Below are 69,244 nucleotides of genomic sequence, written 5' to 3' on the forward strand. Positions count from 1 at the left end.
GTAGTTTCTGACTGGGAACCCGGAAATTCCGACATTCCACGTCAAATTGAACACAACATGTCCGTGCCCCTCGCCTGGCATCATAGTGGTACCGAAAGTCTGAAGAAAGTGGCAGAGTCCTATCTGATTATGACTGTGTCAGATAAAAGCAAGTGCCTCGCAGTGGAAGGTGGTAAAATATGTGGACAATCAAGGGAAGTACATTTCAGAAGCGCGCACAAGGAGGCTAACCTAGCTTACCTCAACAAGCAGTGACAGGGCAAGGAGAACACAAAGCCCCCTTCCCCCGAAACAGAAGCTAATATAACCTCGGTACAGGGCATGGATGTATGGGGCCAGGGCCAGGCAGCATGACGGAGACAACCGGAGAACAGAGAATACTACAGGCGGGCTTTCAACGTCGACCCGATAGCTGCTGGTTAGTAAATACGCATGAACACTAAAAGCGTGAGGAAGCGTGGATTAATATGTGTGTTGATACTGGGATGTCTACACAACTGTGTGAGTCGATTGACTTCAAAAAGTTCGCCACTTTACTCAAACCAAAGTTCAAAACACATGTTGATGTATGACTTCTTTAGTCTGTTGACTATTTAGGTTTTTTCCTGACACAGTTACTAAAACATTTTGCGCTTCCTGCTGCGTCTTGTGTAGACGGTTTACATACAGTATCTCACGAAAGTGAGTACACCCCTCACATTTGAGTAAATATTTCATTATATCTTTTAATGGGACAACACTGAAGAAATTACACTTAGCTACAATGTAAAGTATTAAGTGTACAGCTTGTATAACAGTGTAAATATGATGTCCCCTCAAAATAACTCAACACACAGCCATTAATGTCTAAACCGCTGGCAACAAAAGTCAGTCCACCCCTATGTTAAATTCCCATAGAGGCAGGCAGATGTTTATTGTTAAAGGCCAGCTATTTCATGGAATCAGGATACTATGCATCCTTACAGGTCCCTTGGCCTTTGGAATTAAAATAGCCCCACATCATCACATGCCCTTCACCATACCCAGGGGCGTAGCACAAGACCCTGGGCCATATGCATAGGCAGTCCTGATGGTCCCCATGTTCCTCAACTCTCCCCCCCCCCCCAAAAAAAAAAAAATAATAATAATAATAATAATAATAATCGGGCCTATGTACACATGAAATGTTTATAGGGTAATAACTATTAACTGTAATGCTTAGAGTAGCCTGATAACACACATTTCAAACCTCCTTTCTCAACATTCTCTAGCCTACTTTACTGTGGTTACTACTACATTTTGTTTGTTTTCTCTGTACCTTTACTTGCCAGCCTGCATACTATGGTGTCTCTCTGATCATCTGTTAATTTATCTGGCCATAGTCCTGGATCCTCTGGCAAAAACTGGTCTACACTGCTCTGCCTACTTTCCAGTTCCTCATCTCTCATTTCCACACTGTGCTCAGAGCAACACTCGTGCTCCCTGCTGTCTTCACTCCCATCATCCTCAATCAGATGTTCTCCATCATCTTTCTCTATGAAGGATACATCTGATATTAACCTAATATAATACAAAAACACAACGATGTTAGTGTTACTTAACACCTTTCAGTCAAAATGGCTAAACATGCTTTGCTTTAATTTTGATATTTGCTCACCTTGTCTCAAATCCGAAGAGGAGGATGAGGGGTCTGTTGCTTCTCCACTCCCTGGTGGGACAATTTCTGAATCTGAGAGCCATGTGTTTCACAATGTTAACATCTGCTTCTACTGAGTCTGACATAACTATAATGTTGACATAATATGTATCTACCGATGAGCTACCAAGCTATCTATGACACTGATTAGCCTATTATTGCTAATTATAGACATTATAGCCTATTAATTTGAATTAAACATTAGGCTATTACAATGGTGTGTTATATGCAAACAGCATTGTTAGTGTAGTTTATTTATTTAGCCTTTAGATTACATGTATAACCAAATTATCATTTGAAAGTGTATGTTCTGCACTTTCAATGGGTTGTCTCAGTTTGTTTTTAGCACTGAAACGCGCACTAAACGGTCGCGGAGATATTCAAGCAGTTTAGCACCATGGATTTCGTTTTTTAGTTTTTGCTCACCTCTCTTTGAAAAGAAGTCAGTTACCAATTGTTTCCCTTCATTTTGTTTTCTCTCCTCCTCCTGTCTTTCCTTTCTTTTTTGGTAGCCTGAGTTGGCTTTCTTTGAGGAAGACATTTCTACAGCAGAAGTTTGCGCTCCACCAGATGCTCAACTGAACTAACATCAACAAAATGCGTGCAGATGGACCAAACCATTTGGCGCATTAGCAAGGGGTGGGTGAGACCTTAGATAGTCTTTTTTGTATACAAAAATGTAGTCAGTCAATCAACCAAGTTATTCTGCCAATACACTAACTTTACATTTCATCTGACATGCATTATGAAATTTAATTAGGAAATGAAAATATCCAGGTGAAATAAAATATATTACAGACTTTTCAAGGGCCCTCTCTCCCTTTGGGCCCTGGTAATCAGTATTGGTTTTACCCCGAGTCCGACGCCCCTGACCATACCTAGAGATTGGCATAAAATCATCTCTCAGTGCAAAGCAAACCAGCTATTAGGCTAACCAACATAAAATCATGCCAATCTCTAGGTATGGTGAAGGGTATGTGATGATGTGGAGCTATTTTAATTTAACATTTTACATTACATTACATGTCATGTAGCTGACGCTTTTATCCGAGGTGTAGTCGGAACATTTAAAATAGGGGTGTACTCACTTTTGTTGCCAGCAGTTTAGACATTATTGGCTGTGTGTTGAGTTATTTTGAGAGGACAGCACATTAACACTGTTATACAAGCTGGACACAGTGTACTTTCTTTAGTGTTGTCCCATTAAAAGATATAATGAAATATTTACAAACGTGAGGTTTACTCACTTTTGTGAGATACTGTATTTATGATCATCATCAAATGTACATTTTATGTACTGGTGTTATTGTTGAATACATTGTGAATACATATTTCTAAAATTGTATGATGTTTTTGTTGAGTTATTATTACACAATACTTTTTTCTGACCTTTTTTAATCTTGTCCCCAAGAAATAACCCATATTACAAAAAAGACTCAAACTAAGACTAAAACTAATAAAAACTAAACTAAAACTAAGCATTTTCAAAAAATAAAAACTATAAATATGAACAAATAAGTCAAATACAATCAGAGCAACGAGTCAGAGATACTGCACTGACCTGTGTCGGAGGTTTGTCCATAACACTGTAATCACAAAAAGACGTATTTAAACACGAGCAGTCTAATTACAAGACTACTCAACTCCACTTTATTTATATAGCACATTTGATACAAACATGCAGCCCAAAGAGCTTCACAGAACAAACTTATCTAATGTTTCAGCCTACATTAAAACTAGTAACATTATTTAATAACTGTCTCATAATCTTACAGGTTGGGAAACCACTGCATTATCCTGCATGTGCAACACATAAAGTTGTTTTTAAATTAATAGTTGCATAGTTTTTACTTACGGATGGAGCCAACAGTCCGATGGACAAACAGAGTAACAAAGCAAACGGAAAGCCTGATGCCATCTGTGGAAAGACGTTAAACAAAGTCAACATTCTGCAGACAAGGACATAAATGTAGACAATTAATGAGCCATTTATCAAATTAAAGTATCCTGCTAGTTATAAGTAGAGATGTTCCGATACTATACCAGTATCACCTCCGATACTGCCTAAAAATGCTAGTATCGGTATCTGGAAGGACTGGAGTTTATGTACTGATCCGATACCACGTAATAAAGCCCGAAAAAAATCTACGTTAAAGTAGTTTATTTCTGTTCTTTTTCTGTTATAACTGACTGTCAAACTGGAGAATAAAAGAAAGTTCTTTGGCATTCATTGTTTGTTCATGTTTCACAAAACGTTTAAACTAAGCCAGAACGACAAAAAAGATAGAAATCATATCACATCCATCCAGGGATATTAGTATACAGTTGTTAAAACATAATAAAATATATGACACACTGGTATGTGATCAGTACTCGGTATCGGCCAATAAGCAAGTTCAGATATCGGAATCGGTATCGGGAAGCAAAAAATTGTATTTGACCATTTCAAGTTATAAGTGTATTATATATAATAATATAAATATGGTTTAATATTTAGATTAATATTTAAAGTGTTCTCAAAATATAAAATGTCAATGTTAAATGTTAAATTGTGATAATAAATTGAAATATAATTACCTTTTCTGAGGGGATGATTGGCTGACACAGAAGAACAACCAGCTGATGACTGTCAGTAAAGGAAGCTATTCACTCTTTATATAGTTTATCAAAGCACCACAAGAGAGTACGTCTACGCCTGCATGACCCTTCAAGTTCCGCCCCTCTATTTCAGTTGAGAGAGACCCTTATCAAGCCGCGTGGCATCTGAAAATCATGATACCTAAAAAACATGTTTGAATCAATGATCAACATGGCGATGCTTGGAAAGGATCACGGAACAAGTAAACACTTTTATTACACAATTATGCTCCAGTTAGAGGTGAAACATTAACAAATTGCAGCCTGCATGTCAACATCCTTGTACATTAATCAAGTATTGCCTTTTTTTCATTGTATACTACATTTATGTGACACAATTACTTTTTACATAAACAAAACGATACATAGCTGTACTTATACTACTAATCTAAGATGAATGGAACAGAGCTGCAATTCTGATAAAGGAACAGCTTGTTAGCATCTGCATACGTTAATCATTTTAGCAGCTCGTTGTGCGGTTGTAAATAACCGCGGCAGCAGCAACTTTTGCTGAGTTTTGTCCTCCATTCTCCAGTAGACTTGTAGTAACTCCGGCGAAAACGTTCTTCAAGCTCAGGCTTGCTCACAATAGGGGAAGAGTACACGCAGCGGGGAAAAGAGACATTTCATTGGTTATTTCCAAGCGCACCGCAAGGTTTGATTGGTGGCCGTTTTACAAGATTTTACAAGATTACACTAGCTAGAGATGATCTTTTTCGCACCTTTTTCAGAGCTCATAAGTTATTTATGCTGTCGAGGCGTAAAGACAATTTCAAACAATATATAAAAAAGTTTGTATTGGAAATAGTAACTAACCTCGCCTTTATGCTTGCTTGGAAAGATGTTTGAAAACAGTGAAACAGGTGGCCGGGTTAGCTCAGTTGGTAGAATGGGCACACATATGTAGAGGTTTATTCCTCAATGCAGAATTCATAGTTTTCGTGATTTTGAGAAAAAATCATAATGGCGGTCAAAATTTTATTTACAGTAATTGCACAGCCCTTCTGTTTTTATATTAGCTTCTATTCTACCATTATTTAAGATCAGTGTTAAGCTCCCGTCCATGACACGCAACAATTCCTTCCCAGATATTTCACATTGTTCCAGCATATTGACATAATTCCCTTAATTTACAGGTACACTTTTATTGTGTAGGGAAACGTTCCCGAAAGTCAGCCACAATGAACAGGCTTGTATAGGGACACAGCAGAAAATGAACACGGTGACAATGTGGTGGACATTTAGGGTAACTTTATGCCAACGAAACCCCCGACTGCACCGCAAGCTAAATCCTGTGTGGGGAGTCAAGAGTCACCTATATTTCTGTTCCAGTGTGGGTTTTTCAAAGAGGGGATCTCATTTTCGGCCTACATCATAAAAACTGTGCATTTATTTATAATAATATATATAATAATAATAATAATATAATAATAATTATTATTATTATTATTATTTATAATATCTATGAGATGGTTTCATCAAGAGGCATGGCCAGCAGTACATTTTCTTTGTCAGCCAGCTAACTTTGTCATACCAGGAGAGCTGAACAGACCTGTTTTTTTTTCTTTGTCCTATATTTTGCACTAAATCAATCTCAGGTGTTGATCTGCCCTGCTGTTTGAATCTAAGTTTCTCCTCATAAGGAATACTTTCAAATGGCTTTGCCAAAGGCTAGGTGGCTAGTTCACCCCTACAATACTAGCCTAGCCTACTGTATGAATGAATGAATGAACAAACGATCTAACAAAACGATATTAAACTCAAAGTAGGAAATATGGGAATTAGGTTAAACTGAAACAAGGAATGTGGTGTATAATTTTATGAAATGTATGATGGAAATTGGCTAACAATTTCGGTAAGCAAATACCAACAAATAGGTTGCAGCAGTTCGTCTTTCGACTACACTTGCAAAATCCACGATGGGACTGAGCTGTAAGCTTGAATAGCTTTGGCGACTTATTATAGTACAAAATCGCTGTCAATCTAAAGGAGATGCAGTTATTCGACAGACCCTCCAATCATAATACAGAAGCCCGGAGTCTAAGCCGGCCCACTCCTCCATTCACCCCCAGAGACGCCGATAGTCCGTGGGCGGGACATAATCACAGCATTTATCCAAGCGCTGAAAAAAACTGTTCAAAGCAGCCCCATTGGGGTCCATGGACACCAGGCTTCAACAGAGAAATGCCCTACGGGAATGTGTGAGAAGGAAATCGAGTCAGTCGACCTGCTTCATGTAGCTAATTCTGAACAAACTCGTCTTCGAGATGAACGTGTTTTAATGCATGTTTAGTCAATAAAGTGTTAACACGGGGGGGGGGTCACGTGAGGCTCGCTGGGGAATGGCTGCTCAGACCGTGAGCTCCAGACACCAGCCTGTAAAGTTTTAAGTTTACTTCCTGCTAATTACTCGACGGCATTATACTTTGGCCCACTTCTGACATCTATCATGTCCCTTCAACCGGCAAAAGAGACGCGACGACAGACCAACAAGCCTAAAAACACTGACCATGCTGCAGAAAAGACTACTAGCGATAAAGAGGGTGCTCCTGTCACTGATACCCTTGCTACCGAAGTGGCGAACATGCACCAGCTACTGAAGCAGCGATAGCAGCACTGATAGCACTGCTATCCTTGATCAGCTCTTTTGCCAAAATCTCAGGATATAAAATTGGTCCAAGTGTGAAGCCCTGGCGTTAACGACATACTGCCCAAAAACGCTATTCCAATCAGGTAACTTTAGGTGGCCAGATCAAGGCATTAGATATCTTGGGACACTGTTTCCATCTAACCTGTCAGACATTATGAAAGTAAATATAGAGCCATTACTTGAAAAATTTTAACTAGACTTGGAAAGGTGGTCACCCCTTCACCTGTCCTTGTGGGCTAAGGCTAATGTTTTGAAGATGAGTGTTGCCCCTAAATTCAATTATATCTTGCAGTCTCTCCCAGTGAATGTTCCTGTGAATCTTTTTCGAAGGTTTGATAAATTATGTAACCTGTTTCTGTGGAATGGGAAGCGTCCAAGAATTCACCTTAAAAAACCTCTACAAAAATGTGATCAGGGAGGCTTAGCGATTCCAAACCTACTGCAATACCACTATGCATTCTGTCTACGGCACCTGGCACAGTGGTATCTCCCCACAGAACGGGCTCCACAATGGCTCACTGCAGAAGCCCTGATCTCCCTTTGACTGCACATCTTACTGCCACGCTTCCCCCTGCTGTGTAGGATCACCCTGTGCTCTCATGACTTAAGGGATTCTGGAAAAAAATTGCAAACATTTTAAATTTTGACACCTTCTTGAATATGTCATCAAGCATATGGTAAAATCCTAGCTTGAAAATTGGGAAATCTTCTTTCTATTGGAAAGAATGGGCATAAAGAGGCATTTTAACACTAAGCAACCTTTATGAAGGAAAAGACCTCAAAACTTTCAATGATTTACAGGCAGAATTCCTCTTGCAAAAAACAATTACTGGCAATACATAAAAATTCATAGTCTCTTAAAAAAGTGTTTTTGAACCTCCCATAGCTCCACTTAGTGCAGAGATTCCCTTCCTCATTATAGCAAGATATGGAAGGGGCCACGAAGCATTTCTTTATTACTCAATGCTGCTAGAGAAGTACAGTACAATGTCTTCATTAAATAAAGTTTGGGGCAGAGACCTTGAAATTACGTTAACAGAGGAAGAATGGACCGATATAGTTTGCAACTAAAAGAAAATGGCACGTGATATTCGCACTAGACTTATTCAGTTCAAGATACTCCATAGAATGTACTGGACTCCCTCTAAGCTACAGGCTTAAGCTCACTGCTAACCCAGGATGCTGGAAGTGCTCAGAGGACAGCACGTTAACCCAAATGTTGTGGCACTGTTCAAAAGTGCAAGCCTTCTGATCATCAGTTCATGTGTGCATTCAGAAAGTTGTGGGCCTAAGGATTCCCTTTTGCAGTCGTTTATACCTATTAGGAGACCCATCTACACTGAAAGATGGTATTGCTTCAGTCAATGCAGAATGGGTCCAGACAGCTATCATGATTGGTAGGGAACGGCTAGTTCAACAGTGGAAGTCAGCTCATCCTCCATCAACCACGGATTGGTACAATGCCCTGACTACAGTGGCTGCATATGAACGAGTATCCTTCACCCTGCTGGACACGTTTGATTGGCACTACTTTAAATGGCAAAACTTTCTTCAATATATAAATGACCTTCAGTGATGAACTACAGGCTCAGCCCCCTCTCCCTACACAATACAAGAGCTCTCTGGTTCACAATTCCAACGGAGCCTCCTCCATATGCTTTATTTGTATTTTTTTATGTTTTTTTTCCCTCTCTTTATTTATTTTATTTTTATTTTGTTTGTTGTTATAGTGGTCTTGTCTGGTGTCCATATGGGCAGATATTGTGTATGCATGCACTGATGCTTGAGTTGCCCTATGTTTGTTTAGTAATGTGAGGAATATTTTCATGCTTTTTATTCATCTCTGGTAACCTGTACTTAAGTTTAAAATCAATAAAAATTTCCAATAACAATAGTACATATTTGACATTATTTTTTTGACATTTTAGGGGAAGCTGAGCTTCCTTTGCAGTCTTAAAGAAATCGCCTCTGGTCTGTACATTTTATCCACCCAAGTCCAGAAATGTCCCTGAAATTGGGAAATAGTCTGACAAAACGGTCAATGCTATGCAAACATTTACAATGTGTCCAACAGAGTCCAATATGACCCAGACAAATGGGAAACACACTTTCTAAAAGGGTCATTACTATGCAAACATGTACAATGTGTCCAACAGAGTTCAATATGACCCAGACAAATGGGAAACACACTGACTAAAAGGGTCATTACTAAGCAAACATGTACAAAATCTCAAACAGAGTTCAATATCACCCTGACAAACGGGAAACACACTGACAAAAAGGGTCATTACTATGCAAACATGTACATGTGTCCAACACTACACTTTTATTGTGAAGAATTGTGTGTTAAGTCTCATTAATTTCAATAAAGAATTTTGATGTTAAATCTACTTGGTATCTTTGTGAACTGTGCGGATAGTCGATTGTAAATTAACCCTTTGAAGTCTGCAACAGAGATCCTTCAGTGCCTACATTAGTATTTTAGCTTATTGTGATGTCATTTCTTGGAGTATCTTCAAATGTTTCATATCCCTTAAATCAGTACAACCTAAGCTAAAAGGATATGTAAGTCAATAAACCATAATAATTAATCAAACAAAAGTCTGACATGTGTTTTCAAATGTTCCTAGATAAACTCACAAAACATTGATCCAAGGCCAGACTCTTTACACACACACACACACACACACACACACACACACACAGTCTGGACTCAACATAAACTCTTCAAAGCTGCCAGCTTGGCAACCAAGTATGTGGTTTTGATTACTGGCTCCAGTGGTTGCCTCATTACAAACTGCCTATTATTAAGATATAAAAATGATGATAACACTGGTTAGTTTTACAATCAAAATTTGGATTTATTTGTGTTTTAACTTTGTAGTTCAAATTCTTAAAAACAGTACACATACAGAGTATACACAGCTATAACTCATAACTTCATTACTTCCCATAATGGCTAGTATGCAAACACCTCAGTATTATTCTGTCTTTTCTTACAGGCCAGGTGATCTGCAGATCTCCTCTTTGCTACCCACTTTCTTACAAATTTAGTGGAGTCCCAGGATGCTAATGGAGGGCCGACAATGTTAACAAACAGAGAGGACACATTTTCAATTCTCAGCAGGGAACGTAAAGGTGTAACAATTGTGGTCATTTCGGAAAAACCTCTCTCACATTCCGCACTGCTTACAGCAAGTTTCAACAACATGTCTGAGTGTTAGAAGTGGTGTAGTCATGGGTTGACTGGGGTCACTTTTGAAATCCCTAAAGCTTGCCTTCATGCCAGCAAAGCCAATACTAAAAAGATCGCAAAGCTCCCTCAGTCTCCCATACATTTGAGGTAAAGGAGAGGGCCAAGTTGTTTTGTTAAGAATGTTCACCTTTTGAATCAAGGACTCTTCTTCTTCTGTCAACATTATTGCCTCCGTGTTGGTTTTCAAAGCTTTATAAAACTTTTCTGGCTCGATGACTTTCTGGCCTCTGTCAACACATTCTCACTCCCATCTCGTAAAATACAGACGCTTGGTCAGGTGCCTTTGTCGTTGTTAATGCCGCTAAAAGTCTCCTTTAGCGTCCTATAACGTGCTTTAATAAACGTGCTTGGTCGGGACTATTGGTGTCCCTTTTGATGCAATTAGGTTAAGGAAAAGCTTGTGGATGGGCTTATGCTTCCGTGACACGCGGGAATAACAGGCCGGTTAAAGACACGCAGGACACAAACTCCGGTCTCCTTGGTGAAAGTCCTGTGTTTGACCCATCCACCACCCCAACCAACCTCCCTGCGCGAAATTTCTCCCTTACATACTACTCGCTAAACCCTGTGTAGCTGCTGCTCTCCCCGGTACATTCTACAAACACGCTGAAGGGCGCTTTTTTTTTGTCACTTCAGACACTGACAGCCAATGTCCAAACATCCGTATTTTACGAGTTAGGAGTGAGAACGGGTTGCCTCTGTCGCTGTGCAATTCTATGCCATTGAAAAACCCTTCCATCACTGGGTCACATCCTTTGTGGCGGGACAAGAATGGACCAGAATCACATTGCAGTGAAAACCCACTAATGTGGGTGCTTTATTTTTCTTTGTACAGCAAAATAAAGAGTGCAGTGGTGTAGCTCCCTTGTGGCGTGGCTAGTGTGCAATGTTGGGTTAGGCCTTGGGGAATTCTGCTGGGTAGGCGAGGTACAGTAGGGAGCTCACCGGTGAAGTTGGGCAAGGAGGGGACAGGAGACCTTGAGTTCCAGCGGAGATTCATTCAGCTCCAGTCGTCCTTGGCTTGGTTTATGGGCTTTCTGGGTGCAGGAAAACAGAGCAGTGGTTAGCTTGAGTGGCAAACACAGACTAACCTGCCTTAAAGCTGTTATATACTAGACGTGTTCAAGGTGGCGCGCAACATTGTGACGTCAAAATGACGTAATATCCGGCCGGCGCCGAGGTCGCGCACGGCTCTTTTTTTTTCAGCGGCGCGCAACAAAGTGGAAACAGGAGGTCTCTCTGGTGAACTTACCGGGTTAAGATGAGCTCTTTTATGGTGAATGAAAGGCTTGATCCGGCGAAGTAAGTCATTGAATCAAATCAAAGCATTGACGGCAATGCTGCTGCCAGTTCTGCCGTTGTTTACCTTTGTCTTCTTCTAGTCCATAGAAAGAGCAACGTCTGTAGCCTTTGCTCAGTAGCGCCACCGCTGTTCAGGAGAAGACTGCAGCCTAGTGTCGCGACCACCAGCGCAGGTATAAATAGTCACGGCGATTTCATGACGTCACATATGAAAGCGTCAGCTCGGATGCGGTTACTGTAAGGCCGGTTACAGTTGGTGTGGCTCCTTTTGTCCTGGCCTGATGAGGGCAAACGAGAGGCAGCTGGAGGCAGTGATAAGTGGTTGCCAGCCGTGTCTTGTTGTATGCTGGCTTCTTGGCCATGTGCTTGTTTTGCCAAACACAATGGGAGGCCTTTGAAGGCGTGTACCCGGCATGGCAACAATTCAGGGGCTATTTGGCCACACCTTTCTTATAGAAATGACCACTCTCAGGTTCTCTACTCATTGAACTAAAAACCTTGATATGCCCCTTGAGAGTCTCTGACTGAGACAGTCTAATTTCTCTGTTCTGCAGAGCCTCAAAGAGATCTTTAAGTTCTTCGAGTGCATCCATCATAAGTCCAAGGTTCTTAACAAAACCAAAAGAATTTTACTTTGTTACTAAGCCCTGATACATTCTCTTCTCATTGGAGCTCCTCTTAAGATCTTTACTTGAAGCTGTGAGATGATTGTATAGCGCTGCATACAGAATCATTCTGCTTTAACTGTACAGAATGATGACGCCACCCACCTTATCCCCAAGACTCTATCCATCCGTCTCAGACAACTGCCAACTTCAGTTACAGCAGTCTCAAGTTCTCGGACATTCTTTGGTGATTGATTATACAAGCAGAAAAGCTTGTCTAGGAATGATGAGAAGTGATTGGTTTCAGTACAATGTTTTACTGCGTCTGACACTGACAACTCTAATCTATGGTTTAAGCAGTGCCAACCAATGAGGCCAGGGAACTGACTTTTGAGTTTAGCAAACACGCCATTCTTTCTGCCCAACATAACGGCAGCTCCATCTGAGCAGAAACCCACCATGCATTCTTTTAGAAATGCTTCATCAAGACCATGTTTCTGAAGACAGTTAAGTAGGTCGGCTGTAATCCCATCTGAAGTGATGCTCTCTAGCTCAAGCAAATCTAAAAAGGACTTGTAACTGACAAGTAATTTGTAACTCTAAAACACAGATTTTTCTACTTTTACTGAAATACATGATGTGAGTAAGTCTTCCACCTCTGGAAATCACCAACAACAGTCGTGCATGAATAGCTGTAGCTGTGTTTAACACTGAAAACACACAGCTCAGTACAGCATTTACTCAGGGCTCTTAAGTTTTAAGGACAGGCTGTGACAACTTTTGTTGAGGAAGTAAACTCCTTAAATGTGCAAATGACAATTATTCACCTCAATGATAAATTCATTCATTTTAATGAATTAATACACCCCTGGACTGTAATATTTCAGATGTGTTTTGAGCAAGATTTCTGCTCATGTTCAAAACTTTGTGCACATTCAAAATATATCTGTGTTCTCTGAGATTTGGAGGAGTCGTGATATTTTGACTTCTCCTTGAACCATCACCTTATCGTGGTGGAGAGGTTTGTGTGTCTCTGTGAACCTGAGGGCTGTGTTGTCTGGAGCTTTGTGCTCCTGGTAGGGTCTCCCAAGGCAAAGTGGTCTCAGGTGAGGGGCCAGACAAAGAATGGTTCAAAAACCCCAATGAATAAACGAGGTAGAGATGAAGCGACCCTGCCCGGAGGAAGCCCGGGGCCCCCGTCTGGAGCCAGGCCCAGACGGCGGGCTCGTCGGCGAGCGCATGGTGGCCAGGTTTGCCACGGAGCCCGGCCGGGCACAGCCCGAACAAGCTACGTGGCTCCCATCTCTCCAGCCCATGGGCCCACCACCTGTGGGAGGAACCGCTGGGGTCGGGTGCGCTGCCACATGGGTGGCAGTGAAGGTCAGGGGCCTCGACGGACCAGACCCGGGCAGCAGACGCTGGCTCTGGGGACGTGGAACGTCACCTCTCTGTGGGGGAAGGAGCCGGAACTGGTGCGGTAGGTGGAGCGCTACCGGTTAGATCTGGTGGGGCTTACCTCTACGCACAATCTCGGTTCTGGAACCGTACTCCTGGATAGGGGTTGGACTATTTTCTTCTCCGGAGTTGCCCCGGGTGTGAGGCGCCGGGCGGGTGTGGGGATACTCACAAGGCGCCGGCTGAGCGCCGCTACGTTGGAGTTTACCCCGGTGGACAAGAGGGTCGCCTCCCTACGCCTGCGGGTTGTGGGGGGGAAAACTCTGACTGTTGTTTGTGCATATGCACCAAACAGGAGTTCGGAGTATTCGGCCTTCTTGGAGACCTTGAGTGGAGTCCTGTATGGGGCGCCAGTGGGGGACTCCATTGTTCTGCTGGGGCACTTCAACGCACACGTGGGCAATGATGGATGGAGACACCTGGAGAGGCGTGAATGGGAGGAACGGCCTCCCTGATCTAAACCAGAGTGGTTGTTTGTTGTTGGACTTCTGTGCTAGTCATGGATTGTCTATAACAAACACCATATTCGAACATAAGGATGCTCATAAGTGTACCTGGTACCAGAGCACCCTAGGCCGAAGGTCAATGATCGATTTCATAATCGTTTCATCTGATCTGAGGCCGTATGTTTTGGACACTGGGTGAAGAGAGGGGCAGAGCTGTCAACCGATCACCATCTGGTGGTGAGTTGGGTCAGGGGTGGGGAAGACTCTGGACAGACCTGGTAAGCCCAAACGTAGTGCGGGTAAATTGGGAACGTCTGGAGGAGGCCCTGTCCGACAGACTTTCAACTCACACCTCCGGCGGAGCTTTTCGTGCATCCCTGTGGAGGCTGGGGGCATTGAACCCGAGTGGACAATGTTCAAAGTTTCCATTGCTGAAGCTGCGGCGAGGAGCTGTGGTCTTAGGGTCTTAGGTGCCTCAAGGGGCGGTAACCCACGAACACCGTGGTGGACACTGGTGGTCAGGGAAGCCGTCCGACTGAAGAAGGAGTCTTTCGGGGATATGTTATCCCGGAGGACTCCGGAGGCAGTTGCAGGGTACCGAAGGGCCCGAAGGGCTGCCGCCTCTGCCGTGAAAGAGGCAAAGCAGCGGGTGTGGGAGAAGTTTGGAGAAGACATGGAGAAGGACTTTCGGTCGGCACCAAAGTGCTTCTGGAAAACTGTTCGCCACCTCAGGAGGGGGAAGCGGGGAACCATCCAAGCTGTGTACAGTAAGGATGGGACACTGTTGACCTCAACTGAGGAGGTAATAGGGCGGTGGAAGGAGCACTTTGAGGAACTCCTGAATCCGACTAATACGCCCTCTATGTTAGAGGCAGAGCTGGAGGATAACGGGGGATTGTCGTCGATTTCCCGGGCGGAAGTCACTGATGTAGTCAAACAACTTCACAGTGGCAAAGCCCCGGGGATTGATGAGATCCGTCCAGAAATGCTCAAGGCTCTGGGTGTGGAGGGGCTGTCCTGGTTGACACGCCTCTTCAACATTGCGTGGAAGTCTGGGACGGTGCCAAAGGAGTGGCAGACTGGGGTGGTGGTTTCCCTTTTTAAAAAGGGGGACCAGAGGGTGTGTGCCAATTATAGGGGTATCACACTTCTCAGCCTCCCTGGTAAAGTCTACTCCAAGGTGCTGGAAAGGAGGGTTCGGCCGATAGTTGAACCTCGGGTTGAGGAGGAACCAGCTCTTCACTCTCGCAAGGATCCTGGAGGGAGCCTGGGAGTATACATGTGTTTTGTGGATTTGGAAAAGGCGTATGACCGGGTCCCCAGGGAGATACTGTGGGAGGTGCTGCGGGAGTATGGGGTGAGGGGGTCTCTACTCAGGGCCATCCAATCTCTGTACGACCAAAGTGAGAGCTGTGTCCGGGTTCTCGGCAGTAAGTCGGACTCGTTTCAGGTGAGGGTTGGCCTCCGCCAGGGCTGCGCTTTGTCACCAATCCTGTTTGTAATATTTATGGACAGGATATCGAGGCGTAGTCGGGGTGGGGAGGGGTTGCAGTTCGGTGGGCTGGGGATCGCATCATCTGCTTTTTGCAGATGATGCGGTCCTGATGGCATCATCGGCCTGTGACCTTCAGCACTCACTGGATCGGTTCGCAACCGAGTGTGAAGCGGTTGGGATGAGGATCAGCACCTCTAAATCTGAGGCCATGGTTCTCAGCAGGAAACCGATGGAATGCCTTCTCCGGGTAGGGAATGAGTCCTTACCCCAAGTGAAGGAGTTCAAGTACCTTGGGGTTTTGTTCGCGAGTGAGGGGACAATGGAGCGGGAGATTGGTCGGAGAATCGGCGCAGCGGGTGCGGTATTACATTCAATCTATCGCACCGTTGTGACGAAAAAGAGAGCTGAGCCAGAAGGAAAGCTCTCGATCTACCGGGTCAGTTTTCGTTCCTACCCTCACCTATGGTCATGAAGGCTGGGTCATGACCGAAAGAACGAGATCCAGGGTACAAGCGGCTGAAATGGGTTTCCTCAGGAGGGTGGCTGGCGTCTCCCTTAGAGATAGGGTGAGAAGCTCTGTCATCCGTGAGGAGCTCGGAGTAGAGCCGCTGCTCCTTTGCGTCGAAAGGAGCCAGTTGAGGTGGTTCGGGCATCTGGTAAGGATGCCCCCTGGGCGTCTCCCTAGGGAGGTGTTCCAGGCACGTCCAGCTGGGAGGAGGCCTCGGGGAAGACCCAGGACTAGGTGGAGGGATTATATCTCCAACCTGGCCTGGGAACGCCTCGGGATCCCCCAGTCGGAGCTGGTTAATGTTGCTCGGGAAAGGGAAGTTTGGGGTCCCCTGCTGGAGCTGCTCCCCCCGCGACCCGACACCGGATAAGCGGACGAAGATGGATGGATGGATGGTGATATTTTGAGAAAAATAAAGTACCTAAAAAACTATAACTACTATAAAATAATCTACCTGCATCATAGTCTGCTGTGCGTTACGTGATTGCTGTGCTGATACGGTAGATCTCAGACCTTGTGACAGACACAGAGCCCTGTTTGGGAACGTTTAGGGAAGTGTCTGTACGCTGCTCTATGCTTTTTTCTCATTGGTTGTTGCGTTAAATCTTACCCAGATACAATAGTGCTATTTTGTGATTGGCTGTTGTATATGTATAGCCCCTTTCTATTTTTTTGATTGGCTGATAAGTGGCAGGCTTGACTAAGAGCTCCAGGGGAGCCACGCCTGATTCCTGTCAGTTCCATAGTGAGAGCGGCGGACCAGAAAACTTCTGGGCGCTGCAGAATATTAAATATGTTATAAATAGTTCTTCCGCGTGAGAAATACAATGTGTGGCGGGAGTGCGTGACGGTCACGCTCAATGTGTTACACTTGAGAACCCTGGTTTACTTGCAGCTCCGCTACAGTAGCAGCGAACCTTTAACGTTAGCTGCCGGTCACATGGTCTCTAAACAGTCCGCTCACAGTGAAGTCCTGCACGGATCAACAGATGTTAGAGTCCTGCACGCATCAACAGATGTTAGAGTCCTGCACGGATCAACAGATGTTAGAGTCCTGCATGGATCAACAGATGTTAGAGTCCGGCGGCTGCTCGCTCCGTTTGTTATAAGACGCACCGAGCAGATTAATGGAGCCGCTCGGTGTTTGACTAGCTAATAATCCGTTAGCCTGTTATCTTGAGCTTTGTCTGAAGGCGCCGAGTGGCCAGCCAGGCTCGACACACCGACACATTCATCACATCCACCCCCCCCCTCCCCGGTACCGGTCAGACAGGCGTGTTTTGTGTCTCGGTCCTCCGGTGCGTCCAGCGACGGGCTCCGGTCAGTTTTTAATTAGCCTACATTAGTAACAGTTCATTTTGTTACGGTATTAACCTAATCCTAGGAAAGGCAAACAATATAAGACCTTTGTAACAAAATCCAAGACTTTGTATACCAAATTCATGGCTTTTAAGGCCTTAATTTGAGACGATCAAATATAAGACTTTTTCAATGCTTTTAAGACCCCGCGGGTACCCTGACACACACACACACACACACACACACACACACTCTAGTCTAGTGGAGGTCTTGCTCCAGATTTCGGGAGATTTGATCTCATTTGCAGGCGTCAAGGAGACTTTGAGAACCGCTGCATTAGCTACATCAGCAGCACATTTTCCGTATTTAAGAATGATTAAACATGGACTTACATGCCAGTGATGCACTGGCGTCATCTCGCATCATCTCTACTTCTCTCTTTTCTCTGCTCCAGGCTCCTGCTGTCTGTTCGAGGCCATTTCCCAAAAAGTTGACTTAGCCTAGGCTACTGTCAAACTTCATCAGGTGCAATTCAACAGACTAGAGTGGTCTCTTGCCAATTGGAAGGTTGGTAGTTCAATCCCTGGCCCTGAAGTCCCATGCCGAAGTGTCCTTGGGCAAGACACTGAACCCACGAGTGTAAATGTGTGTGAGTGTTTATCTGATAAGCTTGTACGGCAGCCTTGGCCACAGCGTGTGAATGTGTGTGAATGGTGAATGGTGAATGGTTCCTGTACTATGTTAAAGCGCTATGAGTAGTCGTTAAGACTAGAAAAGCGCTATATAAAAACAGTCCATTTACGACTGAGATAGGAAAGGGCATCCACAGGGATCTTGGGGTGTTCAATGTGTTTGGGGGGTAGGGGTGCACCATCGTTACTTTCTTGAGCAGAAAAATATATCTCTTGTTCTGTTTTGTGATATACATGCCTAAAAAGTGCCTAATATTTCTATACTGAAATAATATCGGTATTATAATTATTATGACTTGGTGCGTTATGCGTGTGTGATGCAGGTGGGTAGGCACTTGTAATGACATTTCAAACATGTTAAGAGGCTAAAAACATTTTTAAAGATTGCCTGGTTTCAACCTCCTGGGTGCTAACGCTAGCAGGAGGATAACACGGTGTAGGCAGCACTGATCGTTTTTCTCGCTACTGACAGCACTCCAAATTTACAAACAACAGAGCTACGTGTTGAAATCGACTGGCGGAATTCTCCTTTAAGCCCTTCCTTAACAGGCATGATCTAGAAAAGGCGTTTCATGCTTTTATTAGTTCACGGTTGGATTACTGTAATGCTCTTTATGTTGGTCTGAATCAGACCTCCATTTCACGACTTCAACTTGTGCAAAGTGCTGCTGCTCGCTCTTTGACAAATACATCTAGACGTGCACACATCACTCCCATTCTCTACACCCTACTTTGGCTCACTGTGCTTTTTAGAATCGATTTTAAGATTTTGTTTGTTCTGGCCCCGGAGTATTTGTCCGAGATTTTAACCCTGCGTGAGCATGACCGGTCATTGTGGTCTTCAAATCAACTGGTTTTAGAAGTCCCAAGGTTGAAGTATAGTGGTGGGGTGATCTGCCACGAGACTCTGGAACAAGTTACCCCCTGATTAAATGTAGTCCCCCTTGATGTCCCAGCAATTAAATATTTCAGTCTTTATATTTATGTAATAGAATGTGATGGTCAATGTCGCATGAAGCATTAAGATTTAATAAGACAAGTACGGAGACAAGTCCTTTGACTGAAGAAGTTTGAAGGCAATTTTAAATTTTCACCAGTGCTGTCTTAGTGCTCTAAAGCTGGCTAAGACCTCTGGATAAAAAGTGTTTTTTTAAGCAGAGGTTTTATCACAGCTACTTTAAATGACTTTGGTACATAACCTGTTCAAGATGTTGCTCAAATAAAAGTATTAGGAAAATATTCTTCAAATCAAAAGTCATCATCATAATCAATATGCAGAATAGCTCCTTTCAAAGTGTTGAAAATTGTATTTTCTGTATCAAGTAAGAGCATTTCAATGTTGTATTTTATTAACGTGGAGTCAATTTAGTTAGATACTTTGTATACTACTGTGTAGATTAGTACTATAAGTACAGCTTCATATCGTTTTTTTTTTTTTTTTTTGTAAAAAGTAATTGTGTCACATAAATTTAGTGCAGTAAAATACAATATTTCCCTCTGAGTTTTGGTGGAGTATGAGTATACAGTGAAGGCAATACTTGATTAAAGTACAAGAATGTTGACATGCAGGCTGCAATTTGTTAATGTTTCACCTCTAACTGGAACATAATTGTGTAATAAAAGTGTTTACTTCACCATGTTGATCATTGATTCAAACATGTTTTTTAGGTATCATGATTTTCAGATGGCATGCTGCTTGATAAGGGTCTTTCTCAACTGAAATAGAGGGGCAGAACTTGAAGGGTCATGCAGGCGTAGACGTACTCTCTTGTGGTGCTTTGATAAACTATATAAAGAGTGAATATCTTCCTTTACTGACAGTCATCAGCTGGTTGTTCTTCTCTGTGTCGGCCAATCATCACTTCAGAAAAGGTAATTACATTTAAATTTCTTATCACAATTTCATCGAGAGGACATTTTATATTTTGAGAACACTTCATATAATTATATATATATATATATTAGGGATGCACCATCCGACTTTTTCAGTCCCAATACCGATACCGATGCCAGGGCTTTGTTTATCTGTCGATACCCAATACCGATCCGATACCGTTGCTGAATTAATAATAAACTGTATACCTTCCACCTTATACCTTCCTTCCACCATATGGAAGAGAGTAAAGGCACCAGACCTTCGTAACTAAATATTACTTTCCTAACTAAGACAAAATAACATAGATGTAATGTATTGAATTCTTATTTATTTGTTATTTAAAAAACAACTGTGCATTCAAATTGAAAATAATGTAATCAAACTTCTTAAAATAAATTTAAATAAATAATAATGGGCCACCTTTATATATGTTTATAATGGCTTATTCTACTGTCAGGAGTACATAGAATATCTCAAAAACATGTTAATGTCATCATGTTTACTAAAAGCTTTTATTACTAAAGGGTTTTGGCTCCACGACATTATACAATAACTTTATATGAAGGAGAATCCATGAAACAGTTACAGAAGCTAAACTATTTTTATTGTGCAAACTGCAAAGTAGTAACATAAACTAAAATCGAATGAATACACATACAAACAACTTTAACATTGTTTCCCTTTCAAAACAAAATAGTTGTAAGCTAGTTGTATAACCACTACCTTGCCCACAGGTAAGTTAGGTTGTTGTGATGTTGTACTGGGGGACTGAACGGAGCTCCGCTGTCAGCCTCCTTCGCGGTTTGAATAACGTTAGCAGGTTGGAGGACGTATTTCAGCGAGGCAGGACATCTTAAATCCAGAGTTTTAATCATTGCTCTGAACCCGTCTCTCTCAACGGTCTGTAGCGGGACCGGAGGTGGATTGCGTTCATAATGTTGCTCTACTGCATGCTTGAAGTGACAGGTCTAACGTTAGCACAGTAACACAGTAAGTTAGCACGGCCGAGTAACGTTAGAGCGACGGGCAACAACAGTGGCTAAATTATGTCCGATATATATATATATATATATATTAATCTAAATTATAAACCATATCTATATTATATAACACACTTATAACTAGCAGGATACTTTAATGTGATAAATGGCTCACTGATCACAGTCATTAATTTTCTACATTTATGTCCTTGTCTGCAGTATGTTGACTTTGTTTAACGTCTTTCCACAGATGGCATCAGGCTTTCCATTTGCTTTGTTGCTCTGTTTGTCCATCGGACTGTTGGCTCCATCCGTAAGTAAAAACTATGCAACTATTACTTTAAAAAAAACAACTCAATGTGTTGCACATGAATAATAATGCAGTGGTTTCCCAACCTGTAAGATTATGAGACAGGTATTAAATAATGTTACTAGTTTTAATGTAGGCTGAGTGCAAACTGCAAAGCTGAAACTTTAGATAAGTTTGTTCTGTGAAGCTCTTTGGGCTGCATGTTTGTATCAAAGGTGCTATATAAATAAAGTGGAGTTGAGTAGTCTTGTAATTAGACTGCTCGTGTTTAAATACTTAAAAGATTCAGACTAATTCAAGAATGTCTTTTTGTGATCACAGTGTTATGGACAAACCTGCCCAGGTCAGTACAGTATCTCTGACTCGTTGCTCTGATTGTATTTGACTTGTTTGTTCATATAATGTTATGGAGGGGTTTGTATTGTGTGTGTGTGTGTGTGTGTGTGTGTGTGTGTGTGTGTGTGTGTGTGTGTGTGTGTGTGCGCCTCCTTCCTCTTTTCTCCATGTTGGTTTGTCTTGGTTTTTTCAACTTCCTTGATTTTACTAATAAAGAGGAACTGAAGACATTCTCTAGCGTGCCAGTCATTTATACATTTGGGAGGATGGTGTCCATATCAGTACATTAGGTACCACATGGGGCCATTGTTGTTTGTAAATTTGGAGTGCTGGCAGTAGCGAGAAAAAACAACGGTGTTTCTTTCAGATTCACTGTGTTCACTTCACATGGGTAACTTCCTGTACATCTGCTCTTGACTGATTGCATCAAGATATATTACGTTCTGAAAGGGATTAGGGAGAGGGAGGTTTCTGAAGGAAGGATGGGAGGAGCTTGTAGCAAAATTATCTATCTATCTATCTGCCTGCCTATCTATAAATTGCAGGAACGTCTTTCTGGCTGTGTGTGTGGGCGTTAAGCGCATATCTCTTGAGCCATTAGTCCAATGGATTTCAAACTTGACAGGTGTTTTGCCACGGGCACGGGTAAGTGCACAGCCAAGATATTGTATGGATTAGAAATGCAAAAGATATGGCCACTCCCCCTCTCACATTGAGGACCAGAGACAGAGAGCAGCAGAGCTTTGGCAACTGAAATGTGACATACACCTCAGACCCACAAAAATGTGCAAAGTAGTACTACTTTGGACTGTCTTTTACTTTGAATAATCAAATGACAATTCACGAATTTAAGGACGTATCAGAATCCCACACATTCGAGGCACAACCAGCTACAACAAGTGCAGACAGGGCGTGATGCCACTTATAGGCAGGCTATCTATCTTATAAAGCAACACGTATCTGTATATATGTGTGTCCGTGTTTGGGGGGGAAGGTAACCTGCACATCAGCAGACACCACATGCAGAACACTTTAGAACAGCGGGAGGGGGCGGGGGACTCTTTTGCTGCTATTGTATTAACTTGCTGTGAGCTGACAGACCATAACGTAGCCTAATCTTGGAGATTATTCCTTCAGATAGCGGTGCTATGCGAGCAAATCTCAGAGTTGAACCAGGCAGATACATTAGTTTTCATCAGACTCACCTTGGGTCGGGTTAATTAAATCGCCAAAATAATTGCAAATGTCAGGGACCAAGCAGTAAGACAATTAGGAAAACAGGAGTTTGTTGAAAAAAGTGGGTTTTTATTTACCCCAAAATGCACAAAACAATATAAGACCAAGAACTTAATATATAAACCTCTAAAATAGGTCAACTCAATATAACTTAAACCAAAAACAACTCTGCTGAAATGTTAAATTCGTTAACGATCGGACACAAGACAACACAGTCTGACTCTCTTTTACATTCTGAATCTGCTGCGTTCTCTGTCAGGTAAATACAGTAGTACAACGTCTTCCTCTGATGTAGAAGTAGCCTACACTGTAACTCAGTAGTAGGCTATACAGTGGAGTTGCATATGAAGGGGTTCGGGGTCCTTCTGTAAGTCATTTTGGGGTACAATTTGGTTTTGATGAATTCTACAAGAAGCAATACCACAGGCCAAGCAATCGTAAATACAAAAAATACAAACTGCTACGTAACAAGAATCTAACTTTCTCTTTTTTTTCCAACATTGTCTTGAAGGTTCCTGCCCTCCTGGTTGGACTCCGTTCGGCTCTCGCTGTTTCAGCTTCAACATCCAGAAAAAGACTTGGACCGATGCAGAGGTACAGCAGTTTTATCAAGACTGTCCTGACCTATATTTAGATTTCTAGTGGGGGTGTCCTCTAGTGGCCATAGTAGTTATGACAGGAGCAAAACATAAATCACTTTACTTCCTGCTTTTCTGCCATCATAACTACTATGGCCTTTAGAGGGCGCTGACACTATAAACCTAAATCTCTAAAAGTATTAATACTTTGTTGCAGTAAAAGTCCTGCATTTTCCAAAGTTATGTTAGTATACAAATGAGATTTCCTGAGATCGCATCTGTTAAAAATGTGATTAGGTTTATGTATTTTTCTTAAATGTTTTTAACCTATTATATTGTCTACATTAGACCTTCTGCAAGGCCGCCGGTGGGAATCTGGCTTCAGTCCACTCAGCAGAGGAATATGATTTCCTCAAAACCTACATTCACCAAGTTACCGGTGAAATCGAACGGACCTGGATGGGAGGCTTTGACTCAGTGCAGGTGAGACTTTCTATCATCACAGGAAGTGATGTCACTCGTCTCTAAAGGTATCGAGAAAATGAAATTTGATGAAAGAAATAAAGAACAGAAAGAGGAAATGTACTCTTAATAAAACAACAAAAAAGGAGGATCCTCTTTTGTTTTGACTTTGAATCAATCTTTCTCCTCCAGGAGGGCGTGTGGATGTGGTCTGATGGATCCATATTCGACTACAAAAGCTGGGCTCCGGGGAAGCCTGACAACGTCGGCGGAGTTGAGCACTGTCTTGAGAACTATCAGGGTAAAAAACAACAATATATGAAACATCTTGTCTTTTAAATAAAAATTGAAAAGATGACCTCTAAACTTATAGCAAGTGGTCATATTTTGCAGTATGAAAGATAAAAAGTTAGGCATTAAAACTCTGGAAAATCTCTCTACAGGCAAATGGAACGACAATTCGTGTCCCAAAACACAACCTTTCTTGTGCTCCATGAACCTGTGAGGCCTCCCGCCATCATGATCTCACTACAGCTCATCTATAATCTCTTTCATTGATTCACTTTCAGTTTGTTGTGCAGACAGAAACAGCTCTCTGCTGACAGACTCAGTTTCACTTGTTTATTGTCTGAGGAGTTAGGAAACAATTCACATTTGAGTTTTAACATTAGACGGAAACTGACTCTCTGAGCTGGACAAAAACCTAATCAGTTATTGGAATTTTAATCTAGTGAATAACACAAAATGAAATACAGAAAACATTCAAATACTCTGACATCTTTTCCATTTTAGTTTACTGAATATTGTCTGTTACAAACAGTGTCCACTAATCTCATAAAATAAAACTTAAACACTCATTTGATTTCTCTATGAGAGTTAATAGTCTGATCAATACAACTCTCGTTTGTACACTAAATATGAAGTTCCCTGCGAGCAGACATTAGCTTAGCTTAGCATAAAGACTGGAAACAGGGAGGAACATCTAGCATGGCTCTGTCTAAAGGTAACAACATCCACCTACCAGACATTAGTGGTGACGATCTTCTCATCCAAAATGTCCAAATAGAAAATAAAAGTCCAAATGTTTTCCGAACGTTCTGTGATAGAAGAGGAGTTTCTGGTCTGTTGGGTTCTTTATTCATCTGTTTTCCTTCACTTTATAATCAATAAGCATTACAAAATAAAAGACATATTGTCACAAACAGTGTCTGGTCCTGACTTATTGACTCGTTTTCTTTAAAGTGACAAATAGTTATATAATTGTGAATAATATGTTATTGCCTTTCTTAAATAATTACAATAAAAACAAGCTTAAAGGTGCCCTGCCACACGTATTTCATGACTTTGTGGTAATGTCTGAAGGTCTACCATGGACTCTGTAACCATGGTTACCTTGTTTAAAGCCATTCTAGCATGGTATAGAAAGCCTGCAGGAAGACTCAGCTCGATTTGTGCCAGTTCTCAGTTTTCTTTTTACAATTTTCCTCTTCTATTTCACCACTAAATTCACTTCTGAGACTTTTTTATGCAAGAAATTAACTGTGTAGAGTTTGAATATGGGCAGTTTTACAAAAATGTATGGCCAATTGCACATTTTCTCTGGTGTTGAGAAGCTCCAGTCTGACGTGACAGCCAGTTGGTGGCGGCCGGGATCGTTTCCCTGCTAGCCGGCCAGTGATGCCCACAGACAGTCTGTCAGCTAGAGGTGCCTTTCTTTTCAGACCCTCCCACCAGCCTTTGGGCCAAGTCCAAACTGAAAAGCCAAATGTTAAATCGAAAAGAAAAGGTGAATCTTAAAATGTCAAATGGAAATTGCCAAATTAAAAAGATAAAATGCAAAGGCTAAAATAAAATATATATTTTTTTCTATTTGAGATTTTAATTTAAAGTGCTCATGTTATGAAAAAATCACTTTTTCTGGGAGTTTGGGGTGTTATTTTGTGTCTCTGGTGCTTCCACATCCATACAAACCATCCATGGTGTTCTGAGTGAGATCTGGTTTCTGAATGTGTCTTCTAGCTCGTTCTGAATGGCAAAACACTGCTACAACACACACTAGTTCTGTGTTGTATTGTTGAAGCTTGGTGGATCACCCTCTCTGCAGCTCTCAGCACCTTATTATAATAACAATAATAAAACAATACATCATATTTATATAGCGCTTTACACAGTGCTCAAAGACACTTTACAGAACAGAGAAAATAAGAACAAAGCAACCTTAATATACAAAGATTAAAAGATAAAAAGAAAACAAGATAATAAAATCAAACCTTCACTGTGCCTTGTGATGGATTCACAGGACAGCTTTCGTAGAATCTGCCGGACTACAAACCCTGCTATGTAGACCAGAGCATTTTCCACCAGACCACCAAACCGAATGGGGAGATAACTATGGTCACACACAAGGGCCGAAATGTTGGCGAAAGGAGATGGGTGTTCTTCAGCAGTTTCAGGAGAGGACATCTCCACAGCAGACAGGGACACAGTGTTATCTTGGGCTGCCACATTGCCCGTCTCACCAGGTGAGACACCACACCAAACCATCAGACGGCGGAAGATGGCCTGGAACTGGCGTGCCGATGGACTGTTATTCCAGCCGCCTTGTATGGAAAACAGGCACACAATACATACATTACTCACAAGACATAACAAAGATATTCATTAGGTATATTTTCAGAATTTATTGTAATTAAAAGAACACCAATCCTACCTGACGCTCTGATTGAATTAAATAGGAGCTCCAAGTGATCCTGGCTGAACCTGTAGGTGAGCACATACCGCTGAACTTGAAGCAGTTCAGGAATCATCAGCATCAACGTGTCAATATTGATGACAAATCCGATGACCGACAAGTACTGCAAAAGAAAAAAAGTTGTATTACTCTGATCACGGCGAAACAAGACAGCCCAAGAAAGCACCATGTGATTTTGTTCATTCAAAGCAGTAAAGTAAATTTTCCATCACATCCATCGGTAATGTGTAATCACCCATTCTTGAGTGCCTATCACAGGGGTGCAAACTCACAGAGAATGAAAATGGTAAACAGCTACCAGGGCGGATAGATAATTAGTTTGCATCCATGTTTTTAGGAATGGGATCAGTTTCTTGTTTAACTTATACAGTATACTTGTAAACAATGGAACAATAACTTGGAACAATGTAATTGCAGAACTGGGAGAACTTGGGGAACACATGCAATACCTACCAATACCTACCATTTTGACACCTACATGTACTTGATGTTGTGTAATACATACCATTTAGAAACATCTAGGACCTGAAACACACTGAATACAAGATAATTCAGACATAAACAAAACTTAGTTAGGCGCATCTTAGGAACTCGATGCATAACAGAACGGAGCATCTTAGGAACTCGATGCATAACAGAACGGAGCATCTTAGGAACTCGATGCATAACAGAACGCAGCATCTTAGGAACTCGATGCATAACAGAACCGAGCATCTTAGGAACTCGATGCATAACAGAACCGAGCATCTTAGGAACTCGATGCATAACAGAACGCAGCATCTTAGGAACTCTATGCATAACAGAACGGAGCATCTTAGGAACTCGATGCATAACAGAACGGAGCATCTTAGGAACTCGATGCATAACAGAACGCAGCATCTTAGGAACTCGATGCATAACAGAACGCAGCATCTTAGGAACTCGATGCATAACAGAACGGAGCATCTTAGGAATCTTAGGAACTCGATGCATAACAGAACGGAGCATCTTAGGAACTCGATGCATAACAGAACGGAGCATCTTAGGAACTCGATGCATAACAGAACGCAGCATCTTAGGAACTCGATGCATAACAGAACGGAGCATCTTAGGAACTCGATGCATAACAGAACGGAGCATCTTAGGAACTCGATGCATAACAGAACGGAGCATCTTAGGAACTCGATGCATAACAGAACGGAGCATCTTAGGAACTCGATGCATAACAGAACGCAGCATCTTAGGAACTCGATGCATAACAGAACGGAGCATCTTAGGAACTCGATGCATAACAGAACGCAGCATCTTAGGAACTTGATGCATAACAGAACCGAGCATCTTAGGAACTCGATGCATAACAGAACCGAGCATCTTAGGAACTCGATGCATAACAGAACGCAGCATCTTAGGAACTCGATGCATAACAGAACGGAGCATCTTAGGAACTCGATGCATAACAGAACGCAGCATCTTAGGAACTCGATGCATAACAGAACGCAGCATCTTAGGAACTCGATGCATAACAGAACGCAGCATCTTAGGAACTCGATGCATAACAGAACGGAGCATCTTAGGAACTCGATGCATAACAGAACGGAGCATCTTAGGAACTCGATGCATAACAGAACGGAGCATCTTAGGAACTCGATGCATAACAGAACGCAGCATCTTAGAACGGAGCATCTTAGGAACTCGATGCATAACAGAACGGAGCATCTTAGGAACTCGATGCATAGGGGGAACAGAGTATCGTTGAACTCAGGTCATGAACTTAACAAGCACTAATATAATAGACCTCTTGGATCGGTGAAGGGGTGTTCCATCTTTTGTCACCAAAGTGAGCAAGTACTCCCTGGCTCTTGACAAAAATGCTTTCCTCTCCATCCAATTCAGAGCACCCAAGGGAGCATTGAATCCTTTGGCACGAGGATTGCGTCCATTCATTGTATCAAAGAGCCTGTCAATAATCTATAAAGAAATATCAGCATCTAAAATCACTATCATTACAGGGTTTCATTAGGTATCACATAGTTGAAATCAATACTCCTCTATATAAAATATACAGAGAACACAGTACATATTTCTAAACTGCTCAACAAGTAAACATGCAAGTATTAGTATTTGCTTGACTTCCTTCTTTCCATAGGTATGCTTTGTACTACAGCAAATTTCACAGAGCTTTACCACTCCGATGAATTAAAAAAAAAAAGTACTTGGTTCTATAATCACTAATTGTATTACCTCAATGAATTCTGCCGTTGCCTCACAGTCCTTAAACTGAAAGTACCCAAGATCCCTCATTGCGCGGAGAGCCACTGACACGGAGCGACTCAGTGTCTGTGCAGCCAGGGATACCCTCATCTTGTGGTTCTCAAAGTAGACATGTTTGTCTGTAATTTTATTGGCAGCATGAAGTCCATCTTTTTTTTTGCACATCATTGAGATGATTGATGTACTTCCAATTGATCTGTCCGGTGGTCGTTGCAATTGGACTGTATGCCTGCAGAGTAAGAATCAGTCACTGCTCAAACAAGTACAAACAGCAAAATGTTGATCATCATGTCCAGCTATAACTGTGCAAATGGATAGACAACAATATTTAGATGTAACTTTTAGCAGCAGAGGCATAACTTGTATAAATAGGTCTACAACGATCATAATTTACCTGCAACATATTACGTGCCAACTTGAGCATGTGGCAAGCGTCCATCATTACAAAAACTTTCTCGCCAGTCACTGGATGCGAGAAACTGGTTTGAAGCGGCTCTCGTGGGTCTCCCTTCAGCTCACACCCAAGTTGGTTGCACATGCTGACATTGGAGGCATGCCCATCCATTGTAACACATACCACCCGAATGCCCCGTGCATGCAATTCCTCCAAAGCATGACTGAGAAGGACCCTTTGTGTTTCTGGAGAGAGAGACTTAGTCAGGAAGTAAGCTATGGGAGCCTTCCAATGTCCTCGTAGGCCAACCACCATGAACACATGAGCCTCAGTAGCAAAATCAGTCTCACTGATTCCATCACCCATGTCTACAAAACCAGACATTGACTGGGTATGTGTATTATATTGCACATGTTTTCTGATGGACATGGCATCCAACATGAGTGAAACACATCCATATTTAGCCTGATCTTCTTGGCATCTTCTCTCCAGCATATCCAGCATCATCTTGTTCAGACCAGGCTTGGCATCCACCGAACGCAACCACCTGTAAAACAATTGAGAAGAAACTATTTAAGCTATTTGTTTGCATCAGTAATTTCCAAAAATTCAAATGGACAACATTAAGCCTACCTTTGTAATGTATGTGGATGTGGGAGGGGAAAATGTTGAGTCTCTCGGAGGTATTTGTATGCCTTTGGACCATGTAGATGGAGCGTGAGCGCAAACTCTCTATAGTCCTTTGTGTACTCATGACACTGCTTTGCCATGAGGTCTATCTGAAGATCTGAAATGTTACGATTTAAAATGAATAAGTCCCCTTCAGATTAAGGAGTTTAATAAATAGAGTAAGAACAACATGTACATGAATTTCAAAGTGCTAATTTTGTCTTACCGGAGTAGAAGCTTCTCTTGGAGCTCTTCATAAATGAGGTTCTTTTCCCTCAAATCCCCCAAAAGACTCTTTACTGTGGTCTTTGCCCTCTTTTCTCTGGCCATGGCATTCTTCTTGTCTCGCTCCAGACTTTCCACTCTTGCCAAGGCCTCATTGAGTCTGGTCTTAAGAGCGGTAGGAGAAGCAGGCAAGGCATAGCCATGATCCTAGTAGAAAGAGGGATGAACATGGTTTGAGTAATGTTTCACTTCACAAACATCACTTTGACACCACTAGTTTATGACTCACATTCTTTCTTATAGTCATCACCTGTCAAAGCCACTGCCAGCACCATGTGTGTGTGTGTGTGTGTGTGTGTGTGTGTGTGTGTGTGTGTGTGTGTGTGTGTGTGTGTGTGTGTGTGTGTGTGTGTGTGTGTGTGTGTGTGTGTGCGCGCCAAGAATGCATGTTCAATGTCTTCAATTGTGCGTGTATGGGTTTATTTGTGAGTGTGTTTAATATGAGTGGCAGCAAAAAAGTGCAGGATCATTATGATATGATGTTAAAAGTAGAAATATTCACATCATTAGGCTGAGGTTGTGGGTGTGAGGTTGACATTTCTTGGGAATCCTGAGAGGCCACGGACAGGCTTTCTTCAGCTCTTCTGGAGGTAGACGTAGCCCTGCCCTTTTCCAACTAAAATAAAGAAGCATAATTCAATCAGGAGACACGTCGTTTGCAGATATGCAAAGATATTTATTGTACAACTGTATGATATTGAATGTACAAAGTCTTTTGGAGATTGGACTCCATCGAAATAATCTTCTTAAAGGGGTACGGAATAGGAACATAACCCCCGATGGAGCCCAGACACTGGTGGCGGTGGTGAAGAGACCAGAGACCGGACCGAAGAGGTAACGGAGCGGTCAGCCGGAGAAACACAACTACCGGAGGAGGCAGGGGAGGAGGAGGGTCGAGCGCTTTGCCTGAAACGACAGCTGACAGCACAAGAAGAGAACAGATTTAAAGCAGAGTTGTAAGGCTGTGATTGGTCCTTGAATCTTGTGGCCAAGTCTGATTGGTTTAACTGACACGTCACTTCTTGAACAGCTGATTTGATTTAAGAATGAGTAGTGATTGGGGTAATGACGTCTTCCTGAAAGAATTTGCGCTGAGCTTCATTACATAATACAATATATATATATATATATATATATATATATATATATATATATATATATATAAAGGGATAAGCATCTCACCCTGCCCTGTGATTGATAATAGAATATTTACATTTATGAATGCTAAGAGCCTTATGATGATACACCTACTCTTTGGAGGTGAACTGGGAAGCTGAAGACGGATGGAATAACACCATCTCGGAGTCGAACAATCTGACCTGTCCTATCAAAATCTCCTTCCTTGAAATGGTGACTGCAAAGCACTGAGGAACAAGTGGCAGTACTTCTTCCTCACATCTTTATTCTTGGGAAACCTTCAAAATGAAAACAGAAGATTTGGGAAAGTCTACACAAAAACAATTCACAAAGGAGGTCAAGCTTATTTCTTCCTTCACATTTCTTAGAACATTTCTTCAACAAAACTCCTATTTTGATGCATATCTGTTGATAATTAACCAAAGTTGCTGAAATTGTGAATAAGCTTGATTGCAAACCATTCTACTGTCAGATGTTCTGCTGCCTTTATTTTAAGTAATTGAAGTGGGTATGAGACATGAGAGGTATCTTACTTTTGTTAGGGTGAATTACATGTGAATAATACACAGTGTTGGGAAAGCTGCTTGGAAATTGTAATGAGCTAAGCTATCTGTTACTCTGCCATGAATAAAGCTTCACTACACAGAAGCTACCACCTTGTCAACTTGTCACATGTAGCAAGCTAAGTAACCCAAACACAGCAGTAGGCTGGTTCACTACATAGGAAGCTACTTTAAGTTGTGCTAATTTCACATGACAAGAAAAGTGTAGCTTGTGTGGCCAAGATACTTGATAAATAAAGGAGTTATAAGCTACTGAAAAGTTACTTGATTCAGGAAATAGTGAATCTACCACCAAAATACTAAGTTACTTGCTAGCTAAGCTACACGTAGCGACTGCCCAACACCAATAATACAGTCTGTGCCGCTTGTTTAAAATTCGATGGCCGATGTTATACCAGTACTATTTGTTTTATTTCTAAGAATAGCATTCTTGTGTCCGTTGTAATCTAAGTCAGTGTCATGGAATATGACTGATTAAGTCTCAGTTATAGCCGGGTGAACACCGGCCGGTGCAGTAAACATAGCCTAGCTAGCTGGCTACGATTTCAGTACAGTAATATCAAAGATCCTTGCTCCTTCTCAACGCTCTGGTAATATTATATTCACAAAATACAAACAACAGTACGGTAATGTTAAATCTTACTTGTGAAAAGTAATCCCCCGAGCCGTGTTTTCAATAGTCCGCCGATTTGAGCAGGAGTACGATGCACAATGCTCTGGCATCTTGTTTCTTCTGTTGCTACCGGTTGCTACGCAACTAGGAGTACGACCGGTCCAAGATGGCGGCCGCATTTCTTGCGCCCAGCAGCCAATGCGGCGTCTACTCTATATTATGTCTATGTGTGCGACTGCCAACAAAGATGTTACAGCAGTGAGAGGTCTCACTCTGTAGCTAAAACAGAGACCTGAACACAGGGTGAAAAGAGGAGCTGCAGCAATGTGTAGTACAAAAAAAATATTGTGTTTTTTGAAACCATTTTAACCTATTCTGGTACAACCTTAAAATACAATTATGAACCTGAAAATGAGCAGAATACAGGTGCTTTAAGTATTTCCATTTAACATTTTGAGTTTCATATTTGATGTTTCTCTTTTCTTATTTCCATTGCGATTTTCAATCAATAAAAGATTGTAAAAGATTTCAGTTTAAGCATTTATATTTAAGCTTTTCATTTTAAATTTGACTTTTTGCATTGCACTTTACACTTTCAAATTATGATTTTACATTTCAACTTTGCTTTTTCTTTTTAAATTCAATTCAATTTTTTTTTTTTTTTTTTTTTTTATACTGTATAATTAATAATCGAGCGAGAGTAGAGGGAGGCGGTCCAGTACAGCCCGACCCGGTTGGGGGAGTTCTAGCCCGACCAGGCACCTCTCTTTAACCTGCCTCTCTTAAGTTATGCTATTACAATTCTAGACTGCCGGGAGGCTGTTCCTCCCTAAGACACACTGAGCTGCTCTCTCATCTCTACTTGTTACTTTTGTATGCATCCTGTCCCAGAAATGCTTGTTACTAATCTAGCTCTGGGGAGTTTACTCCCCGAGTCCTTATATTTCTTCTTCGCAGAGCTATGCTCTGCGATTCTCTGCATTCCCGGCTGCATCCTGCTGCGTCCTGCTGCATCCGCAGCCTCCCCCGTGCTCTGCAGCGCCACGTTACATCCCGCAACGCCCTGCTGTGATGTTCATACGCACAGAGTAGTCAGGATCCGGTATAGGAGACTGCACTACTCAGTATGACACGATGTGCCCTGCTATGACATGAACTTCCACGATAACCTTCAAAGTCAATGTGACTTCTAATGTGACTGTTATCACCACTGTTCATCACGCCCCCAACCGGCCCGTCAGACACCGCCTACCAAGAGTCTGGGTCTGCCGAGGTTTCTTCCTAAAAGGGAGTTTTTTTCTTGCCACTGTCGCAATAGCCACTGCTAATGCTTGCTCTTGAGGGAATTACTGTAATTGTTGGGCTTTTGGAATTTATAGAGTGTGGTCCAGACCTACTCTATCTGTAAAGTGTTTCGAGATAACTTTTGTTATGATTTGATACTATAAATAAAATTGAATTGAATTGAATTATGGCATAATTTTTCCTAGTAGCGTAAAAAAATATTTTTAATTTGATCTCACTTCGTTTTATCTTTGGACTTTCAATTTGAATTATGAATAAATATATCCTCCATATTTATGGGTTGTATTGCCCATTTAAAAATGTATTTCAAGTTGGCCAAAATTTCTCATGTTTGACAAGAGTCCAGGCCTGAGGACATCTATAAGCAAAAATTTACTTTTGGTCATAGCGTCCCCCAGCAAATCAGCCTTATATGTGGCAGTTAAACTTGTTTTATATCAGAATATATGAATCAAAAACATCTAAAGCATCTTTTTAAGACCAAACTGACAAGAAATTAACGCTAACTCGACTAGCCAACGGACTTGTTTACCCATAAGCACTTGCGATGTACTTCCAGTGTTTTGCGCTGCCAACATAAAAGCTGCAGTAGTTCATCTTCTGGAGAAATAATACGAATCAGAGGTGGAAAGCTTTTTTATTAATAAGGGAAATAATTCCACTAATTAACCCTGACAAGGCACACCTGTGAAGTGAAAACCATTTCAGGTGACTACCTCATGAAGCTCATTGAGAGAACACCAAGGGTTTGCAGAGTTATCAAAAAAAGCAAAGGGTGGCTACTTTGAAGAATCTAAAATATAAGACATGTTTTCAGTTATTTCACACTTTTTTTGTTAAGTACATAATTCCATATGTGTTCATTCATAGTTTTGATGCCTTCAGTGAGAATCTACAATGTAAATAGTTATAAAAAAAGGAAACACATTGACAGTGTGTCCAAACGTTTGGCCTGTACTGTACGTACGTACATACATACACACACACACACACAGTGGCACTCATAAGTTTATGAACTCATGCTATAGTTGACTAAAAAGAGGAATACAAAAAGTCATCTTTTGGAAATTGATCTTAATGCCTTAGTTAAAAAAATTAGGAAAAATCCATCCTTTAAGGACACCACTTATCTTTTTGAATGAATAATGTATCGTAAATAAATAAATGTCCTTCCTTAAAATACAGGGGGCATAAGTCAGTCCACCCCTATGTTAAATTCCCATAAAGGCAGGCAGACCTTTATTTCATGGATCAAGGATACTATGCATCCTGATAAAGTTCCCTTGGCCTTTGGGATTGAAATACCCCCCCACATCATCACATACCCTTCACCATGTCCCCACATCATCACATACCCTTAACCATACCCCCCACATCATCACATACCCTTCACCATACCCACACATCATCACATACCCTTCACCATACCCCCCACATCATCACATACCCTTCACCTTACCCCCCCATCATCACATACCCTTCACCATACCCCCACATCATCACATACCCTTCACCATACCCCCACATCATCACATACCCTTCACCATACCCCCACATCATCACATACCCTTCACCATACCCCCCCCATCGTATGAGATGTTTGTCCTAACTCTTCACCCCATCCCCCTTTCAGGTCACTTCCGGCCCGAGTTCATCCGGCCGCCTCCGCCGCTGCACGTGTGCGAGGACGAGCTGGCGTGGCTGAACCCCACCGAGCCTGACCACGGCCTCCAATGGGATCGCTCCATGTGTGTGAAGAACAGCACCGGCCTGGAGATCAAACGCATCATGGCCAAGGCCATGTCCGCCCAGCAGCAGTCCCAGGTAAACTCCTCTCTCCCGAGACCATGTCGGTAAATAACGCAAACGGGGGTTCTGCGGTATCTTAAAGTGCCCATATTATGAAAAAAACACTTTTTTTCTGGTGATTTGGGGTGTTATTTTGTGTCTCTGGTGCTTCCACACACATACAGACTTTGAATAAACCCATCCATGGTGTTCTGAGTGAGATCTGGTTTCTGAATGTGTCCTGCCTTCAGTCTCCTGGTGAGCTGGTCAACATCGGCTCGGCTTTCTACGGCACTAGCCGAAACGAGCTGGCTAACCGCAACCGTTAGCTCGTAGCGTTAGCATGCTAATGCTAACATGCTAACGCTAGCATGCTACCTCGTTCTCAATAGCAAAGCACCGCTACAACACACACAAGTTCACCATCATCTCCAAAAGAACTACTTCCATGTGCTCCCTGGTTTAGAAGAAGTCTCCCAGCTGATCCTGCCTTGGAACTGACGGAAGTCGGAGAAACAGCCTTTCTTTTACTGTCTATGGAGCTAGCTGACATGATCTATGATCTGAGCTACTGAGCATGTGCGAGTGCAATCAAAGATAGTACAGAAGAAGAAAAGATGTCTCACTCCGTAGCTAAAACAGAGAGCTGAACACAGGGTGAAAAGAGGAGCTGCAGCAATGTGCAGTACAACTAAAATATGGTGTTTTTAGATAATTAAACCATGTAAACCTATTCTGGTACAACCTTAAAAAACAATTATGAACCTGAAAATGAGCAGAATATGGGCGCTTTAAGGTCAGACAGGCTGACCGAGCCGATAATCGGCCGTCTGACAATCTGGCGATGTCGGTGACTCGAGCCGTCGGCGTTCATTTGGGCCGATTTGACATGTTTAATCGGCGGGGTGGGCACTGCCGGCAGTCGGACTCAAATGACCCATCTTATACAGATGTATACAGAGTAAAGAAGATAAAAAAATATATATATACACATATATATAGGGCTGGGAGATATGGAGAAAATCAAATATCACGATATTTTTGACTAAATACCTCGATATCGCTACCGTTAGCGATATTGTAATTTTGACTATTGGTGCTTTCACAAAATATTTACACAATGAGATTTTAGATAAATAGTCATCAGTAATGTGGACATAATGACTAAGTGTGTAAAAGGCAAATAATAGAACAGCTAGAGCAGTCTGATAAGTTCATAAAATGACATCACTTTACTGTAATGCAGCCTTCAAAACCAGGAAAAGACACTTATGCCATATTACGATATCCAAAATCTTAGACGATATCTAGTCTCATATCACGATATTGATATAATATCAGACCTGCCAACCTGTACGCATTTTGTTTAGTAGATACGCATTTTGACATCAAAATACGGTGATACGATTTATCACTTTAAACTACGCGTAAACCAGGTGACTGCTTTGAGTTCACTCGTTGACATGCAGTAGCTGTCTCAGTCTAACTCTCGATGGTAGTAGGCAGCAAAACTCATTATGGCTACAACAGCGTAGCAGCCACGAGCATGCTGGGAAACCAAACTAAAGAAGAAGAGATCGACCAAATGAATCACACCGTCGTGTGGAGAGGACAGTGAGGTTGTTGTGTTTTTAGCGGTTCATACTGTAATTTTAAGCCGAAAAAGTGTGTCTGTCAGTTGGTTACAGAGCTCCGCGTGAGCACGGGCTTTTGTGACTGTCAATATAGCCAGCATTTACCGTTAGCTACTCCGCTGTGCTGTGGAGTAATGTCTGGCTATGTGAGACTAGCATCTACCGTTAGCTACTCCGCTGTACTGTGGAGTAATGTCTGGCTATGTGAGACTAGCATCTACCGTTACCTACTCTGCTGTGCTGTGGAGTAATGTCTGGCTATGTGAGACTAGCATCTACCGTTAGCTACTCCGCTGTACTGTGGAGTAATGTCTGGCTATGTGAGACTAGCATCTACCGTTAGCTACTCCGCTGTGCTGTGGAGTAATGTCTGGCTATGTGAGAAAAGCGTCTAGCAACATTGTTGTGAATGCTGCGGTCTCAGCCTGGCAACCCCCGTGAACTTTGAGTCTGGGCAGGAGGGGGCGGGGGAGACGACTCTCCAGTATTTTGAATTGGTAGTGCAGTAACTATTTTAACCGCTAGCTGCCAGTATTACATACAATATTACATATTGCACCTTTAATATGCACGTGAATGATGCAATCGTTATGTTCGTGTTCTTCATTCTTGATAATGATGCTGGTTGTGTTATTATTTTGCCACAGCATCGTCAGTCAACTTTTTGCTTCAGCCTCTTTGACAGTGATATTTTTGTCAGTCCATTTTCCACCAATCAGGACACTGCATACTAAAACTATGTTTCCATTATCCTAATAATAATATACAATTAAAGCTGCGAGCAGCGATGGACGGGCCCTCGCGCCTCTGCGCGCGTCAGGGTTACCGGTGGATGCCGCTCCTTGTGACCGTGCATTTGCGTGGCACTCAGACGCCACAAACTGTCACCAATGAAAAGGGAACTCCCCGCCGAGTACAACGATAGCTCACACAAGACTCTACGTCATACGGTTCATTAGCGGTGATAGGGGGCGTGGCTAAAGCATAGGGGGCGGGTCCAACCATCACCAATTAAAAATGAAGCCTCTGCTGAGATGGATACCTCACACAAGACTCTACCTTAAATGGGTCAGCATGTATGAAAGGGGGCGTGGCTTAAACATAGGGGCGTGGCTTAAACATAGGGGGCGGGCCAAACCATCACCAATGAAGAAGGAAGTCTCTGCTGAGTTCAATGATACCTCACACAAGTGTTTACATCAATTGGGCCATTATTAATAAAAGGGGGCGTGGCTTGAACATAGGGGGCGGGCCATATTATCGGGGGCGGCTCAGTATCACACGTAGACCACACATTCTGAGTTTCATGCAAATCTGATGATGTTTGTCATATAAGGCAGATTTCCTGTTGCCAGCGGGCCTGTAGGTGTCCTCAGGCCTGGACCCATGTCAATTGTGAGAAATTTCGGACAGATATGACAACGTACACTCAAGTTACAACAACTTCTTTGTTCATCGCTAAACACTCAAAATGGCCGCCACGCCACGCCCACACCGTCTGACGAAAAGTTTTTCTTTTAATAACTTTTCATCGTTAAGGTGTTGGGATGGTACAGACCAAGTTTGAAGTCCATCGGATGAAATCTCTAGGAGGAGTTCGTTAAAGTATAGCACCTTGACTTTTAGGCCTACTTCCTGTTGCCACTAGGGGGCGCTATGACTTTAAGTAAATATCGGCCTTTATTTGTCCTCAGGGTTGGACTCTTATGAATCCTGAAAAGTTTTGTCGTAATCGGACAACATACACGACAAACGCACAAAATGGCCGCCCCACCACGGCCACGCACTATGACGAAAAGTTTTCTTTTAACAACTTTTCATCTTTAACATCTTACGATGGCACAGACCGAGTTTGAAGTTGATCGGATGAAATCTCTAGGAGGAGTTCGTTACAGTACGACATGTGGAAATGGCCAAAATCGCACTAATTTCGAACATTTAATTCAAAATGGCGGACTTCCTGTTGGGTTTAGGGTATGGCTCTAATTACGTTTTTTGTACATCTTGACATGTTACATATGTGTACCAAGTTCCGTGAGTCTACGTTAAACGCACTGCAGGGGCTCAATTTTCTTAACTTTCTAGGGGGCGCTAGCGAGCCATTTTTGTGTGCCTATTCCCGAAACCCTTAAAATACGTAAATGTTCACCAGACTTGATGCGGCCGCCAAATTTGGTGAGTTTTTGAATATGTTAAGCCCCACAAAAAGCCAATTCATTTGACGGGAAAATAATAGAAAGAAAGAAAGAAAGAAAGAAAGAAAGAAAGAAAGAAAGAAAGAAAGAAAGAAAGAAAGAAAGAAAAATAATAATTCCTTCAGCCTTCGCCGCTGTCGGCGCTCGGGCCCTAATAATAACAATTACAAGGTCCTGATTATGAGAAATAAATGTTATCAAATGTTGCTATGGAGTAAAATTACAGATTTCCTTGATATTACATTTTGATGTGATGTCATAATTAAACTTAATGTTGACATGGCACACTAATAAACAAGACATTTTGAAAAGGGCACTTCATATCAAAAAGGTTGCCGACCCCTGATCTAAAGTAAAGTAACAGCTAGCTGGCGTTAGGTACTTGTAAAATGCATAGATAATGTTAAACAGTGAAATCTCAATTTAGCTTTCACCTAACTTACAACATATTTGAGTTTGCTAACATTAGCAATATTCTCTGACCTTCACTAGACACAAGGTCAGGGGCCTCGACGGACCAGACCCGGGCAGCAGACGCTGGCTCTGGGGACGTGGAACGTCACCTCTCTGTGGGGGAAGGAGCCGGAACTGGTGCGGGAGGTGGAGCGCTACCGGTTAGATCTGGTGGGGCTTACCTCTACGCACAGTCTCGGTTCTGGAACCATACTCCTGGATAGGGGTTGGACTCTTTTCTTCTCCGGAGTTGCCCAGGGTGTGAGGTGCCGGGCGGGTGTGGGGATACTAACAAGCCCCCGGCTGAGCGCCGCTACGTTGGAGTTTACCCCGGTGGACGAGAGGGTCGCCTCCCTACGCCTGCGGGTTGTGGGGGGGAAAACTCTGACTGTTGTTTGTGCATATGCACCAAACAGGAGTTCGGAGTATTCGGCCTTCTTGGAGACCTTGAGGGAGGAGCCTGCATGGGGCGCCAGTGGGGACTCCATTGTTCTGCTGGGGGACTTCAACGCACACGTGGGCAATGATGGAGACACCTAGAGAGGCGTGATTGGGAGGAACGGCCTCCCTGATCTAAACCAGAGTGGTTGTTTGTTTTTGGACTTCTGTGCTAGTCATGGATTGTCTATAACGAACACCATGTTCGAACATAGGGATGCTCATAAGTGTACCTGGTACCAGAGCACCCTAGGCCGAAGGTCAATGATCGATTTCATAATCGTATACGGTCTGAGGCCGTATGTTTTGGACACTCGGGTGAAGAGAGGGGCAGAGCTGTCAACCGATCACCATCTGGTGGTGAGTTGGGTCAGGGGGTGGGGGAAGACTCTGGACTGACCTGGTAAGCCCAAACGTGTAGTGCGGGTAAATTGGGAACGTCTGGAGGAGGCCCCTGTCCGACAGACTTTCAACTCACACCTCCGCCTGAACTTTTCGTGCATCCCTGTGGAGGCTGGGGGCATTGAACCCGAGTGGACAATGTTCAAAGTTTCCATTGCTGAAGCTGCGGCGAGGAGCTGTGATCTTAGGGTCTTAGGTGCCTCAAGGGGCGGTAAACCACGAACACTGTGGTGGACACCGGTGGTCAGGGAAGCCGTCCGACTGAAGAAGGAGTCTTTCCGGGATATGTTATCCCGGAGGACTCCGGAGGCAGTTGCAGGGTACCGAAGGGCCCGAAGGGCTGCAGCCTCTGCAGTGAAAGAGGCAAAGCAGCGGGTGTGGGAGAAGTTTGGAGAAGACATGGAGAAGGACTTTCGGTCGGCACCAAAGTGCTTCTGGAAAACTGTTCGCCACGTCAGGAGGGGGAAGCGGGGAACCATCCAAGCTGTGTACAGTAAGGATGGGACACTGTTGACCTCAACTGAGGAGGTAATAGGGCGGTGGAAGGAGAACTTTGAGGAACTCCTGAATCCGACTAATACGCCCTCTATGTTAGAGGCAGAGCTGGAGGATAATGGGGGATTGTCGTCGATTTCCCAGGCGGAAGTCACTGATGTAGTCAAACAACTACACAGTGGCAAAGCCCCGGGGATTGATGAGATCCGTCCAGAAATGCTCAAGGCTCTGGGTGTGGAGGGGCTGTCCTGGTTGACACGCCTCTTCAACATTGCGTGGAAGTCTGGGACGGTGCCAAAGGAGTGGCAGACTGGGGTGGTGGTTCCCCTTTTTAAAAAGGGGGACCAGAGGGTGTGTGCCAATTACAGGGGTATCACACTTCTCAGTCTCCCTGGTAAAGTCTACTCCAAGGTGCTGGAAAGGAGGGTTCGGCCGATAGTCGAACCTCGGATTGAGGAAGAACAATGCGGATTCCGTCCCGGTCGTGGAACAACGGACCAACTCGTCACTCTCGCAAGGATCCTGGAGGGAGCCTGGGAGTATGCCCAACCGGTCTACATGTGTTTTGTGGATTTGGACAAGGCGTATGACCGGTTCCCCCGGGAGATACTGTGGGGGGTGCTGCGGGAGTATGGGGTGAGGGGGTCTCTACTCAGGGCCATCCAATCTCTGTACGACCAAAGTGAGAGCTGTGTCCGGGTTCTCGGCAGTAAGTCGGACTCGTTTCAGGTGAGGGTTGGCCTCCGCCAGGGCTGCGCTTAGTCACCAATCCTGTTTGTAATATTTATGGACAGGATATCGAGGCGTAGTCGAGGTGGGGAGGGGTTGCAGTTTGGTGGGCTGGGGATCTCATCGCTGCTCTTTGCAGATGATGTGGTCCTGATGGCATCATCGGCTTGCGACCTTCAGCACTCACTGGATCGGTTCGCAACCGAGTGTGAAGCGTTTGGGATGAGGATCAGCACCTCTAAATCGGAGGCCATGGTTCTCAGCAGGAAACCGATAGAATGCCTTCTCTGGGTAGGGAATGAGTCCTTACCCAAAGTGAAGGAGTTCAAGTACCTTGGGATTTTGTTTGCGAGTGAGGGGACAATGGAGCTGGAGATTGGTCGGAGAATCGGCACAGCGGGTGCGGTATTACATTCAATCTATCGCACCGTTGTGACGAAAAGAGAGCTGAGCCAGAAGGCAAAGCTCTCGATCTACCGGTCAGTTTTCGTTCCTACCCTCACCTATGGTCATGAAGGCTGGGTCATGACCGAAAGAACGAGATCCAGGGTACAAGCGGCCGAAGTGGGTTTCCTCAGGAGGGTGGCTGGCGTCTCCCTTAGAGATAGGGTGAGAAGCTCAGTCATCCGTGAGGAGCTCGGAGTAGAGCCGCTGCTCCTTTGCGTCGAAAGGAGCCAGTTGAGGTGGTTCGGGCATCTGGTAAGGATGCCCCCTGGGCGCCTCCCTAGGGAGGTGTTCCAGGCACGTCCAGCTGGGAGGAGGCCTCGGGGAAGACCCAGGACTAGGTGGAGGGATTATATCTCCAACCTGGCCTGGGAACGCCTCGATCCCCAGTCGGAGCTGGTTAATGTTGCTCGGGAAAGGGAAGTTTGGGGTCCCCTGATGGAGCTGCTCCCCCCGCGACCCAACACCGGATAAGCGGACGAAGATGGATGAACATTAGCAATAACGTCAACTAGTTTGAGGTGTATGGATAGGCTAACCATTAGCTACATCAGCAGCACATTTTCCGTATTTAAGAATGATTAAACATGGACTTACATGCAAGTGATGCACGGGCGTCATCTCGCATCATCTCTACTTCTCTCTTTTCTCTGCTCCTGGCTCCTGCTGTCTTTTCGAGGCCATTTCCAAAAAAGTTGACTTAGCCTAGGCTACTGTCAAACTTCGTCAGGTGCAATCCAACAGACCACCACGGGGCAGCTGTGGCTCACTGGTAGAGTGGTCTCCTGCCAATTGGAAGGTTGGTAGTTCAACCCCTGGCCCTGAAGTCCCATGCCGAAGTGTCCTTGGGCAAGACACTGAACCCACAAGTGTAAATGTGTGTGAGTGTTTATCTGATAAGCTTGTACGGCAGCCTTGGCCACAGCGTGTGAATGTGTGTGAATGGTGAATGGTGAATGGTTTCTTTACTATGTTAAAGCGCTATGAGTAGTCGTTAAGACTAGAAAAGCGCTATATAAAAACAGTCCATTTACGACTGAGATAGGGAAGGGCATCCACAGGGATCTTGGGGTGTTCAGTGTGTTTTGGGGGTAGGGGTGCACCATCGTTACTTTCTTGAGCAGAAAAATATATCTCTTGTTCTGTTTTGTGATATACATGCCTAAAAAGTGCCTAATATTTCTATACTGAAATAATATCGGTATTGTAATTATTATGACTTGGTGCGTTATGCGTGTGTGATGCACGTGGGTAGGCACTTGCAATGACATTTCAAACATGTTAAGAGGCTAAAAACATTTTTAAAGATTGCCTGGTTTCAACCTCCTGGGTGCTAACGCTAGCAGGAGGATAACACGGTGTAGGCAGCACCGATCGTTTTTCTCGCTACTGACAGCACTCCAAATTTACAAACAACAGAGCTACGTTTTGAAATCGACTGGCGGAAGTCTCCTTTAAGCCCTTCCTTAACAGGCAGGATCTAGAAAAGGCGATTCATGCTTTTATTAGCTCGCGGTTGGATTACTGTAATGCTCTTTATGTTGGTCTGAATCAGACCTCCATTTCACGACTTCAACTTGTGCAAAGTGCTGCTGCTCGCTTTTTGACAAATACATCTAGACGTGCACACATCACTCCCGTTCTCTACACCCTACTTTGGCTCCCTGTGCTTTTTAGAATCGATTTTAAGATTTTGTTTGTTCTGGCCCCGGAGTATTTGTCCGAGATTTTAACCCTGCGTGAGCATGACCGGTCATTGCGGTCTTCAAATCAACTGGTTTTAGAAGTCCGAAGGTTAAAGTATAAGCGGTGGGGTGATCTGCCACGAGACTCTGGAACAAGTTACCCCCTGATTAAATGTAGTGCCCCTTGATGTCCCAACAATTAAATGTTTCAGTCTCTATATTTATGTAATAGGATGTGATGGTCAATGTCGCATGCAGCATTAAGATTTAATAAGACAAGTACGGAGACAAGTCCTTTGACTGAAGAAGTTAGAAGGCAATTTTAAATTTTCACCACTGCTGTCTCAGTGCTCTAAAGCTGGCTAAGACCTCTGGATAAAAAGTGTTTTTTTAAGCAGAGGTTTTATCACAGCTACTTTAAATGACTGTGGTACATAACCTGTTCAAGATGTTGCTCAAATAAAAGTATTAGGAAAATATTCTTCAAATCAAAAGTCATCATCATAATCAATATGCAGAATAGCTCCTTTCAAAGTGTTGAAAATTGTATTTTCTGTATCAAGTAAGAGCATTTCAATGTTGTATTTTATTAACGTGGAGTCAATTTAGTAAGATACTTTGTATACTACTGTGTAGATTAGTACTATAAGTACAGCTTCATATCGTTTTTTTTTTGTAAAAAGTAATTGTGTCACATAAATGTAGTGCAGTAAAATACAATATTTCCCTCTGAGTTTTGGTGGAGTATGAGTATACAGTGAAGGCAATACTTGATTAAAGTACAAGAATGTTGACATGCAGGCTGCAATTTGTTAATGTTTCACCTCTAACTGGAACATAATTGTGTAATAAAAGTGTTTACTTCACCATGTTGATCATTGATTCAAACATGTTTTTTACGTATCATGATTTTCAGATGCCATGCTGCTTGATAAGGGTCTCTCTCAACTGGAAAAGAGGGGCGGAACTTGAAGGGTCATGCAGGCGTAGACGTACTCTCTTGTGGTGCTTTGATAAACTATATAAAGAGTGAATATCTTCCTTTACTGACAGTCATCAGCTGCTTGTTCTTCTCTGTGTCGGCCAATCATCACCTCAGAAAAGGTAATTACATTTAAATTTCTTATCACAATTTCATCGAGAGGACATTTTATATTTTGAGAACACTTCATATAATTATATATATATATATATATTTAGGGATGCACCATCTGACTTTTTCAGTCCCAATACCGATACCGATGCCAGGGCTTTGTTTATCTGTCGATACCCAATACCGATCCGATACCGTTGCTGAATTAATAATAAACTGTATACCTTCCACCTTATACCTTCCTTCCACCATATGGAAGAGAGTAAAGGCACCAGACCTTCCTAACTAAACATTACTTTCCTAACTAAGACAAAATAACATAGATGTAATGTATTGAATTCTTATTTATTTGTTATTTAAAAAACAACTGTGCATTCAAATTGAAAATAATGTAATCAAACTTCTTAAAATAAATTTAAATAAATAATAATGGGCCACCTTTATATAGGTTTATAATGGCTTATTCTACTGTCAGGAGTACATAGAATATCTCAAAAACATGTTAATGTCATCATGTTTACTAAAAGCTTTTATTACTAAAGGGTTTGGCTCCACGACATTATACAATAACTTTATATGAAGGAGAATCCATGAAACAGTTACAGAAGCTAAACTATTTTTATTGTGCAAACTGCAAAGTAGTAAAATAAACTAAAATCGAATGAATACACATACAAACAACTTTAACATTGTTTCCCTTTCAAAACAAAATAGTTGTAAGCTAGTTGTATAACCACTACCTTGCCCACAGGTAAGTTAGGTTGTTGTGTTGTTGTACTGGGGGAGTGAACGGAGCTCCGCTGTCAGCCTCCTTCGCGGTTTGAATAACGTTAGCAGGTTGGAGGATGTATTTCAGCGAGGCAGGACATCTTAAATCCAGAGTTTTAATCATTGCTCTGAACCCGTCTCTCTCAACGGTCTGTAGCGGGACCGGAGGTGGATTGCGTTCATAATGTTGCTCTACTGCATGCTTGAAGTGACAGGTCTAACGTTAGCACAGTAACACAGTAAGTTAGCACGGCCGAGTAACGTTAGAGCGACGGGCAACAACAGTGGCTAAATTATGTCCGATTTGTTAGAAACAAAAAACTTGGGTACAACAGACGGCTCCTCTCTTGAGCACACGTTGTTCTGCTGTATCTCCGGTCTTTCTTCATCCTCTAGCTAACTCTCTTCATCCTCTAGCTAACTTTCTTCATCCCCTAGCTAACTTTCTTCATCCTCTAGCTAACTTTCTTCATCCTCTAGCTAACTTTCTTCATCCTCTAGCTAACTCTCTTCATCCTCTAGCTAACTTTCTTCATCCTCTAGCTAACTTTCTTCATCCTCTAGCTAACTTTCTTCATCCTCTAGCTAACTTTCTTCATCCTCTAGCTAACTTTCTTCATCCTCTAGCTAACTCTCTTCATCCTCTAGCTAACTTTCTTCTCGGTTCTTGAATGTGCAGTAGCGACCGGAGCCTCTCCCAGTTTAACAGACTGTTATGCTACCTGCCTAGCTAAGCTAACAGCTGTAATGTTACCCAGCATGCCATTGGCGGTGTAGCTACATTTGTAAATGTAAAATTATTAGTGTTAGAAACTGTTTGTCTCAAATTGTTATATGCTATGGTGTTTTATTCTTTTAAAGAGAGTTAGTTGTGGGTTATTAATTGTTGTGTTATAAAGTTACTACCATGAGTGAAAAGGCTACGCAGTTAACAGGGGCCCCGGTGCTGCGACAGAGTGAAGAAAAAAAAAAGTGGATTGGCACGTGGATCTGTTAATTTTTCCAATATATATATATATATATATATATATATATATATATATATATATATATAATCTAAATTATAAACCATATCTATATTATATAACACACTTATAACTAGCAGGATACTTTAATGTGATAAATGGCTCACTGATCACAGTCATTAATTTTCTACATTTATGTCCTTGTCTGCAGTATGTTGACTTTGTTTAACGTCTTTCCACAGATGGCATCAGGCTTTCCATTTGCTTTGTTGCTCTGTTTGTCCATCGGACTGTTGGCTCCATCCGTAAGTAAAAACTATGCAACTATTACTTTAAAAAAAACAACTCAATGTGTTGCACATGAATAATAATGCAGTGGTTTCCCAACCTGTAAGATTATGAGACAGGTATTAAATAATGTTACTAGTTTTAATGTAGGCTGAGTGCAAACTGCAAAGCTGAAACTTTAGATAAGTTTGTTCTGTGAAGCTCTTTGGGCTGCATGTTTGTATCAAAGGTGCTATATAAATAAAGTGGAGTTGAGTAGTCCGGTAATTAGACTGCTCGTGTTTAAATACTTAAAAGATTCAGACTAATTCAAGAATGTCTTTTTGTGATCACAGTGTTATGGACAAACCTGCCCAGGTCAGTACAGTATCTCTGACTCGTTGCTCTGATTGTATTTGACTTGTTTGTTCATATAATGTTATGGAGGGGTTTGTATTGTGTGTGTGTGTGTGTGTGTGTGTGTGTGTGTGTGTGTGTGTGTGTGTGCGCCTCCTTCCTCTTTTCTCCATGTTGGTTTGTCTTGGTTTTTTCAACTTCCTTGATTTTACTAATAAAGAGGAACTGAAGACATTCTCTAGCGTGCCAGTCATTTATACATTTGGGAGGATGGTGTCCATATCAGTACATTAGGTACCACATGGGGCCATTGTTGTTTGTAAATTTGGAGTGCTGGCAGTAGCGAGAAAAACAACGGTGTTTCTTTCAGATTCACTGTGTTCACTTCACATGGGTAACTTCCTGTACATCTGCTCTTGACTGATTGCATCAAGATATATTACGTTCTGAAAGGGATTAGGGAGAGGGAGGTTTCTGAAGGAAGGATGGGAGGAGCTTGTAGCAAAATTATCTATCTATCTATCTGCCTGCCTATCTATAAATTGCAGGAACGTCTTTCTGGCTGTGTGTGTGGGCGTTAAGCGCATATCTCTTGAGCCATTAGTCCAATGGATTTCAAACTTGACAGGTGTTTTGCCACGGGCACGGGTAAGTGCACAGCCAAGATATTGTATGGATTAGAAATGCAAAAGATATGGCCACTCCCCCTCTCACACTGAGGACCAGAGACAGAGAGCAGCAGAGCTTTGGCAACTGAAATGTGACATACACCTCAGACCCACAAAAATGTGCAAAGTAGTACTACTTTGGACTGTCTTTACTTTGAATAATCAAATGACAATTCACGAATTTAAGGACGTATCAGAATCCCACACATTCGGGCACAACCAGCTACAACAAGTGCAGACAGGGCGTGATGCCACTTATAGGCAGGCTATCTATCTTATAAAGCAACACGTATCTGTATATATGTGTGTCCGTGTTTGGGGGGGAAGGTAACCTGCACATCAGCAGACACCACATGCAGAACACTTTAGAACAGCGGGAGGGGGCGGGGGGGACTCTTTTGCTGCTATTGTATTAACTTGCTGTGAGCTGACAGACCATAACGTAGCCTAATCTTGGAGATTATTCCTTCAGATAGCGGTGCTATGCGAGCAAATCTCAGAGTTGAACCAGGCAGATACATTAGTTTTCATCAGACTCACCTTGGGTCGGGTTAATTAAATCGCCAAAATAATTGCAAATGTCAGGGACCAAGCAGTAAGACAATTAGGAAAACAGGAGTTTGTTGAAAAAAGTGGGTTTTTATTTACCCCAAAATGCACAAAACAATATAAGACCAAGAACTTAATACAAAAAACCTCTAAAATAGGTCAACTCAATATAACGTAAACCAAAAACAACTCTGCTGAAATGTTAAATTCGTTAACGATCCGACACAAGACAACACAGTCTGACTCTCTTTTGCATTCTGAATCTCCGGCGTTCTCTGTCAGGTAAATACAGTAGTACAACGTCTTCCTCTGATGTAGAAGTAGCCTGCACTGTAACTCAGTAGTAGGCTATACAGTGGAGTTGCATATGAAGGGGTTTGGGGTCCTTCTGTAAGTCATTTTGGGGTACAATTTGGTTTTGATGAATACTACAAGCAGCAATACCACAGGCCAAGCAATCGTAAATACAAAAAATACAAACTGCTACGTAACAAGAATCTAACTTTCTCTTTTTTTTCCAACATTGTCTTGAAGGTCACTGCCCTCCTAGTTGGACTCAGTTCCGCTCTCGCTGTTTCAGTTTCAACATCCAGGGAAAGAGTTGGACCGATGCAGAGGTACAGCAGTTTTATCGAGACTGTCCTGACCTATATTTAGATTTCTAGTGGCGGTGTCCTCTAGTGGCCATAGTAGTTATGACAGGAGAAAAAAATTAATCACTTTACTTCTTGCTTTTCTGCCATCATAACTACTATGGCCTTTAGAGGGCGCCACCACTATAAACCTAAATATGAGTCCTAATTGCTGCTTGAACAAACGACTTATGGGACTGTTTTTTAGGGGAGGACAGTCTCTAAAAGTATTAATACTTTGTTGCAGTAAAAGTCCTGCATTGTCCAAAGTTATGTTAGTATACAAATGAGATTTCCTGAGATCGCATCTGTTAAAAATGTGATTAGGTTTATGTATTTTTCTTAAATGTTTTTAACCTATTATATTGTCTCCATTAGGACTTCTGCCAGGCCACCGGTGGGAATCTGGCTTCAGTCCACTCAGCAGAGGAATATGAATTCCTCAAAATCTACATTCACCAAGTGGCCGGTGAAATCGAACACACCTGGATGGGAGGCTTTGACTCAGTGCAGGTGAGACTTTTTATCATCACAGGAAGTGATGTCACTCGTCTCTAAAGGTATCGAGAAAATGAAATTTGATGAAAGAAATAAAGAACAGAAAGAGGAAATGTACTCTTAATAAAACAACAAAAAGGAGGATCCTCTTTTGATTTGACTTTGAACCAATCTTTCTCCTCCAGGAGGGCATGTGGATGTGGTCTGATGGATCCACATTCGACTACACCAGCTGGGCTCCGGGGGCGCCTGACAACAGCGGCGGAGTTGAGCACTGTCTTGAGAACTATAAGGGTAAAAAACAACAACATATGAAACATCTTGTCTTTTAAATAAAAATTGAAAAGATGACCTCTAAACTTATAGCAAGTGGTCATAGTTTGCAGTATGAAAGATAAAAAGTTAGACATTAAAACTCTGGAAATTCTCTCTACAGGCAAATGGAATGACATTTCGTGTCCCAAAACACTACCTTTCTTGTGCTCCAAGAAGCTGTGAGGCCTCCCACCATCATGATCTCACTACAGATCATCTATAATCTCTTTCATTGATTCACTTTCAGTTTGTTCTGCAGACAGAAACAGCTCTCCGCTGACAGACTCACTTTCACTTGTTTATTATCTGAGGAGTTAGGAAACGATTCACATTTGAGTTTTAACATTAGACGGAAACTGAGTCTCTGAGCTAGACAAAAACATAATCAGTTATTGGAATTTTAATCTAGTGAATAACACAAAATGAAATACAGAAAACATTCAAATACTCTGACATTTTTTCCATTTTAGTTTACTGAATATTGTCTGTTACAAACAGCGTCCACTGATCTCATAAAATAAAACTTAAACACTCATTTGATTTCTCTATGAGAGTTAATGGTCTGATCAATACAACTCTCATTTGTACACTACATATGAAGTTCCCTGCGAGCAGACATTAGCTTAGCTTAGCATAAAGACTGGAAACAGGGAGGAACAGCTAGCCTGGCTCTGTCTAAAGGTAACAACATCCACCTACCAGACATCAGTGGTGACGATCTTCTCATCCAAAATGTCCAACTAGAAAATAAAAGTCCAAATGTTGTCTGAACGTTCTGTGATACAAGAGGAGTTTCTGGTGTGTTGGGTTCTTTATTCATCTGTTTTCCTTCACTTTATAATCAATAAGCATTACAAAATAAAAGACATATTGTCACAAACAGTGTCTGGTCCTGAATTACTGACTCGTTTTCTTTAAAGTGACAAATAGTTATATAATTGTGAATAATATGTTATTGCCATTCTTAAATAATTACAATAAAAACAAGCTTAAAGGTGCCCTGCCACACGTATTTCATGACTTTGTGGTAATGTCTGAAGGTCTACCATGGACTCTGTAACCATGGTTACCTTGTTTAAAGCCATTCTAGCATGGTATAGAAAGCCTGCAGGAAGACTCAGCTCGATTTGTGCCAGTTCTCAGTTTTCTTTTTACAATTTTCCTCTTCTATTTCACCACTAAATTCACTTCTGAGACTTTTTTATGCAAGAAATTAACTGTGTAGAGTTTGAATATGGGCAGTTTTACAAAAATGTATGGCCAATTAAACATTTTCTCTGGTGTTGAGAAGGTCCAGTCTGACGTGACAGCCAGTTGGTGGCGGCCGGGATCGTTTCCCTGCTAGCCGGCCAGTGATGCCCACAGACAGTCTGTCAGCTAGAGGTGCCTTTCTTTTCAGACCCTCCCACCAGCCTTTGGGCCAAGTCCAAACTGAAAAGCCAAATGTTAAATCGAAAAGAAAAGGTGAATCTTAAAATGTCAAATGGAAATTGCCAAATTAAAAAGATAAAATGCAAAGGCTAAAATAAAATATATATTTTTTTCTATTTGAGATTTTAATTTAAAGTGCTCATGTTGTGAAAAAATCAATTTTTCTGGGAGTTTGGGGTGTTATTTTGTGTCTCTGGTGCTTCCACATGCATACAAACCATCCATGGTGTTCTGAGTGAGATCTGGTTTCTGAATGTGTCTTCTAGCTCGTTCTGAATGGCAAAACACTGCTACAACACACACTAGTTCTGTGTTGTATTGTTGAAGCTTGGCGGATCACCCTCTCTGCAGCTCTCAGCACCTTATAATAATAACAATAATAAAACAATACATCATATTTATATTGCGCTTTACACAGTGCTCAAAGACACTTTACAGAACAGAGAAAATAAGAACAAAGCAACCTTAATATACAAAGATTAAAAGATAAAAAGAAAACAAGATAATAAAATCAAACCTTCACTGTGCCTTGTGATGGAATCACAAGGCCCCGTTGTTTTTCAGGGATAGAAGGTGGTAGCTCTTGTCAAATGAAGATGGTACAGCATCTCTGACCAAGCTGGCACGGCACACATCACAGGACAGCTTTCGTAGAATCTGCCGGACTACAAACCCTGCTATGTAGACCAGAGCATTTTCCACCAGACCACCAAACCGAGTGGGGAGATAACTATGGTCACACACAAGGGCCGAAATGTTGGCGAAAGGAGATGGGTGTTCTTCAGCAGTTTCAGGAGAGGACATCTCCACAGCAGACAGGGACACAGTGTTATCTTGGGCTGCCACATTGCCCGTCTCACCAGGTGAGACACCACACCAAACCATCAGACGGCGGAAGATGGCCTGGAACTGGCGTGCCGATGGATTGTTATTCAAGCCGCTTTGTATGGAAAACAGGCACACAATACATACATTACTCACAAGACATAACAAAGATATTCATTAGGTATATTTTCAGAATTTATTGTAATTAAAAGAACACCAATCCTACTTGACGCTCTGATTGAATTAAATAGGAGCTCCAAGTGATCCTGGCTGAACCTGTAGGTGAGCACATACCGCTGAACTTGAAGCAGTTCAGGAATCATCAGCATCAACGTGTCAATATTGATGACAAATCCGATGACCGACAAGTACCTGCAAAAGAAAAAAAGTTGTATTACTCTGATCACGGCGAAACAAGACAGCCCAAGAAAGCACCATGTGATTTTGTTCATTCAAAGCAGTAAAGTAAATTTTCCATCACATCCATCGGTAATGTGTAATCACCCATTCTTGAGTGCCTATCACAGGGGTGCAAACTCACAGAGAATGAAAATGGTAAACAGCTACCAGGGCGGATAGATAATTAGTTTGCATCCATGTTTTTAGGAATGGGATCAGTTTCTTGTTTAACTTATACAGTATACTTGTAAACAATGGAACAATAACTTGGAACAATGTAATTGCAGAACTGGGAGAACTTGGGAACACATGCAATACCTACCAATACCTACCATTTTGACACCTACATGTACTTGATGTTGTGTAATACATACCATTTAGAAACATCTAGGACCTGAAACACACTGAATACAAGATAATTCAGACATAAACAAAACTTAGTTAGGAGCATCTTAGGAACTCGATGCATAACAGAACGGAGCATCTTAGGAACTCGATGCATAACAGAACGCAGCATCTTAGGAACTTGATGCATAACAGAACGGAGCATCTTAGGAACTCGATGCATAACAGAACGGAGCATCTTACGAACTCGATGCATAACAGAACGGAGCATCTTAGAACGGAGCATCTTAGGAACTCGATGCATAACAGAACGGAGCATCTTAGGAACTCGATGCATAGGGGGAACAGAGTATCGTTGAACTCATGTCATGAACTTAACAAGCACTAATATAATAGACCTCTTGGATCGGTGAAGGGGTGTTCCATCTTTTGTCACCAAAGTGAGCAAGTACTCCCTGGCTCTTGACAAAAATGCTTTCCTCTCCATCCAATTCAGAGCACCCAAGGGAGCATTGAATCCTTTGGCACGAGGATTGCGTCCATTCATTGTATCAAAGAGCCTGTCAATAATCTATAAAGAAATATCAACATCTAAAATCACTATCATTACAGGGTTTCATTAGGTATCAGATAGTTGAAATCAATACTCATCTATTCAAAATATACAGAGAACACAGTACATATTTCTAAACTGCTCAACAAGTAAACATGCAAGTATTAGTATTTGCTTGACTTCCTTCTTTCCATAGGTATGCTTTGTACTACAGCAAATTTCACAGAGCTTTACCACTCCGATGAATTAAAAAAAAAAAAAAGTACTTGGTTCTATAATCACTAATTGTATTACCTCAATGAATTCTGCCGTCTCCTCACAGTCCTTAAACTGAAAGTACCCAAGATCCCTCATTGCGCGGAGAGCCACTGACACGGAGCGACTCAGTGTCTGTGCAGCCAGGGACACCCTCATCTTGTGGTTCTCAAAGTAGACATGTTTGTCTGTAATTTTATTGGCAGCATGAAGTCCATCTTTTTTTTTGCACATCATTGAGATGATTGATGTACTTCCAATTGATCTGTCCGGTGGTCGTTGCAATTGGACTGTATGCCTGCAGAGTAAGAATCAGTCACTGCTCAAACAAGTACAAACAAGCAATATGTTGATCATCATGTCCAGCCATAACTGTGCAAATGGAGAGACAACAATATTTAGATGTAACTTTTAGCAGCAGAGGCATAACGTGTATAAATAGGTCTACAACGATCATAATTTACCTGCAACATATTACGTGCCATCATTACAAAAACTTTCTCGCCAGTCACTGGATGCGAGAAACTGGTTTGAAGCGGCTCTCGTGGGTCTCCCTTCAGCTCACACCCAAGTTGGTTGCACATGCTGACATTGGAGGCATGCCCATCCATTGTAACACATACCTCCCAAATGCCCCGTGCATGCAATTCCTCCAAAGCATGACTGAGAAGGACCCTTTGTGTTTCTGGAGATGTCCTTGTAGGCCAACCACCATGAACACAAGAGCCTCAGTAGCAAAATCAGTCTCACTGATTCCATCACCCATGTCTACAAAACCAGACATTGACTGGGTATGTGTATTATATTGCACATGTTTTCTGATGGACATGGCATCCAACATGAGTGAAACACATCCATATTGGATGGGTGTGAGGTTGACATTTCTTGGGAATCCTGAGAGGCCACGGACAGGCTTTCTTCAGTTCTTCTGGAGGTAGACGTAGCCCTGCCCTTTTCCAACTAAAATAAAGAATGTGGTGGCAAATTTTATTTTAACCATTGGTTTAATGATTGTTTTATAACGCCACAAGATTTAGCTTCTTCATGTGTAGATACAAAAGGCTCCAAGTGAAATAGTTGGCAACCGTGAACTATAGCCCAGTAGAATTATTTAGTTTTACTAGTTTGAACCTTCTCACATTGTTGACTTTTTGCTTAGATAGAAGTGGAGAAGGCCAATGACAACAGTGAGAACTACGTAGGTTTCTGTCTCCTGAGATAAAAGTGTGTTTAGGCTAATGTTAAGAACAGAGAGCAGAGGGGAAGGTGAGACAATGGTGTGACTGTTAATGATGTCCTCTTTTCAACTATGGCCATACTAAAAGATACATTTAGAGGGGTGGCTTAACAGAGGTCTTCACTATATGATGTTTGGATGTTTAGATTTTAGGTTAGAAAGACATTTGTAAATAAATACTCAAAGACCAAACTTTGGTTTAATTCTCAAACGGTCATTATTCGTTTTCATTTGATCATTGATATTTCTAAACGCTGCTGCTTCATAGGAGAACTTCCATCACAATTTGGCGTTGTCTAGCAGGACGGTTGAGTTAACAGAGAAAAGAGCTCCGTTGGGTCGCTGATGACTGGCTATCCAGGGATCAAAAATCACCTGCCTCATACCTCTAACCTTAAAAAAGTTTTTCAGAGAGAAGAGGGTTAGGACCGCGGAGCGCTCTTGACTGTTTTCCACTCCGTTAAAAACGAACAGGGAGAGATTTCAAGCAGCACGGTAAGATAAAATGGATTAATTACAATTGGATTGTGAATTCAAGGTTTGTTCAAAACATTCTAAACAAGCAACTGTTGCTAAATGAATTAAGTAATGAATAATTGGCAAAATCATTCTCTTAATTAAAGAGAATAAATGAAACTAATTCTGACTTTTGGGAAGTGAGTAACTGGGTATTTTTTTTTGGGTCATTAGATAGGACAAAGATGTTATGAATGACATCTTTTGGCAGACACGGACAACGTCGGACATATTTATGATTGAATTCTCATATGGTGATAAGACAATTGATTGACGGACAAGACCAGTAAGAGAACTGGCAGAACAGTAGGCAAGGCCTAAAGAATTAATCTACGAAACTGATAGCACGTTTCTTGATTAAAGAGGCGGACTGCAGAGTAAAACAAAACAAAAAATAGTTAACTATTTAAGAGATTTTTGACTGCAGGGTCGCACCGGGTTTTTCATACAAGTTTCCCGAACAAAAAAAACAAATAGTCTAAACTCTAAACGAGTTCTGGACACTTTAAGGACAACCTGCAGGACAGTCTGGGTTGTAACGTTACTCTAAACTAGTTCTGGACCCTTTAAGGACAACCTGCGGGACAATCTGGGTTGTAACAATACTCTAAACTAGTTCTGGACCCTTTAAGGACAACCTGCGGGACGGTCTGGGTTGTAACATTACTCTAAGAGAGCCTCTTGATTATTTAGAGACAGACTGCAACAAGGCAAAACATACTAAATAGGTCAAGTTATTTGACTATTAAGTTGATTTTGTCCGCAGGGATGTACACGGGTTTTCACGTAAGTTTCCCGAACAAATAACCTCGCGGTGTGGTGACGATCACATCGACCAAGACATAGTATACTATAAAGTCCAAGAATCAATTATGGGAAACAAAATTTCCCGTTCCAGTGATGCAACTGGACCCATAGTGGGTGAAATGACTCATAAATATGGACCGGAATGTTTGCGATGTCTGTCATAACTGGTCATAAAGCTTTGGCTTTCCGAGAAACGGATCTTTGTGTACAAAGACACTGAGAATGTTAAAGCAAGATTTTAGAAGAAGTAGAAAGAAAATTAATGGGAAAATCAATAATTAAGACACAGGATTTAAAGCTACTGAGTAGCCTACAGGAAAAACAAAGAATGTTTTAAGAAAACAGTGATCTAGGGAAAGAATGCAAACACACATGCACCAATAACCTCATCAGTTCTAACCAAAGCCTATTTCTGAGCTTTCTCTAAAAATCAGGAAGACAAGCTGGAGAAACGGAGGGACGAAGAGGACACGGACTCAACAATCGGACAGGACCAACAGCATCAGTCACACCTGCATCGGGTGGAAAGACCAACGAGTACGTGAGAAAACCATGTTTGAAGCGTTTGTCTGCATGTTACAACAGGCTGGTGGTCAACATTTGGAGCGCGGACCCAAAGAAAAAAAAGGCTGCTCCCACGAAGGACGTGGTCGAGCCAGAGACAGGCCAAGGCGGGTACCGTGGGCAAAAAAACCGAGATCAGTGTTTGTACTGCAAGGACTTTGGACATTGGGTATGTAAATGCCCGAAGATTCACCTCCGACAAAGAACAACACTTGTCCCTCTGTTTGACTGAGTCCAAAAGCTGAGGAAGATAGTGCTACCACACACACACCACTCGCTTCATGCAATGAAGAAATGCTTTGCACTGATACACTGTTTTTGTTTTTGCTATTAGGGACAATTGATAGGTTAGAAAGTTCTGAAAAATAATCTATTCAGTTAAACCATTAACCCTTACTTATCTTCTGAAACCTAGAAGAAGATGCCTACTACTGAGTGTAAAGTTAAAGGGGTTCCACTCACATAATTTGATTATTAGAGCTATAGATTTGACACTGAAGATTATTTGGTCATTCTATTTGGTCAATTGGGGTTACAGATCAAACAGTAAGAGAACAATTCTCTGTTCCTCTCTCCTGTACATGGGAAAAACAATTCTTGGTGTATGAAGGTTCCACTTATTTGGTTTAGGTAGTGATTTAATGTGCACTTTTAACATTGGTTTAACCTCAACACCTGACGGATTGAGAATTTCTCCTAATTTTCAACTGACGTAACCACGTTAATTACAGTGTGGCTAAAATGACCTCACTAAGGTGGCGTCTGTAATCAGCCCTGCCTCTGACTGCATGAAACCTGACAACCAATACATCACTCAAGGCTGCATCTGCTTTTTATCCCTCATGAAAAGTTTGTTGGTGCAGTGCTGTTTTCATGTAAAATGAACAGAATAGCAGCTTGTTCACTTTAGTGTTAACAATTAGATTTTTACTTGAGCCGGTCACCTAGAATGTCTGTACACGTTCCTGATGTCACTGTAAGGCTTTTTCTGCCAAAGCTATTGAAGCGTTCGTGAATATGAAACTGGCTCTGCAGTCTTCCCCGATGCTGGGACTGCCAGATCCCTGAAAACAGTTCATACAGACATACACGTACATACACATGCTTGCAATGAAGACATGCCTTTTGCACGCTACAAACACTCCCCACACGATAGACAGATCAAATTAGACGCAAAAACAGCACGAGTATTCAATGTGTTTGTCTGGTGTGTATACAAATTGCCTACCATGGTGTTAATTATAAAAGGGAAGAAAATTGGATTTTTAGTTGATTTGGGAGCAACAATTTGGGTTTAGTGAAGTTTTGTTCTTCAAATCAGAAGCTGTCTGGTAAACTAGGGTTTTTTTTCCCTTAGAGAAATGGTTAGAAGAATGGTTATCTCAGAGAAGTTCACCATTCTTATGATTTGAGTATATTCAGATCCTTAGGATCCTGAACTAGATAAGAAAGGAAAATGTTCATTGTTTCTTTCTCCCTTCCATCTGAGTGTCCTGTAAATTTGTTATGCAGATTGCATTTGAAAATGTCTATTTGAAATTGAAGACATTCTTTCACCCACGGGTCTTAGGGATGTTTATTCTTTTGCCCACTGGCTTTAAAGTTGTGCGGTTTGATAAAAATCACTCTTTGGCTGACATATTTTTGTTGCAGCCTAAAAGTATGTATTTGTTTACAAATTTTAATGTAACACGTACCGTGTCAGTCTGTTAATCTCCTGATTACGGTAAGAAATTGGGACACCTGTAGTTAAGTTTAAGGAATCACAAATATTACATGCATTCCTTTTGTCACCTTTTGACCCTGATGAAGACTACGTTGAAAAGTTTTTTTTTAACAAATCAAAGGACAAGTATGAGTTTTCTTTTGTCCATGGCCATATACACATGTCCAGTGGATGTTACCTTGACTGATAAACTACATAAGTTTTTCAGAAATTCTAACTCAAAAGCTCACATTCATGTTTCTTTGTCTCCAACAGAAGAGGAGACAGACCTAGGACACCTTGTGACTATTTGTAAAAATTGACTGACTGGACTGACACTATTGATAATGTGTTTATTTGTCTCCATCGACAGGAGACTATAGAAAACCCATATAACAGCGTATGCCTTGTATTCACAGTGTTCAGATATTCAGAGAACCTGTCCCTACAATAGATGCATATTCACATGGTAAAAATGACATTTTTATATACTGATGTTTCACCACTTTTTGTCTCAGGTACAGCGTTATCTCTGGGCAAAACAAACAAATGTGACGTGGATTGATAGACAAATTGTTAACCTGTAGTCATCAAGGGGACTACAGGCCCCAGAATACATCAGTACACGCTAAAACAGGACGTAATCGACAGAAATCCGACCGTGTTTTTAACTCTTTATTGACGGATGAGGTTTATAGTTCCGTGTTTAGATTCTCCAACACGTACACTTATTCTCTCAAGTAAGAAAAATAAGAAGAATAATTTTTATTACAAATGTTAAAGTTTGTTTCATTCAGGACCTTCAAGCAGTAAATGCAGAGGGTCTATGCTCGAGCACCTAATGTCTCCCACAGCTAAACATAACATTCTGCAGGGAATGTTAAAGGTTTTGATTCTCTGTTGTCTCGTATAACATTTTTCTTTCCTCAGTGTTCCAGTAGAAAAGACAGTAAATATCGTTTTATAGTTCTGGGTGATGGTAAGCTGTACACCTTGACACACCTTTCAGGAATACATTGAGTTGTTAATTAATGATGCCATACATTACAGAAAGAATAACAGTGTGTTTATATGTACCCTGGAGAGATCCTTCTTTCTTTGACAGAGGACAGCCAAATAATTTTTCTAAAGACGTTTGAAACACTTGTTGTGACATCACTGTTGCTCCAGTTTAAAAGACCTTGAATAACCAAAGTGCTAGAATAGTTAACAACTGTACATTTAAAGAAAAAATCTGCTTAGCTGAGAACAAAATTGACAAAATTGATAGTTCAACTGTAAACAAAAGGATCATCTACCCCCTGATTGACACAGTAGTGTAAGGGGATGCAATAGTAATTGTTTTTGTTTTATTGGTTCCGATTTGCTCCAAAGAATTTTGCTCTAAAGATTTTCTTTCTTTATTTATACATAGGTAGGGAGAGGCCCATAATAAAAAACACCTATTTCTTCCACGGCAGTGGAATGATAGGTTAGGGTAGGTTATCGCGTGAGAATTTTCTTCTGCTCTTTTGGCCGTGAGAGTCCAGGTGTCAAGCCTGGGGATTCCGTGGTGATAACAACTTCAGGAGGAAGGATTGGCAAATAGACGGTGAAAGAGACCTTTGCGATCGTTCCAGTGAAACAGGGCAGTGAAAGGTTCCAGGGAGAGTCACCTGGATACACGCATCACTACAAAAGGTTCCGGAGGAGAAGAGGAGGACAGGTTTTTCTACAACCTGCAACAAGTGACGAGCAGATCTTCTGCTGAGTCACCTACGAGGGAAATCGATTCAGAGATCAGCCTGACAGACGGCGTTTCTGTGCTATCTCTGAAATCTAATCTGGAGTTTTTCTCACTGTTTGCAACACGCTGAGAGAGGAGGAAAACGAGAAGTTTTTCCAAGGAGGAAAAACCAGAAGCTACATGTTGGTATTGTAGCCTGCTGTTTAAAATCATTTCAGAAGACAGCAGTGATACTGATCTCTTCTCTGACAACCACAGCACATTCTCTGACAGTGACAGCAGAATATACTTCACAATTGTAGAGAACACACCACCTCTCTCTCTCTGAACACACACACACTCACTGCACATTCTTTTGAGGAACTGTTGACATTCCTCTGAGATAAACACACACACTTTCAGAGCAGAGTGCTCTGGCGCACACATGGAGCAGATGGACAGAAAGGACTGGAACAGGTACCCTTCAAGAAGAACATGGGGGGTTTTCCACATTTGTAGTGTGATTATTATGATTTTCTATTGCATTTATGGTTTTTGCGTTTCATTTTTGATGAGAGAAAAGTATGATAAATCAGGTGTAACCATTCCTCCCAACATTTACATACACCAACACACTAGGGTGACTGGAGGAAAAGACGGGTGATGCGTTCACTACTTTCCATATCAATGAGAAAATGGTGGTTGGAATACAATAAGTACGAGTACAGAGCTAATATTACTGTAATGATTAACTCACGTCCACTCTTATGTTCCGATAATAGGCAAAGGGATGTTTGGCATACAAATGCTACTAAATTGGGGCTAATTGGGGTTTTGTACCTTATGTGGTTCCTAATGACCACACAAACTCAACTGATAGATTATTGATAAAGAAAGTAAATTATTCCTAAACAGCAATATTGTTAATATTGAACAAAGTTAAGTACACAGATCTAGGCCATTTTGTTGTGTGCTTTAGAACTTAGGAAAAGTTCCTTGTGGATCTTTTATTACATTGAAGTAATTTCACCTTCCACATTTTGATGACACATAGACACCACGTTTGACTAAGACTCTTGAAAGATTATCTAATAGATACATTTTCTACTAAGGAATGACTTGGGTTTAGTTAGGAAATGTATGCATGATGTAGGTCATAATGATTTTTGTTCACTATTTCTTCGCTCACAGAAATAAGCTATTTCCAGTGAAACTACACACATAGAATAACTGAATTTTATTTGTGCTGTGACAGCACTTAATGATGTTAGAGACAAGGAGGGGTCAGTCTTATTCTGATTCTTCTCAACTTTCACTCTGTGAGAGCTTTGATAATTGCACTGAGCGTGTTTCAATTGATTTATATTAAAATAACCAAAGGGGGGAAGCATTTGATGGCATTGCATAATTTAATTATCAGCTTTATGGAAAATTTGACTTCGCCGTATGGGTAGATATGAAATTAGTAAATGTTCACACTTCACACCAGGTTATTTTAATGTTTAAATACATAACACATTCTTTACACAAATTATAAGGCAGTAGTCTAATGTGACATTAACCAGTGACATTCAGGTCCAGGGTTTTTACCAGATTATGTTTGGTTTTAGGATTTGTTTTTTTGTGTTTGCTATGTTATTACCCTAATCAAGAAAAAGAGTTCACTTCATTCTTATGGTAAATATGATTGAGCCTTCTGACGTATTCCGTCTTTCTGAATATGATAATAATGTTTGGACACCGTCTCTGATACTGTGGGAGATTGATTCATTTTGTTTTATTCTTTGACGTGGATGCTTGCTACTATTTAAAAGAGGTTTTTTTGGTACCTTTCCATTTAACAGGTAAGAAATATACATGAATATCCATAGGGTTGAATCTTTAAAAGTAAAATTTATTTTTGTGATTATTTTGTAATCAAAACGGTGAACTGTGGTGGCAAATTTTATTTTAACCATTTGTTTAATGATATTAACCATTGGTTTAATGATTGTTTTATAACGCCACAAGATTTAGCTTCTTCATGTGTAGATTCAAAAGGCTCCAAGTGAAATACTTGGCAACCGTGAACTATAGCCCAGTAGAGTTATTTAGTTTTACTAGCTTGAAGCTCCTCACATTGTTGACTTTTTGCTTAGATAGAAGTGGAGAAGGCCGATGACTGTTTACAACAGTGAGAACTACGTAGGTTTCTGTCTCCTGAGATAAAAGTGTGTTTAGGCTAATGTTAAGAACAGAGAGCAGAGGGGAAGGAGAGACAATGGTGTGACTGTTAATGATGTCCTCTTTTCAACTATGGCCATACTAAAAGATACATTTAGAGGGGTGGCTTAACAGAGGTCTTCACTATATGATGTTTGGATGTTTAGATTTTAGGTTAGAAAGACATTTGTAAATAAATACTCAAAGACCAAACTTTGGTTTAATTCTCAAACGGTCCTTATTCGTTTTCATTTGATCATTGATATTTCTAAACGTTGCTGCTTCATAGGAGAACTTCCATCACAAGAAGCATAATACATAATACAATATATATATATATATATATATATATATATATATATATATATATATATATATATATATATATATATATATATATATATATATATATATATATATATATATATATAAAAGGATAAGCATCTCACCCTGCCCTGTGATTGATAATAGAATATTTACATTTATGAATGCTAAGAGCCTTATGATGATACACCTACTCTTTGGAGGTGAACTGGGAGGCTGAAGACGGATAGAATAACACCATCTCGGAGTCGAACAATCTGACCCGTCCTATCAAAATCTCCTTCCTTGAAACGGTGACTGCAAAGCACTGAGGAACAAGTGGCAGTAAATCCTTCCCTCCTCATAGCCACTTCCCACTTCTTCCTCACATCTTTATTCTTGGGAAACCTTCAAAATGAAAACAGAAGATTTGGGAAAGTCTACACAAAAACAATTCACAAAGGAGGTCAAGCTTATTTCTTCCTTCACATTTCTTAGAACATTTCTTCAACAAAACTCCTATTTTGATGCATATCTGTTGATAATTAACCAAAGTTGCTGAAATTGTGAATAAGCTTGATTGCAAACCATTCTACTGTCAGATACTTGATTCAGGAAATAGTGAATCTACCACCAAAATACTAAGTTACTAGCTAGCTAAGCTACACGTAGCGACTGCCCAACACCAATAATACAGTCTGTGCCGCTTGTTTAAAATTCGATGTCCGATGTTATACTAGTACTATTTGTTTTATTTCTACAATAGCATTCTTGTGTCCGTTGTAATCTAAGTCAGTGTTTTGGAATATGACTGATTAAGTCTCAGTTATAGCCGGGTGAACACCGGCCGGTGCAGTAAACATAGCCTAGCTAGCTGGCTACCATTTCAGTACAGTAATATCAAAGATCCTTGCTCCTTCTCAACGCTCTGGTAATATTATATTCACAAAATACAAACAACAGTACGGTAATGTTAAATCTTACTTGTGAAAAGTAATCCCCCGAGCCCTGTTTTCAGTAGTCCGCCGATTTGAGCAGGACTACGATGCACAATGCTCTGGCATCTTGTTTCTTCTGTTGCTACCGGTTGCTACGCAACTAGGAGTACGACCGGTCCAAGATGGTGGCCGCATTTCTTGCGCCCAGCAGCCAATGCGGCGTCTACTCTATATTATGTCTATGTGTGCGACTGCCAACAAAGATGTTACAGCAGTAGTACAGCAGATTAATGGCATATTTCAAGAGAATCGTTCAAATTGGTATAGAAGCATGAAATTTGGCACAGATACTCTCTAAGGGTCACTTTTTGGGAAAAAGGCATTGGCCACCCAAAAATTCAACATGGCGGCCATTTTTTCAAGATGGCCGCTATTTCTGTCAAATGCTCATTATGTCAATCGTTCAAACAGTGATGTAGGCACAACATTTTGTGAAAATACTCTCTTAAGAATGTTTTTTTGGAAAACGGTGCTGGTCCCTCAAAAATTCAAGATGGCAACCTTTTTTCAAGATGGCCGCCATTTCTCTTGAATCATTCATAAATTTTTGACAGAAATGGTGGCCATCTTGAAAATGGTCGCCATCCTGAATTTTTGAGTGGCACATACCTTTTTCCAAAAGAGTGTTCCTTGAAGAGTATTTCTGCCTAATTTTATAATTGCATCACCATATGAACAATTGAAATAATTAATACTCGACAGGAACGGTGGCCTTCTTTAAAAATGGCGGCCATCTTGAATTTTTGAGGGACAAGCATCTATTTCCATTAACATGTCCTTTAGAGAGTATTTGTATCAAATTTTATGCTTGGATCACTGCTTGAATCATTGATATAATAAGCATTGAATAGCAATGGCCATCTTGAAAAATGGCAGCCATATTGAATTTTTGAGTGGCCAATGCCTTTTTCCAAAATAGTGGCCCTTAGAGAGTATCTGTGCAAAATGTCATGCTTGTATACTAAAGTGAACGATTTTTTTACTAATCTGCTGTACTACAGTGAGATGTCTCACTCTGTAGCTAAAACAGAGACCTGAGACCTGAACACCCGTGTGTGAAAAGAGGAGCTGCAGCAATGGGCAGTACAACTAAAATATGGTGTTTTTTGATAATTAAACCATGTAAACCTATTCTGGTACAACCTTAAAATACAATTATGAAGCTGAAAATGAGCAGAATACAGGTGCTTTAAGTATTTCCATTTAACATTTTGAGTTTCATATTTGATGTTTCTCTTTTCTTATTTCCATTGCGATTTTCAATCAATAAAAGATTGTAAAAGATTTCAGTTTAAGCATTTATATTTAAGCTTTTCATTTTAAATTTGACTTTTTGCATTGCACTTTACACTTTCAAATTATGATTTTACATTTCAACTTTGCTTTTTCTTTTTTAAATTCAATTATGGCATAATTTTTCCTAGTAGCGTAATAAAATAATATTTTTAATTTGATCTCACTTCATTTTATCTTTGGACTTTCAATTTGAATTATGAATAAATATATCCTCCATATTTATGGGTTGTATCGCCTTATATGACAAACATCATCCAATTTACATGAAGTTTAGAATGTGTGGTCTACATGTGATACCCGTGCTGCTTGTTTTTGTATTTCTTTACGATAATATGTGGCAGTTAAACTTGTTTTATGTCAGAATATATGAATCAAAAACATCTAAAGCATCTTTTTAAGACAAAACTGACAAGAAATTAACGCTAACTCGACTAGCCAACGGACTTGTTTACCCATAAGCACTTGCGATGTACTACCAGTGTTTTGCGCTGCCAAAATAAAAGCTGCAGTAGTTCATCTTCTGGAGAAATAATACGAATCAGAGGTGGAAAGTAACTATGTAAATTAACTCACGAACTGTGCTTAACCCTCCTGTTGTCCTGGGGTCAAGTCTGACCCCTTTTCAAAGATTTCTATATCAGAAATGTGGGTTTCTTTCAAACAATATTGCCCAAAAATAACATGGATAGTTCAACGCACCGCTATTCGCAATTAAAATGTTTTGAAAAAAACATCAAAGAATGTTGACCCACATTTTCCGATGCTTTTTGTCGCTTTTTAAAACATTGTTAGTGCCTTGTTGCGTTTGACTCTTTTTTTCAAACCTTTATTCTGCTGTTTTTTAGGCTTTCAATGCCTATAGTCTAACTTTTTCAATGTTTTTGTCACTTTTAATCACATTTTAGTTCAACATTCTTTGACGTTTTTTTAAACATTTTAATTGCAAAGAGCGCTGTGTTGAAACATCCATGTTATTTTTGGGCAAGCACAGTTCGTGAGTTAATTTACGTAGTTACTTTCCACCTTATTATTTCTCCAGAAGACGGCTTTTATTTTGGCAGCGCAAAACACCGGAAGTACATCGCAAGTGCTTATGGGTAAACAAGTTCCTTGGCTAGTTGAGTTCGCGTTAATTTCTTGTCAGTTTTCTCTTAAAAAGTGTTGCTTTAGATGTTTCCGATTCATCTATTCTGATATAAAACAAGTTTAACTGCCACATATTATCGTAAAGTGTTAGTTTTTGTGAAAACCAGAGTCCGATTTGTGCGGGAAGTAAAACCCCGGAGCACGAAACTACGCTACCCATGATGCACCGCTCCGGAAGAGCCAAGTCAGAATTTAAACGGCTAATGCAGCAGCAGAGCTGTGCTAAACAGTCGTGATAACGCTTTAACAGACGGAATTATTTAGCTCGGTTGATGTTTGCCGGTGTTGTAAGACTGTTATGGACCTACCGAACCGGGCAGTGAGGGTTTAGTCGCGCGGACTATTCCGTTTGTGCCATGACTACGCCGGTTCTTGTCAGTTAGCGTTAGCGTTACTAGGCTAAGCTAACTCGTTGCTAACGTGTGATGACTTTCAGACTGTTTTTGTTTTCTGCTGCCAACATGGATTAACTTGCCGTAGGTTATGACAGGTTAACCGTATTATCGGAAGACGTAGAGAGTTTTATAACACAGAGCTCGAGCTAACCGCCCAACCATGACGCTCGCGCCGAAGGAGCTGTCCAACCTGCTGAGCATCATCTCGGAGGAGGCACGCACCAACGTTTACTGTCTACTTATGTTTTGAGTTTTATTTATGCAAATTTCAAACATAAGAAATACAAAAAAATGTGTGTTTGTGTGTGTTTTGTAGGTGGGTTTGTTTGTCTTGTAGGTGTGTGTGTTGTGGTGGGGGGGGGTGTCTTGCAGGTGGGTGTGTGTGCGTCTGTGTCGTAGGTAGGTGTGTAGCTGTGTGTCTTGTAGGTGTGTGTGTGTGTGTGTCTTGTAGGTGTAGGTGGGTAGTTAGGTGTGTGTGTCTTGTAGGTGTAGGTAGGTAGGTGTGTGTGTCTTGTAGGTGCGTGTGTGTCTTGTAGGTGTGTGTGTGTGTGTGTCTTGTAGGTGTGTGTGTCTTGTAGGTAGGGGGGTGTGTGTGTGTGTGCATCTCTGTCTGACTGACTGTTGTTTATGTCTTAAAATTACTTGATTTTATTAACAAGGGTTATATCTGACAGATTGTAGCCCACTCAGAACTTTTTACCAGTTAAAATACCTTTTTTTTTTTTTTTTTTTTTTTTTTTAAAGGAACAATCCAATACAACCCATCTTCTTTGTTTCTTCACGCTTGCCAATTTCTTATTTATTTATAAGAAATACAAAAAAATAATAATATAGTTATATATCAACAATGAAATGTGTCTTCCAGGCATGCACCAACACCTTCGAGGGCCTCTCCACACATTTCCATCACTACTTTGGGAAAGCGGAGCACTTCCGTGTGGGCTCGGTGCTGGTGATGCTGCTGCAGCAGCCGGACCTGCTGCCCAGCTCCCCCCAGCGGCTCACCGCCCTCTACCTGCTCTGGGAGATGTACCGCACCGAGCCGCTGGCCGCCAACCCCTTCGCCGCTGTGTTCGCGCACCTGCTGAACCCCTCACCCGCTGGGGAGGAACCGGAGAAGCTGCTGTCTGGTAGGTCTCTCCATCTGTCTCTCTCTCTACCATACACAGTCCTATATAGTCCTATGTACCTATACAGTACAGGCCTAAAGTTTGGACACACCTTCTCATTCAATGCGTTTCCTTTTTATTTTCATGACTATTTACATTGTAGATTCTCACTGAAGGCATCAAAACTATGAATGAACACATATGGAATTATGTACTTAACAAAAAAGTGTGAAATAACTGAAAACATGTCTTATATTTTAGATTCTTCAAAGTAGCCACCCTTTGGTTTTTTATTAATAAGGGAAATAATTCCACTAATTAACCCTGACAAAGCACACCTGTGAAGGTAAAACCATTTCAGGTGACTACCTCATGAAGCTCATTGAGAGAACACCAAGGGTTTGCAGAGTTATCAAAAAAAAAAAAAGGGTGGCTACTTTGAAGAATCTAAAATATAAGACATGTTTTCAGTTATTTCACACTTTTTTGTTAAGTACATAATTCCATATGTGTTCATTCATAGTTTTGATGCCTTCAGTGAGAATCTACAATGTAAATAGTCATGAAAATAAAGAAACCCATTGAATGAGGGGTGTCCAAACTTTTGGCCTGTACTGTATATCTATCTTTTATTTATCTGTAATTTATTGTTGTTTTACTGTTTGTTTATTTTTGTAAAAATATTTAGCTAAAAGTTTGTTATTCTCACCTCTTTTGCCTGATTTTCGCCTATTTCTCGTTCCCAAAGGGAAAAGCTTATAACAGAAGATCTGCAAGGCCAAAATGCATGTATGAGGCTTCATTTGAAACCTAAATTCTTCTACTTTAGGGACATGTGCTTGATTAGCATGTGATTGAAACACAACATACACTACAGCAGTTCAAACATGGTTCAAAATAGTTATTTTGGTCCTGTCTAAAAAAACGTAATTTTTGAAAAAAAATAACACAAAATTACTTTGTGCCACACTATGCAGAACACAACACAAACCTTCTAGACCTTGTCAAGAAGACCTCTATAAAGTTTCAGAAGTCTAGTCCTAACCTAATGGGAGCTAGGGAGTTTTCAGTATTTGGTATAACAAGTGTCACCGGTGTGCCAAAACCTCTCCAAAACTTCTCAAAGTGACCAAATGTTGCTAAATGCTTTTACTCACTTCTATGCTATTAGAAAAAACACACGAAATACAAAGTATTTATACTAAAAGTGTAAAAAAAAAAAAAAAAATCAACAGATACAGACAAAAGTGACCAAAATGTTGGGGGGAAAAAATACAAAAAAACATATAAAATGTGGGAAAAAAGACGACCA

The 69,244-nt window shown here is 41.4% G+C and overlaps 4 protein-coding genes and 1 long non-coding RNA gene across 8 annotated transcripts in view; 3 read left to right on the forward strand and 2 right to left on the reverse strand.

Moving 5' to 3' along the window:
• Positions 1–4,290, reverse strand: part of LOC114563949 (galactose-specific lectin nattectin) — an 8,894-nt gene extending 4,604 nt beyond the window's left edge. The window contains exons 1-4 of one of the 3 annotated variants that reach the window (XM_028590987.1): positions 4,253–4,290; positions 3,531–3,593; positions 3,237–3,261; positions 1,637–1,687 (exon numbers count right to left, since the gene is read on the reverse strand). In XM_028590987.1, coding sequence (XP_028446788.1) covers positions 1,637–1,687; positions 3,237–3,261; positions 3,531–3,593 — 139 coding nt within the window. In that variant the 5' untranslated portion in view covers positions 4,253–4,290. Of the gene's footprint in view, positions 1–1,636; positions 1,709–3,236; positions 3,262–3,530; positions 3,594–4,252 lie in introns of all 3 variants that reach the window. The other 2 variants (XM_028590986.1, XM_028590988.1) reach the window with 2 other exon arrangements.
• A 15,456-nt stretch (positions 4,291–19,746) lies between these two features.
• LOC114563889 (galactose-specific lectin nattectin) lies at positions 19,747–25,000 on the forward strand. Its single transcript, XM_028590858.1, has 7 exons — positions 19,747–19,892; positions 21,127–21,189; positions 21,508–21,529; positions 23,270–23,352; positions 23,685–23,819; positions 23,991–24,099; positions 24,242–25,000. The coding sequence occupies exons 2-7, from the start codon at positions 21,127–21,129 to the stop codon at positions 24,301–24,303; spliced, it is 474 nt and encodes a 157-aa protein (XP_028446659.1). The 5' UTR covers positions 19,747–19,892; the 3' UTR covers positions 24,304–25,000.
• A 5,184-nt stretch (positions 25,001–30,184) lies between these two features.
• Positions 30,185–31,547, reverse strand: LOC114563891 (uncharacterized). The gene is made up of 3 exons (XR_003693697.1): positions 31,400–31,547; positions 30,651–30,764; positions 30,185–30,295 (listed from the first exon to the last, which is right to left on the reverse strand). It is a non-coding gene; the product is annotated as an uncharacterized LOC114563891 (long non-coding RNA).
• A 13,547-nt stretch (positions 31,548–45,094) lies between these two features.
• LOC114563890 (galactose-specific lectin nattectin) lies at positions 45,095–51,023 on the forward strand. Of its 2 annotated transcripts, XM_028590860.1 has the most exons (7): positions 45,095–45,133; positions 47,098–47,160; positions 47,479–47,500; positions 49,231–49,313; positions 49,707–49,841; positions 50,012–50,120; positions 50,263–51,023. In XM_028590860.1, the coding sequence occupies exons 2-7, from the start codon at positions 47,098–47,100 to the stop codon at positions 50,322–50,324; spliced, it is 474 nt and encodes a 157-aa protein (XP_028446661.1). In that variant the 5' UTR covers positions 45,095–45,133; the 3' UTR covers positions 50,325–51,023. The 2 variants fall into 2 exon arrangements, with proteins under 2 accessions (XP_028446661.1, XP_028446660.1); XM_028590859.1 differs by lacking the exon at positions 45,095–45,133 and having other exon boundaries at positions 47,046–47,160.
• Positions 51,024–66,983: 15,960 nt separating this feature from the next.
• Positions 66,984–69,244, forward strand: part of cnot11 (CCR4-NOT transcription complex, subunit 11) — a 14,777-nt gene continuing 12,516 nt past the window's right edge. The window contains exons 1-2 of the mRNA XM_028591372.1: positions 66,984–67,037; positions 67,689–67,953. Of these exons, the coding sequence (XP_028447173.1) occupies positions 66,984–67,037; positions 67,689–67,953 (319 nt within the window). The remainder of the gene's footprint in view (positions 67,038–67,688; positions 67,954–69,244) is intronic.

Source organism: Perca flavescens, chromosome 11 (assembly GCF_004354835.1).
Source record: "Perca flavescens isolate YP-PL-M2 chromosome 11, PFLA_1.0, whole genome shotgun sequence".
Classification (NCBI taxonomy): domain Eukaryota; kingdom Metazoa; phylum Chordata; class Actinopteri; order Perciformes; family Percidae; genus Perca; species Perca flavescens.

Coding starts and splice junctions, on each gene's coding strand:
- LOC114563890 (XM_028590859.1), top strand. CDS start 47,068: ATGTTGACTTTGTTTAACGTCTTTCCACAGATGGCATCAGGCTTTCCA. Junction 49,314..49,706: donor AGAGTTGGACCGATGCAGAG/GTACAGCAGTTT, acceptor TGTCTCCATTAG/GACTTCTGCCAGGCCACCGG. Junction 49,842..50,011: donor GAGGCTTTGACTCAGTGCAG/GTGAGACTTTTT, acceptor TTTCTCCTCCAG/GAGGGCATGTGGATGTGGTC.
- LOC114563889 (XM_028590858.1), top strand. CDS start 21,127: ATGGCATCAGGCTTTCCATTTGCTTTGTTGCTCTGTTTGTCCATCGGA. Junction 21,190..21,507: donor TCGGACTGTTGGCTCCATCC/GTAAGTAAAAAC, acceptor TTGTGATCACAG/TGTTATGGACAAACCTGCCC. Junction 23,353..23,684: donor AGACTTGGACCGATGCAGAG/GTACAGCAGTTT, acceptor TGTCTACATTAG/ACCTTCTGCAAGGCCGCCGG.